At 37.8% G+C, this 52,091-nt stretch overlaps 4 protein-coding genes across 4 annotated transcripts in view; 2 read left to right on the forward strand and 2 right to left on the reverse strand.

Moving 5' to 3' along the window:
- The window catches only part of LOC106509349 (olfactory receptor 5B2-like), a 936-nt gene extending 9 nt beyond the window's left edge, over window positions 1-927 (forward strand). Inside the window, exon 1 of the mRNA XM_013994294.2 lies at window positions 1-927. This exon is cut by the window's left edge and continues 9 nt beyond it. Coding sequence (XP_013849748.1) covers window positions 1-927 — 927 coding nt within the window.
- Window positions 7,428-8,372, reverse strand: LOC106504186 (olfactory receptor 5B12-like). The gene has a single exon (XM_013994295.2). It carries the CDS (start codon window positions 8,370-8,372, stop codon window positions 7,428-7,430), a length of 945 nt encoding a protein of 314 aa, XP_013849749.2.
- LOC100511620 (olfactory receptor 5B2-like) lies at window positions 16,619-17,560 on the reverse strand. Its single transcript, XM_013994296.2, has one exon. The coding sequence runs from the start codon at window positions 17,558-17,560 to the stop codon at window positions 16,619-16,621; it is 942 nt and encodes a 313-aa protein (XP_013849750.2).
- Window positions 40,873-46,031, forward strand: LOC100511981 (olfactory receptor 5B2-like). Its single transcript, XM_013994297.1, has 2 exons — window positions 40,873-41,778; window positions 45,897-46,031. Exons 1-2 carry the CDS (start codon window positions 40,873-40,875, stop codon window positions 46,029-46,031), a joined length of 1,041 nt encoding a protein of 346 aa, XP_013849751.1.

Below are 52,091 nucleotides of genomic sequence, written 5' to 3' on the forward strand. Positions count from 1 at the left end.
AGGACAGACGTGACCCACTTCATCCTTCTAGGACTAACCGACATCCCTGAGCTTCAGGTCCCCTTCTTTATAATGTTCACTCTCATTTACCTCGTCAATACGGTTGGAAACTTGGGGATAATCCTGTTGATTCTCATGGACTCTCATCTCCACACCCCCATGTATTTTTTCCTTAGTAACCTGTCTCTGGTGGACTTTTGTTACTCTTCAACTGTCACTCCCACAGTCATGACTGGGTTCTTTAAAGTCTACAAAGTCATCTCCTATAATGCATGTGCTGCTCAGATGTTCTTTTTTGCAGGCTTTGTTACTACAGAAAATTACTTCTTGGCATCCATGGCCTATGACCGATATGCAGCAGTATGTAAACCCCTACATTATACCACCACCATGACACCAAGTGTATGTGCAGGTCTGGTCATAGGCTGCCACATTTGTGGTTTCCTGAATGCTTCCATCCACGTTGGGAATACATTCCCTCTCTCTTTCTGTAGGTCCAATGTGGTCCATCACTTTTTCTGTGATATTCCAGCAGTCATGGCTCTGTCTTGTTCTGATACACATACGAGTGAGTTGGTTCTTGTTTATGCAGCCAGCTTCAATGTCTTTTTAGCTCTCCTTGTTATCTTAATATCCTACATATTCATATTTATTACCATCCTAAAGATGCCCTCCTCTGCAGGGTACCAGAAGGCTTTATCCACCTGTGCTTCCCACCTCACAGCCGTCTCCATCTTCTACGGAACAGGTATCTTCATGTATGCAAAGCCCAGCTCCAGCCATTCCATGGATACAGACAAAATTGCCTCTGTGTTCTATAGTATGGTCATCCCCATGCTCAATCCTATAGTCTACAGCCTGAGGAACAAGGAGGTCAAGAGTGCCTTTAAGAAGGTTCTTTTGGGAGAAAAGTTGTTTCTAGGTTGATTTTAATGTCATAGGATTCAGAGTAACCTAGTTTCTTTTCTCTCAGATCTTCTCCATGTACTCAGTCAGATTTAAGGCCCACAATGAATTCAATTCCTAAAGTGACACTCTTCCCTCTTCAAAAATCTGTTGTCTATAAAAGAGGAAACATTATGTCCAGAATTACAATACCTGAATGAGAACAGCTAAGGTGAAGTTCAAGACACCTTGTGTCCTGTTGCTAAAAATTTTGTCAAGGATATTTGACGTATGCATTCTACATGCATTTTCTCTACCATATACCACTCTAAACATACATGTAAACCAGAGGCACAAACGAGCCCATGAACAGAAGCCCATGTGTGAGCCTCACATGGGTGCACATATTTGGGTGTGAGAAATTTGCCATATGTGGTGGAATGTATCACTAGTTTTTGATAGAAATAACCCAGCTGATACACATATAAATATAACTGAATTGCTATGCTATACACCTGGAACTAATACTGTATTTAATCGACTATACTCCAATTTTAAAAAATTCCTAAAATAATAATTCAAGTAGTTAACTGGAGTATTACAACCTCAATTTGTATTTAATGTTATTTATTTCTTTTCTTGAGTAAGAAAATGTGTCCAAATTTGAAAATAAAATATTAAAATAAAATACTACATTTTTATTTTTTGTCTTTTTAGGGCTGCACCCATAGCATATGGAGGTTCCCAGGCTAGGGGGCAAATTGGAGCTGTAGCTGCTGGCCTATGCCACAGCCACAGCCATGCCAGATCCAAGCCATAGTTCATGGCAACGCCAGATCCTTAACCCACTGAGTGAGGCCAGGGATTGAACCTGCGTCCTCATGGATACTAGTCAGATTCATTTCCGTTGAGCCACGATGGGAACTCTAGAAATGTATTAAATTTTTAAATGAAAGTATTTGTCTTTTCACTGCATAAGTACAACACATTAAATGAACGTGTATGTCTTCACTTGTCTTTTTTTTTAACTGAAATCATTCTAAATTCCCATATAAATATGAACCTGACAATATCTGTCAGTATGGTGATGTTTCTCTTCTTGGAACCATTTCTAATTACTATTTTAAATGATTTTTTAATTCTAAAACTATTTCAGCTTATAGACACTTACAAAAAAAAAAAATAGTACACAATATTCCTATATAATCTTGTGGCAGGCTGAAAATAGCCTGCCAAAAGATTCATGACCTGACCCCTAGAAACTGCAAATGCTAATTTATATGGCAAAAAAAAAAAAAATCAGCTATTTACATGTGACTACATTAAGAATTTTAATTTGAGAGATTATCCTGAATTGTCTGTGTGGAACCTATATTATTATAGGAAGGAGTCTGAAAGGATAGAATTCCGGGAAAATGTTGGAAGAGGAAGTGAAACCTCTAAGTGGTGCCTCAGTGGGGGCAGGGTGGTGGCTAGGAAAGAACTTTGGTTCATTTCGTCTCAGTGCAGAGAGAAAACAGCGAAGGGCAACGTGATGAATAAGAAGTGATTTATTTAAATAGAATGCCTGCGAGAAATACCAGCAGGCGAGTGAGCCTTGTTCTGTGCTGCCTCCAGTGCTCAGTGAGTTACATTTTTAAAATCAAAGGAGGAGTTCCCGTCGTGGCGCAGTGGTTAACGAATCCGACTAGGAACCATATGAGGTTGCAGGTTCGGTCCCTGCCCTTGCTCAGTGGGTTAATGATCTGGCATTGCCCTGAGCTGTGGTGTAGGTTGCAGACGCGACTCAGATCCCGTGTTGCTGTGGCTCTGGTGTAGGCCGGTGGCTACAGCTCCGATTCGACCCCTAGCCTGGGAACCTCCGTATGCCGCGGGAGCGGCCCAAAGAAATAGCAAAAAGACCAAAAAAAATAATAATAATAATTAAAATCAAAGGAGAAGAGATGGGGAAGGGAGTCACCTTCTTCATGCTTTGAGTCTTCCATCAACTCCTCCTAGATTTGGGGGGCGGGGGGTGACCTTATAGGGCCCAGCCAGCACTGTTACAGAACCATGGAAAAATTACTTCAAGCTTTAGTATAAAGGGGTCTTTCATTCTGGAATGTCACTTATTTTTCATGTATGTTAGAAAACATATCTGTCACTTAGGAAAACATAACTTACTAACATCCCTGGGCAGGATGAAGGCCTTCTCTTTTTTACTATTGTTTTACTGCCTTGAGGCATGGCTCGTGCCTCCATTGCACGGTTTTGTTGCTCAACACATTGCTTACTTTGGTTGTTAGGCAAGCCTTTCTGGCTTTGCTGCTAAGCGACTTTGCTCTGCTTCTCAAATCAAGCAAGCGCACATTGTTTTGGGATTTTCCCATTGCATTCTTGAGTGGTCATTAACTCACTATGATCTCCCAAAGCCCCTATAATTTCCCTCTCTATCTCCAATCCCCTAGTGGGACTTTGGAACTGTTTGATTATCTATCCTACTCTATCCCCATCAAAGTAGCATCTGTGTTATCCCCAAGCTGAACCTTGTGCTCCATTAGAACCTAACACAGTATCCATGAGGATGCGGGTTTGATCCTGACCTCACTCAGTGTGTTAAGGATCTGGCTTTGCTGCAAGCTACAGTGTAGGTCAAAGATGTGGCTCAGGTTTGGTGTTGCTGTTGATGTGGTGTAGGCCTGCCGTGGCAGCTCCAATTCAGCCCCTAGCCCAAGAATTTCCATATGCTGCAGGTGTGGCCATAAAAAGAAAAAAGAAGTTTAAAAATGCACTGAGAATAACAATAATATTGTACATTTTTTTTTCTCTACAAATGCTTGGAAATCATAAATGTTGTTCATTGATATATTCTCCATGTATGAAATCACTTGTCACTTTCCAGTCTTTTACCCTCACTTAACGCACCCTAATTCCCTTGATATTTTCTCAAAATTCCAGACATGTTTCCATCTCCGGACCTTTGTACTTGTGGGTCCTTCATGTGGAATGTTTCTTCTGTGCCTTCAGGTCTCCCTGATGTGTTTCCTTACCATGGAGACCTTCCCTGACCATCTTTATAAACAGCAACTCTCCACTCACCATGTACCCTGCCCCTCACTCTGTATCATTTTTCATAGTCCTTATCATCAACACTCATCTATTGCCTGTTTATTTGCTCACTTCTTTTATTACCCATCTCCCCAAATCAGAATGTAAGCTCCAAGGGAGCAGTTGTTTTATCTGTTTGTTCATAAAATCATTTTTCTGTCTGGCTGATCTATACGACATTGAAAGTGGGGTACAGAATCACCTTTTGTTATTATATTTCTGTGTATTTCACCCTTCTATTTTGTTGAGAGTTACTTTATAGATTTCAGTTCTCCGATCTTGGTGGAGGTCTATTAAACATTCTTTCTTCCTCTTGGTGCATTGAACCTTTGATCAAGAAATAACCAGTGTTGGCGAGTATGTGGAGAAAAATGAACATTTATGCATTCTTGGTGGGAAGGTGAATTGGTGTTGCTGCTGCAGAAAATGTTATGGTGGTTCCTCAAAAAATTCGAAATAGAACTACCGTAGGATCCAGCAATCCCATTTCTGGGTGTACATCTAAATAGCGTGGTTGTGAATAGTAAGGTCCCTTCACTCCTGTTCTGATCCAGCCTTCATCTTACATGGGAAATTTGTTCCTTCCTTGTTCTCAGAAATAGGCTTTCCCTGAGAACCTGACCTACTCTGGGTATGGAAGAGCTCTGGTGGTCTTGTCCCAGGAAAGTGTCCTGATCCACTCATGGGTAGAGTGTTTTATTCTTTTCTTATATTAATTATTATTTGCTGTTAGAGCAAATCTTAAAAATAATTGTTATGGAAATGAGACATCCATAGGGGCTTTGAAAATCTCTGGTGTATTTCTAGGACTCAAAACACCAAGTACATGGGCAAGGCTCTATGCATGCACATAAAAGGCCTAAAAAGAGTTAATCTTTCATCTACCACAGACCTTGAGGCTCAGTACAAGCCGGAAGTGCAGATTAAGAGAATTTAAACTGCCAGATCATTGAAGGCAGGTTCCAAGACACATATACAAACCTCTCTGCAAGACTGAGAAGAATTAATGGTTTAAAGAATTTTTAGAAATTTGAATAATCATTAGCTGATTCCTAAGCTAAGGGAATAGAAAATTTGGTGGTAACGCACAATAAGGAATAAAGAATTAACACAAGTAATCTAGGAAAATCACTAAACGAAAAACAGCTGATCACCACCAACAAATTCTAGGAGGAAGGGGAGATCTGATTTCCAGAATATGCTACATTTTATTATTTTGAATGCCCATCTTCAAAAAACAATGTCACACAAAAAAGAGGAAAATATGATCAATACAAAGGTTTTTTTTTTTTTTTAATCAATAGAAGAGTTCCCTTTGTGTCTCAGTGGTTAATGAACCCAGCTAGGATCCAGGAGGATGCAGGTTCGATCCCTGGCCTTGCTCAGTAGGTTAAGGATTGGAAGTTTCCATGAGCTGTGGTGTAGGTCACAGACAGGGCTTGGATCCAGCATTGCTGTGGCTGCAGCATAGGCCAGTGGCTGTAGTTTCGATTGGACCCCTGGCCTGGGAACTTCCATATGCTGCAGGTGTGGCCCTAAAAAAAGAAAGCTAAAAAATGTAAAAATTTTAAAAATCAGAAATTTTCTCTGATGAAACCCAGATGTTGGACTAACTAGAAAAAAAGTTAAAGTAGAAAATACAAATATGGTCAAAGAAATAAAGGAAACCAAGTCTTAAAAATCTAAGGAAAATATGAGAACAATGGCCCACCAAATAAACAATATCAATGTAGATAAAACATTATTTTTAAAAAATGAATAGAAATTCTTGAGTTAAAAAGGAAATTATGTGAAATATAAAATTTACCAAAATGGATGTATAGCAAATTAAGATGGCAGGATACAAAAATCAGTGAACTTGAAGATAGGAGAATTGAGACTATCTAGCCTGAAGAACAGAAATAAAAAAGAATGGGAATTCCTGCCATGGCATGGTAGATTAAGAATCCAACAGCAGCAGCTCAGGCTGCTGCAAAGGCATGGATTCAGTCCCTGGACTGATGCAGCAGGTTAAAGGATCTGACATTGCCACAGCTTTGGCATTATGCTGCAGCTATAGCTCGGATTTAATCCTTAGCCCAGGAACTTCTGTATGCTATGGGTCCCACCATAAAATTTTTAAAAAAAATAAAAAAGAATGAAGAAAAATAAACAGTCTCAGAGAAAATTGGGATGCTGTCAAGAGTACCAAGATCTGTATAATGAGCTGTCCCAAAAGGAGAGAGAAAAGGGCAAAAAGAATATTTGAAGAAATAGTAGCATAAATTTTCCAAATCTGACAAAAGGAATGGAGTACAAAAAAAAATTCAGATATTTTAACCAAATAATACTCAAAAGACTAATTATAAAATTAATCAATTCACATTCATGTATGTTACTAATATTATTATAATTCTTGTCACTTAAAAGTTTTAAATGGTATATTTTGAGTTAAAGTGTGCCTTTATTTCTTCCTATTATCTTAACCACCCTTTTCTTCCCCCTATATTGTGTTATGTTGTCTCAATTGAAATGTCATGTAAACAAACTAAGTTTAGATAATTTATTCAAGGTGGAAATTTAGGTAGGAAAATAAATACCCATGTAAAGGAATGCATTTTTATTACAAACAAAAACAGATAAAGAAGCAATAAGAAATTAATACTCAGGTCTTTGGAACTATTTTCTTAAAGGTTACTTTTTAAGCATAAAACCTATTGCATTTCCACAGGTTTGCAAAAGGATGAAGTGAAATATAATTTTCAAAAACCAAACATAATATTTGTGTACATTATATATACTCTCTATATACTATTTCAATTAGGCAAGTCAAAATATTTATATTAAGAATATGTTCTCAGAAGTTTCTGCTGTGTTGTAGTGGGTGCAAAATCCAACTGCAATTGCTTGGGTCACTATGGAGGTGCAGGTTCTATCCCTGGCCTGCTGCAGTGGGCTAAAGGATCTGGCATTGCTGCAGTTGTGGCATAGGTCACAGCTATGGTTCAGAGTCAGACCCTGGCCTGGGGATTTCCATATGCCCTGGGTGCAGTTATAAAAAAATTCTCACACACCAAAATAATTGTTTATATTCTTTTATAATATATCTATACCATGCAGGTCTTAAACAAATCTCTCCATCTTTAAATGTGTGGGTTTCATGAGTTTCTCATGAATGTTGCATGTGTGTGCATGTAAATACACATGTTCATGTGGGATTGTGGGTGAACTTATTAAGAAGTTCCTGGGCCAGGGATTGAAACTGCATTACTGCTGTAACCAGAGCCACAGCAGCGAAAACACAGGATCCTTAACCTATTGATCCATGAGGGAGTGCCAGTCTTATTTTTTAAAATTTTGCTTTGTAGATTTAATAAATAGCTGGGGAAATTACTATAAGAAATTAGGAGACTGGAAATGGACCAGTAAATATTTTCAAAGTAGATGAAAGGGGCCTTATTTGAGATTCAATATAATTAAAATACTAATCTTATAGAAGACTTTGCCCTCCCCACAGCCTTCTTAAAGGCACTCTTAACCTCTTTGTTCCTCAGGCTGTAGACCATGGGGTTCAGCATGGGGATGACCACGGTATAGAAGACAGATGCCACTTTGTCCGTGTTCAAGGAATGGCTGGAGCTGGGCTGTAAGTACATGAAGATGACTGTTCCGTAGAAGATGGAGACAGCAGTGAGGTGGGAGCTGCAGGTGGAAAAAGCCTTTTGGCGACCCTCAGATGAGTGCATCTTCAGAATGGTGATACATATAAATAGATAGGAGACCAAGATGACCAGGACAGAAAGTAGGGCATTAAAGCCCACCACAAAGAAGATAACCATCTCACTGACGTAGGTGTCTGAGCATGAGAGAGCCAGGAGAGGAGGCGCGTCACAGAAGAAGTGTTCAACCACGTTGGACCTGCAGAAGGAGAGCCTGAAAATGTTCCCGGTGTGGATGGAGGCATTCAGGAAACCACAGATGTAGGAGCCTATGACCAGACACGCACACACATTTGTCGTCACAGCGGTGGTATAGTGCAGGGGGGTGCATACTGCTGCATAGCGGTCGTAAGCCATTGAGGCCAAGAGAAAGCTTTCCACGGTGATAAAGGCTACAAAGAAGAAGAACTGGGTGGCACAAGCATTGTGGGAGATGACTGCGTCTCCCGTGAGGAATCCCGTCATCGCCTTGGGAGTGACAGCTGAGGAGTAACCCAAGTCCACCAGAGAAAGGTGACTGAGGAGAACGTACATGGGAGTGTGGAGACGAGCATCCAACAGAATCAGCTGGATCATGCCCAGGTTCCCAACGGCTGTGATGAGGTAGATGAGAGAGAAGATGATGAAGAGAGGGATCTGCAGCCCTGGGTCATTGGATAACCCCCTAAGAAGGAACTCAGTCACCTCTGTAGTGTTTTCCATGGAGGTAACTGGGAATTGTGTAGCTGCCCTGTAGGCAGGAGAAAATAGGATCAGAATGATCAATGGAGGGAGGATTTGGCTGAAATTTATCAGTAAGAATCTGAAAGAGAATGGATGTGTGTATGTAATTGAATTGCTTGTTGTACAGCAGAAATTATCACAACGTTTTAAATCAATTATACTTCCATAAAACTTCAAAAAAAAAATCAGTGTGTTTACTCTGTGCCTTATTTCAGTATTGCATTAATTTTTTCCCAGGATCTTTAGATTTGAAGTATGGCCATGATAACTAAATGAAGTTTTAAATCATTGCTAGGTCATAGAATATCCCAGATAAGAGGATTTGGAGATAATACATTTCAACCTCTTAATTTCATAGAAGACTGAATTAAAGTAAAGACGAGAACGGATTTATGCAAGTTCATCAGATTAGTTGTTAAATAGAACAGCCCTGGCTCCCAAATCAAAGTTTCCAAAACAAACGCAAATTCTTCTTCTTTTTTTTTTCCCCCAGGGCCGCACCTGCAGCATATGGAGGTTTCCAGGCTAGGGGTCTAATTGGAGCTGTACCTGTTGGCCTATGCCATAGCCCTGAGAAAGGTCAAGGATTGAACCTGCGTCCTCATGGATGCTAGTCAGATTCGTTAACCGCTGAGCCATGGACATGATGTCTCTGTGAGGAGGCAGTTTCAATCCCTGGCCTGGCTCAGTGAGTTAAGGATCCAGCTTTGCTATAAGCTGCGGTGTCGTTTGCAGTTGCAGCTCAGATCTGATGTTGCCATGGCTGTGGTATAGGCCCCAGCAGCAGCTGCAATTCAACCCCTGGCCTGGGAACTTCCATAGTGGCTGGTGGTGTGGCTGTAAACAGAAAAAAAAAAAAAAAAAAAAAAAAAAAAAAAAAAACGAGGATATTCAATAGTAAGAGGAATGTGGGGCAGAAAAATTGCTGCAACCTAAGATAGCTTCAAAGGAACCACTGTCCCAGAACACAGAGAGTTTGGTTAGAACACGTAGGTAAGGAGGACTTTTAGAGGACATGCTAAGAGTATATTGATTTATGTTGATGACTGACTATAATTTAAGAGTTGGGCAGGAATGGAGTTGGGGTCAGTAAAGGGGAAATACAAAGATGTGTGGATATTATTTTGTAGGGGTTGTGGGCTGATAGGAAAATCTCCGGCTTCATGCTGAGTGACAAAGCAATAAATCTAACACCGAGATTAGTCCTATGGATCTCAAAGTGAGGACAGGGGCTGGAAAGGTGATTAGACAGGTGAGGGTCAAAACAGAATCATGGAGAACTCTGGGCAAAGATCACCTTTGCCATTTGTGGTATAAGCGGGGTGCCTAGGATATCTGTTGATTACTTAAAAACTGTTCAACTGAATAGTACCACAGGTACGAATTTCTCAAATCTGGAAAAAAAAATTTTTCTAGGAATAATTTCAAAATTTCTTACCAAACTTACTTCACCATATGTTAAACCTTTGTGTTTAATACAACATTGTCCTGGAGGGAAAATAAAGTTAAAACCTGTTAGTCAAGAACGCTACTATTATCACATTCCTTGAAGGGGAAAACTGAGATTGAAATATTTTAAATAACTTGTTCAAAGTCTGTGAGATTTTTGTTTAGCAAAGCAGAGATTCAAAGTCTTCCTGTGAGCTTTTCTATGTTCCATGATAAATTTAAATGTTCTAGTAGGACCTATATAGATTTTAGACGTAAAACCTCTGGTTGTATGAAACAGATATAAGAAATATCCAAAGATTCAAGCCCAAGCTTTGGATAAATCAGGAGACAAATGGCTTCCTTAATGCATTTTGACTATGTTTATTCATACAAATTTATGCAAGTAATAGATTTCATCTAAGAGATCTGTAGGCTTACCTGACTCCCTGAAAAATACAGCACACAACTCCAGCAACTTCATAAGTGGAGTCATATCAGAAACTTGGTAATTGAAGTAAGCACTCTATTGTGATGCTTTTCTTTGGTGTTGGGCCAAAAAGTTTGAAGTTCTATAGAGGCATGGGGAAATTGGAGAAAAACTGTCCTTGGCTTTGGAAGATGCTAAAAAGAGTTTCAGTCCTGGATCTGCTGCTCGCTCTCCTTAGAAAAGTCGCTTAACCTCTTTGAGCTCTGATACCTTCATCTCTAAAATGGGAATAGTAGAAAGGCAGCACCAACTACACCCTCCCTGAAGACTGCTGCTATGATAAGAAAATGAGAAAATGCCCCAAATACCTCAGACTTGACAAGACGTGGTCATCATATTCACATCATCAATCATATCACTGTGATTTGGGGTTGCTTTTTCTGGATATTGTTGCATGCTTTTAGCAGTTTCACAGTTTGGGGGAAGGTCATTGTTTGCTACTAGACAACTAGTAGCAAATCAGAAGAAAAATAATTGGCCAAAGGAATGCTTATTCTTGGGCTGCACTTTCAAATGGAGTCATGTGGGGACTGGAGAGGTTAAAGAATGGGAACCAGGAGCGAGTTATGTAGTCATGGACCTCTCAGGAGACATACACCCTGTGAAGGCTACAAAACTGTTTATCTCACCTAACTAGAGAACAAGCAGTTAAAGCATCCATGGGGATCCAGCTCAGCTTGCTGGGGAGATCACAGCGGCATTTACACTATTTGCAGTCATTCTCTTTGATGAGGTACGATCCAGCCACAGCATGATTCCCAGGGCTGCAGTCTGGCATAAATATTGGGAGATCACTAATCAAGACAAGTGGACCCCCGGAATTAGTCCTTCCCTTCATTTACCTTAAATGTTTGTACCATTGAGAAGAATGAGATGAATTAATAAAATAAATTTATTAATTTATTAAACTATTAACTGATCCCAGAGGGCCTCAACCCTAACGGTGAGCCATGGAAACATAGACCCATGCGAATTAACATCATCCTTGCATTCATAGTGTTTCACTTTAGTGAAGAAGATAGATACCAAACAAGGGAAGAACCTAAGCATGTAACTATGAATAGAAAAAATACTATATGTATTTTACATATTATATACAATTATTTCTACAGGCAAGTAGTTATATATAGAAAAAGAAGAGAGAATGGCTGATCAGAATGCTTTCTTAGGAAAGTTAGCATACCAGCCAGGCCTAAAAATGACAAAGAACCAGTGTGGGAAAGACCATACCAAGGAAGATGAAAAGCACGAAGGAGCAGTTCCAAAATCAAGGAAGTTGGCAGAACAACATACGTAGCAAGGTCTCTTCCCTGACACTTCATATTTTGACATCCTCCCAGAATAAAATCTGAATAAAAGAAAATAAAAAACCCATACCACCCCAAACAAGACTATCATCTGGGTTATTGGTCTGCATCACTGCCCCATAAAAAGCAGGCCCTAAGGACAGCTCCCATTGGGATTCACAGTTAGCTTCAAATTGGAAACTATTTGTTCCCATCAATTTGGAAACCTGTAGCATTGCGAGAAAAGCCATCACCATTTCTTAAAGGGTATCCATCATATCAAAAACAATTATAGCAAGCAGTTTTAAAACCCCATGAGTAGCCTCTACTGTATGAACTGGGAGTAAAAGGGAAAACGCTCTACCTTCTGCTCAATTATAGCTGTGAATCTAAAACTACTCTTTTAAAAAATCTATTAAATATTCTGTTGTAATCTATATGGAAAAAGAATCTGAAAAAAAAGGATGTATGTATATGTATAACTGAATCATTTTGTTATATAGCAGAGATTATCACAATATTTTAAATGAACTATACTTTAATAAAACTTTGAAAAATGAAAATGAAAAATCTATTAAAATCTAAAAATCTATTAAAAATGAAAATCTATTAAAATTAAGTTAAATTAAAATTAAGTACATTGCTAAAAATCAAGTTACATTATTACATCAAAGGCACCTATTTGACACAGTCTCTGTCATTAAACAAGCCCAGTAAGTCCCAAGATTATTGCATCCTTTAATTTACCTGAAAATTTTACACCATTGATAATTATTCATTAATTCAACTGTTTCTTGATCCCAAATGAGTTTCAGCTGAAGTTTAGACCATAGGAAGACATATTCATGAAAAAAATAGTAATTATTAATCTCTATTAGTCTCATGTACTTCTTCAGTGGAGAAGACAAACATGAAACAAATACACAAATAAGCATAAAATTTTAAATAGAACAAGATGCCCACATGAGAATGAATGGTAAAAATCTACTTTGAATTGAAGGGTCAGAAAATTTTTTGGGGAGAATCAGTACCTCAGCCAATGCCTAAATGATGGATAGAGAAAGATTGCCCAAGTAAAAAGAAATGTTATGGTAAGGCCTCAAGTTGTCAAAGAAATTGACAGAATCTAAAGAAGACAGAGTGACTGCAGCATAGTTAGCAAGATCTGTTCCTTGGCAATTCCTTTTCATTGCTTTTTCCAGAACAAAACCTATAAATAAATCAAAACAAAACAAAGATGCCATCCCAAACTCAAAATATCAGTGGGATAATTGGTACGGATCATGGGGTGAGAATGGGTAGGTTGTAAGAATAACTCAGTCTTGTCCTGTGTAAAGCATAAACCCACTCAGATTGACAATTACTTTCAGAAAGGAGTACATTTTTACTCCTGCTAATTTGGAAATTGTATCATTGTAAACAAAGCCATATTTCTCAAGGAAAATCCATCATATCTAAAAAGTATTCCCTACAGCATGTGAGTCGAAAAGCTGCAATAGAGGGAATAATTCCTTGGCTTTATTTTGTAGTCTTTGAATATTTAACCTCTACTCTATTGAGTTATGACAGATTGAATAATCATACGCCAAAGCATTCAGCCTGGGCATCCCCTTTCATCACCGTCTTACACTGCCAATGCCTTTTGATCTTGTACTGGCAGGAACACTTGCTGCTCTTATAACTGGAAGCGCTTTAGAAAGTTTCTTTCCTCTAAATGTGTGCTATTACCAGTGTCTATACAGTGTGGGGGTTATGAGCATGTAATGTGCAGACAGACATAGATTTAAATACCATTTCTATGAAAATGTACTTATGAAAATTTTACTAAACACTTGCAACAAAGCTAATAGTATTATATATATATCATCATATCATAATACACACATACATACAACTGACACTTGAATAACATGCACTTGAAGTGCATGGGTTGGAATTCCCATTGTGGCTTAATGGGTTAAGGATCTGGCATTGCCATAAGCTGCAACATGGTTCACAGATGTGACTGGGATCCAGTGTTGCTGTAGGTGTGACATAGGCCTCAGCTGCAGCTCTGAATCGATCCCTAACCCAGAAACTTCCATAAGGTGCAGGCCTAAAAAAATTTTTCAATAAAATGAAAAAGTACATGTGTCCACCTATATATATATTTTTTCCAATATATATATTGGATTTCTTTTTGAGATTTGTGACAGTATTGGAAAAAAAAAAACTTGCAGGCAAATCCACATAACCTAGAAATGTTGAAAAAGTTAAGAAAAAGTTAGATATGCCATGTATGTATGAAATATACGTACATACAAGGCTATCCTTACATAGGCATAAGGTTCTCCCTTACCTTCTGGTAACCAGTTCTTTGTTCTCTGTATGTATGTGTCTCTGTTTCTGTTTTGTTTTGCTTTGTTTTTTTTAGATTCTACATAGAAGTAAAATCATCATCAATCTTCTATTGCCTGAGGATACAGGTCCAAAAAAATTGCTAAAAATTTATGTCAAAGAGAATACTTCCTATGTTTTCTTCTAGGAGTTTTATGGTTTTAGGTCTCGTATTTGCCTTTAATCCATTTTGAGTTTATTTTTATATATGGTATAAGAAGGCGGTTCAGTTTCCTTCTTTTGCATGTAGCTGTCCAGTTTTCCCAACAGTGTTTACTGAAGAAATTCTTTTCTTCCTATTGTATATTCTTGCCTCTTTTGTCATAAATTAGTTGTCTGTGTAGTGGGTTTATTTCTGGGCTATCTATTCTGTTCTACTGATCAATGTGTCTGTTTTTCTGCCAGTAACATGCTGTTTCAATTACTGTAGCTTAGTAGAACGATTTTAAATCAGGGAACATGGTACCTCCAGCTTCACTCTTCTTTCTTAAGATTGCTTTGGCTACTTGGGGTCTTTTGTGAGTTCATAAATATTTTAGAATTATTTGTTCTGATTCCGTGAAAAAGGCCATTGGTTTTGATAGGGATTGGGTTGAATCTGTAGATTGTTTTGGGTATATAGACATTATAACATTAACTCTTCCAATCCATGAGGACAGTATATCTTTCCATTTATTTGTCTCATCTTTGATTTCTTTCATCAATGTCTTATAGTTTTAAGAGTCTTTTACCTCCTTGCTTAAATTTATACCTAGATATTTTACTATTTTCAAAGTAATCATAAATAGGATTATTTTCTTATTTTCACTTTCTGATGGTTTGTTATCAGTGTATAGAATTGTAACCACGGAGTTCCTGTCATGGCTCAGCACAAATGAACCTGACTAGCATCCACGAGGAGGAAGGTTCGATTCCTGGCCTTGCTCAAAGGGTTAAGGATCTGGTATTGCTGCTGTGGTGTAGGCTTCAGACATGGCTCAGACCTGGCATTGCTGTGACTGTGTTGTAGGACAGTGGCTACAGCTCTGATTTGACCCCTAGCCTGGGAACCTCCATATGCCACAAGCATGGCCCTAAAAAGACAAAAAATAAAAATGAAAAAGAAAAACAATATCAGTGGATAAGAATACAAGCCACAAGTTCAAAGAAAATACTTGCAAAGGACACAACTGATAAAGGACCCTTGTCTCCAAAACACAAAGGACTCAAAACTTAATAAGAAAACAAACAACTAACTTATAAAATGGACTCTTCAAGCATGTGGTGTATTTTAATAATTACCAATGGCTAGTGGCCAAATGTGACCCATTTACCAATGGCCAAGGAGTATTTTAAGGAGTTACCCACATTATGTGTCATCAGAACAATGCAGATTACAACAACAGATACCACTACAGATTTATTAAAATGGTCAAAATCAAACACTGACGAGAATGTAGAGGAAAAAAAAAAAACTTATACTCATGGCTGGCCAGAAGGCAAGAGTTTGAAGGATTCCTAAAAAACTAGCCACATTCTTATCGTACATTCCAACAATGATCCTCCTTGGTATTTATTCAAATTGGTTGAAAATTCATGTTCACACAAAATTTTTGCACCTTTATTCATAATTGCCAAAACTGGAAGCAACCAAGATGTCCCTTATTTGGTAAATGGATAAATAAACTGTGGTACAATTAATTATTCAGCACTAAAAATACATGACCTATAAAGTCTTGAAAACACAAGGAAGATTTTAAATACATATTACTAAAAGAAAAAAAGTCAATATATATATACACATACACACATATACATACACTGCATGATTTCAACTATATGACATTCTTGTAAAGGAAAAACTATGGAGACATGAAAAGAACAGTAATTACCAGGGGTTTATGTAGATAAAGATAACTAGGCAGAGCACAAAGGATTTTTAGGGCAGTGACAATATTCTGTATGATATTATAATGATGGATTCAACTCACTGTGCCCAAACCCACATGTACAACACCAAGAAAAAAACTTTTCCTTATAAGCAATGGAATTTGAGTCCTTTTCTTTTTTAAAATGGTAATGTGAACATGTTGATTTTACTAAAGGACTCAATTAAGACAGAAATATTGATTCATTTAAGATATGATATTTCTGTATCTCTCAATGAAATGTGCCAAAAGAGTACATACTTTCATTTAAAAGAACATGATTTTTTTCTTCTATTCAGAATATTAGAAGTTATTCAACAAAAGAAATAATTGCCATTAGACAAAACTTTACAATGACTATCTCAACTTTTAAAATTATTTTTATTGAAAACTAGCCATACTCCATTTACCTCTTGACAAATTTCCCATTCCAATGTGCATGCACCCATAATAGTGATAAATTAAATACCATTAGTATATAATATGGTATGTTAGCACATAATGAATCAAATATCAGTGAGTTTTGACAACAGGTCCCAAAATTTCTAATGCTTTTCTTTAGCTATCCTCATTCAGATATTAAATTTCTGAACATTTTCTTTTTACTAATCATCAGACTTTTGAAGAGATAAGGATGTCACCTCAGGAATTTAAATGTAGTGTGAGGCTTAAAAAGTAACTCATTGCATGGGGAAGGTCTGAGAGGAATTAGACAAGGTTATTGTGCCTACCACAATGTTAAAATTCTACGGAGGAATTGGCCTTCTCAATGACCTTCCTAAATGCACTCTTGACCTCTTTGTTCCTCAGGCTGTAGACCACAGGGTTTAGCATCGGAATGACCATAGAATAGAACACAGATGCTACTTTGTCCGTGTCCATGGAATGGCTGGAGCTGGGCTGTGAGTACATGAAGATGCCTGTTCCATAGAAGATACAGATGGCAGTGAGATGGGAAGTGCAGGTGGACAAAGCCTTTTGGTGCCCCTGAGCTGAGTGCATCTTCAAGATGGTTACAAATATGAACAGGTAGGAAATCAATATAACCACAAGAGCAAGAAAGACATTAAAGCTCGAGATGAAAACAAGAACCACCTCATTAATGTGTTTATCAGAGCAAGAGAGAGCCAGGACAGCCGGAACATCACAGAAAAAGTGATGGACTATGTTGGATTTACAGAAGGAAAGACTGAATATGTCCCCAATATGGAAGGAGGCATTCAGGAAACTATAGACATAGGACCCTATGGCCAGCCATGCACACACACTTGTCGTCATGGTGGTAGTGTAGTGTAGAGGTTTACACACTGCTGCATAGCGATCATAAGCCATGGAGGCCAAAAGGAAATTTTCCATAGTGGCAAAAGCTACAAAAAAGAACATCTGAGCAACACATGCATTGTAGGAGATGTTGACCTTGTCTCCAATAAGGAATCCAGCCATTATCGTAGGAACGATGGCTGTAGAGTAACCCAAGTCCACCAGAGACAGGTTGCTAAGGAAAAAGTACATAGGAGTGTGCAGACGAGCGTCCAAGAGAATCAGCGTGATCATTCCCAGGTTTCCAACCACATTGATGAAGTAAATGAAAGTAAACACGATGAAGAGGAGCATCTGCAGTTCTGGGGCAGTGGTGAGTCCAAGGAGAATGAACCGTGTCACTTTCGTCCTGTTCTCCATTAATGCTATTTGGAGATCATGAGCGCTACTACAGCAATCAGAAATAAAAGAGAAATAGTGAAAAACAAAAAAGAAATTGAGTTGGGGTTAGTAGATGCAAATTATTACATTCAGAATGGATAAGCAATGAGGTCCTACTGTACTGCATGGGGAACTATATCCAGTCTCTTGGGATGGACCATGATGGAAGATAACATGAGAAAGAGAATGTATGTATGTATGACTGGGTCACTTTTCCGTACAGCAGAAATTGGCATAACATTGTAAACCAACTATGCTTTAATAATTTTTTTTAAAAATTAACAAATTAAAAAATAAATTGTAGAGAAATGGAAATTCATTAATAATTTCTACTTAAAATTATCCTGATCTAATATTACAAACTTTACGTGTAAATATGTGTATGAGTGTATGTATGTGTATACCCAAAGGGTAGTATTATTATTTTTATTTTACCACTAAAGGATTAAGAGATTTGAGAGGTTATGTAATATTCTACAAGTATATCACTTGTGTGAAAAAAATTCAAGATCTAAGACTGAAGCCCAGTTTGGATCTAATCAAAATCTGTGATTTTAGCCACCTCACTGTCAGAATATTTAAAGGTACCAGTAAATATAAGGATGAGATTATGTGTAAGAGGTTAAACTGCAGTTAGATCTTGCTAATTCATTTACTCCCTTTTGTTGCCTTTGTAAAGAACAGTCACTTCACACCTATCCTTTTTTTTTAACCTTTCATGCGAAACCAACTGATAGTGAACAAGAAAAAAATTACTACCTGCTCAATCACAGCACCATCTACCTTATTTTTTACTCATTTTCTTTAGAGAAGCAACAGGATACTTCATAAGTATCACTAAATTTCCCACTAATGGAAGTTTTGACATTAATACTCCAGCCTTAACTCACTGTTTTAGAAAAAAATGTTCAAAACACTTATTCCTGTGCTCAAGTAACTCATAGTATGTATAAGTTCCCCGCTGCTTTTGCACAATTACATTTTACTGATAGTGTATATGAAATATAGTAGTTTACCTTTCTCCTTGAAGAGAAGGGACAGTCCATCTTGAATAATGAGCATGACATTAGAAATTCAGCCATGAAGTAATGCCTAAATAATGAGAGAGAAGCTATATTTTAGGTAGTGGTCAAAAGCTCCAAGTACTTTCAGACAAGGAAAGATGGAGGACAAAATATTAAAGGGACCCAGAAGTCTAGGTTCAAGACCCAAAGCCACCATTAATTCTTGCTGTGCTCTTAGCAGAGTCACTTACTTTCTCCTGCTTTATAAAATGAACATTGTAAAATTACTTCTCCCATGTAATTTACAGAATTGTGTCTGTAAAAAGCAAATAAGGGACAGTCTATTAAATATCTCAGTAAATGGCTGCTATTTCAAAGTCACTCAATATACTTTTTATCTTGGGATGATTCCCTTGGCCCATGGTTGTAGGCACATAGCCATTCCTCAGGTGGAGAGAAAGCCTGTGTGTAATGATAACTATTAACATTCAGATAAATATATGATGATCAAGGGGCTTGGCATGCAGTCAGGCCCCTCTAAAACTATGTCACGTGGAGTGTCGTTTGCATTTCAGAGGCCATGCAAAGGAACCAAGAATTATAAAGAGATGGGGTTCTCAGGAGATGCCTCCCTTCCATGAGAGAATCCACAGCTCCCCATCCCACCTTCCCAAAGAAGAAGCAATTAAACAGCCTGTGGGGATCTGGGTGCTTATATGAGCGTGCATGTATATTTTGGTATTACTTATTAGTCTTTTTTTTATTATTCTCTAAATGTATAATTTTAAAAATGTAAGATCCACACTTTCTGTTTATTATTCTAATAATTTGGTTAAATATGTGTGGTTATGTAGCTACCGCAACACTCAAGCTATGAAACACCTACACCATGTAAACAAAACCTGAATGTTTTTGTGGTCCACTCCTTCCCCCACTCACCATCTGTGGACACCACTTAATTGTTCTGTGTATATAATTTTTGGCAGTATTCCATCTTTGCACATTATAGATTGTGAAGAAAGCTAAGCTAAACATACACCTAAAGGCGTTTTTGTGGGTTTTTTGGTTTTTGCAAACACAGTTTCAATTCATTTGAGTAAATACCTGTGAGAAGTATTGCTCGGCCATATGCTTAATTGAGAAAGAATGTCAAACTGTTTTCTGAATTTGTGTCTCTATTTCTCACCTGCAGTGCATTTCAGTTGTTTCCCATCTTTCCTGGGAATTGATATCTTAATATGCTTTTATTTTATTTTTTTCCTTTTTTTATGTTTTTTATTTTTTATTTTTTTTTTATTTCCCCAATGTTATTTTTTTTCTAAAAATTGGACTTACCAGTCAAAGATTTTAAATCAACTATCTCAAACATACTCAAGGAGTTTAAGTAAATATTGAATAAAGGGTTAAAGGAATCTGGAAAGTGATTTTTTTCAGGAGATAGATAATATCAATAATGAGAAAGAAATTATAAATGAAAGCAATATACTTGGAGTTGAAAAGTATAATAAGAAAAAGCAAAAAGTCACTAGACTGTTTCAATAGTGATTTGAGCTGAAGAAGTAATGAGTCAATTTGAAGACAATCAATAAATTGTCTGAAGACATAATTTCTTTTAAAGAATAAATAAAAACTTAAAAGGCACAGTCATGCTGGACACCATCACTTGTATCAAGGCATGCATAAATAGAATGCCAGAATGAGAAGGGAGAGAGAGAAAAAAAAACATGGCCCAAAACATGGCAAACGTATACTTCATATATATTGGAGATTAAAGAACACAATCTCATAAACAAGAAAAAAGTTAGAGAATAAATAGAAATAGAATATACTTTAAGATAAATAAAAATAACCACATGGAGTTCCCACTGTGGCTCAGTGGGTTAAAAACCTGACATAGTGTCCATGAGGACTCAGGCTTAATACTGGGCCTCCCTTAGTGGGTTAAGAATCTGACGTTGCCACAAGCTGCAGTATAGACTCAGATCCTGTGTTGCTGTGGCTGTGGTGTACGCTGTAGCTGCAGCTCCAATTCAACCCCTAGCCCAGGAACTTCTTATGTCACAGATGTGTCCATAAAAGAAAAAAAATAAAATAAAATTGTGTTCCTATACAGCTATACCCCTGCCCTTTGCATTTCTGTTGTCACAAATGACATCTTTATGCATGTTACACTCATTAACATGGATTTATAATTATTTTTATTCATTATATTTTAAATCATATAGGAAAAATAGAGGAGTCAAAAACCAAAAATATAATACTAGCTTCTCATTTGCCTCTATAGTTACATTTATAGTATTTATTTCTTGTATGGGTTTGAATTATTATCTAGAATCTTTCTCAGTCTGAAGTATTTTTTATAGAAATTATTGTAGGACACATTCTACTACCAGTAAACTCTTTTGCTTTTGTTTATCTGGGAATGTTTTTATTTCTCTTTCATTTTTGAAGCATAGTTTACCAGATATAGAAATTTTGGTTGACAGGGATTTTCTTATCTCATTGCCTTCTGGTTTTCAGAGTTTCAGGTGAGAACTTGGCAATTAAACTCATTAACCTCATTAAGAATTTCTTGTATATGAGGAATCACTTTTCTCTTGCTACTTTCAAGAATCTTTTGGAGTTCCCATCGTGGTGCAGTGGTTAACAAATCCAACTAGGAACCATGAGGTTGCAGGTTTGATCCCTGGCCTCGCTCAGTGGGTTAACGATCCGGCGTTGCCATGAGTTGTGGTGTAGGTCGCAGACATGGCTCAGATCCTGTGTTGCTGTGGCTGTGGTGTAGGCTGGCAGCTACAGCTCCGATTCGACCCCTAACCTGGGAACCTCCATATGCCGCGGGAGTGGCCCAAGAAATGGCAAAAAGACAAGAAAAAAAAAAAAAATCTTTTTTGTCTTTGGCATTCAATAATTTGATTACAATATGTCTCAGTGTATATTTCTTTGTGACATTCTACTTGCAGTTTGATAACTTACTTGGATGAGTACATTTATTTTTTTAAAGCAAATTTGGGAAATTTCAGCCTTTATTTCTTCAAATATTCTTCCTGTTTCTTCTCCCTCCTCTCCAGCAATGATCATTATGCATATGTTGATACACTTGATGGTGAGCCATAGGTCTCTTCTATTCCTTTTTTCTTCATTCTTTTTTCTCCTGTTTCTCACACTGGATTAATTCAGTTGACCTTACTTTTAAATTTTCTAATTCTTCTTTCTGCTCAATATATTGTCAAAACCTCCTAGTTAATTTTTATTTCAGTTACTGTATTCTTGGCTCTAGAATTTATATTTTCTTTCTTTTTATCATTTTGATCACTTTGTCGATATTCTCTTATGTTGAGACATAATTCTCCTGGCTTTCTGTAGTTCTTTCCCATGATTTTCTTTTGTTCTTTGAGCATACTTAAAGCGGTTATTTAAAATTTTTGTCCAGTAAATCCAGTATCTGTGTTGCTTTTGGAAGAGTTTCTGCTAATTCCTTTTTTCACCATGAAAGGGACACACTTGCTTATTTCTCGGCATGACTCTTAATTTTTATTGGAAACTGGACATTGTGATAATATAGCATGGTAACTCTGGAAATCAGATTTCTCTCCACTTCCCTAAGACTTTTGCTCTTGTTGTTTTGCTTGCTGGGTTGTATTTGTTGGTTTAATGAGTTTTCTAAACTATTTTTATTGATCCTGTATTATGTGTGTGGTGTCTGAAGTCTCTGTCCCTTTAGCTTGTGGCCAGTTTCTAGTTTCTAGAGATTCCCTTAAATGCCATGGTTAGATCACCATCTTCATGAATCAACATTTGCTTGGAAGCTGTATCTTTGAATATTAATATTGCCTTCTCAGTCATGATGGAAGGAGAAACAACTGGAAGGTTGTACATATGCTTTTATCCACCCAGAAATGACACATGTTATTTTATTTGACTGTCCACTGTCTGTCACTTGTTCTTGTCTCAGCCCAACTTCAATGTAGCGGGCACATGTAGGACAGCATTGGATTGTTTGAGCAACACATTTTTTTTTCATTTTTAGTTAAAGTGTAATTGATTCACAATGTTGTGACTCTGCTGTACAGAAAAGTGACTCCGTCATACATACAGATATACATACACACATTCCTTTTCTTATGTTATCTTCTATCATGGTCTATCCCAAGAGATTGGATATAGTTCCCTGTACTATACATTACAATTTCATTGATTACCTGTTCTAAATGTAATAGTTTGCATTTACTAATCCCAGACTCCCAGACCATCCCACTCCCTCCCCCTAGCAACACTATTTTGTTGACCATGCTTTATCATACATATGTCATCTTATAATCTTTACAGAAAATCCATGGCTATTACATGCTACTACTACCTCCCTCTTTAAAGATGACCATCTGAAATTTGACTAGGTTAAATCACTTTCCTGAATTAATTTGAGGGCAAGCAACCTGAGTGCACTGAACTAACTTGTAACAATGACATTTGTCTGCACTGAGAAATGTGTAAGTCTGCTTCAAGGTGTGGGCTCATAGGTTACTGTGCAAAGGAAAGATGGATCTATCTCTTTTGCTGGTAAAAAGAATCCTCTGGCCACAACTGTCTCACTAAGGCAAAATGGTGTTTAAAATTTTTTTTCCAAGAAATTTCTTGAGTCTTCCTTGAGAAAGCTAGAATGCAAAATAAAACCAAAATACAAATTTCAAAATGATTATAATTTCAAATGCTGCCAAAGAAGTGAAGCAGTGAGGTGTTTTTCAGAGGTTCCCTCATTTATAGTTCACACACGATAATCCTTGAATTATGGGGGAGAGTCATTTTATTCTTTATATTACAATTAAGAAGAAGAAGAAAGAGATCCCTCTGAGGGTACATAAGGAATGTCTGCTAGGTGTAGGTCTTGAACACAGGCTCCTGCTCCATGTCATATTATTTCTCTCATTTTATTGCCTTAGAGCCCTTGGAAATTTGCAAAAGCAGTGGGGATTCTATACCTGCTATGAGTAATTTAAGCATAGAAATAGATTTTTTTGAATATTTTCTAAAGCAGTGACACATCAAAATTTCAGGAGGGAGTTCAGTGATAGTTCTGAAGCATTATCATGCGGTTCTTCCCAAAGAGATTAGTTTAAAAAGTGGGTAGGTTATGCTCTGATAGACTAGGCATTAATTTAATCTTATAAACTCTCTGTCGACCTCTCACTGAAGGTTAAAAAGATGAATGTGAAATAACCCTCCTTTAAACTATGGAAAGCTTGTAATTGAGTTAGCAAAATCCATACTTCCTTACCCACTGTAACATTTCCCCCATAATTTCACCCATTATTGACCAGCACATATAGTAAGTGCTTGCAGTGAGGTGATTAAAAGCATATTATTTGGTCATAGATGGGCTCCAATATTATATATTGAATTTTCTTCATACCCCTGTATAATTGTAAAACTTTGCATAGTCTCTTAAATCCTCAGTTTCTTAATAATAAGATGGAAATAGTACTACTATTTATAACATCATTGTGAGAATCAAATGAAAAGATATATATGTGTATATGGATTTTAATACTGATTGTAGTACACAGTATATTCAATAAGTCAAACCTCATCAAACATGATGCCTTTTTGGACCAGGCATGTAAAATGAAGTTGTAAAAGCATTTAGGAGAATGATGGTCAAAGATAATAAAATACCTAGGAACAAACCTACTTAAAGAGGCAAAAGACCTGTACTCTAAAAATTCAATTTCAAGTGCACTCCAGCCCTGCTGTTGTCAATGCTCAGAAAGCCCCTCTCTTCCTTCAGTTCTTGGCTTAAATGTTACCATGTTATAATCACCCCACCACTGATGGACACTGCTTGCTCTCCCTGCTGTCTGTGCTTTATTTTTCATACTCCTGATCAAGAGTCAATTGTTATTATTATTACTATTCCCCTGTTTATTTATCTTCCTCCCTAGACCATACACAAGGCAAGAGGAATGACTTTGCTTCTTACTCACATCTTGCTCCCCAACGCATGAATAAAATTGTCTGGTTCATACTAAATTCTCCTTAAACATTTGTTAAATGAATCAATTAATTAAGCTTTAGTTCAGCAGTAAATATATTGGAACTGCTGATAATTTAGTTCATTACCTATTACATAATTCTTTAGAAAATAATTTTACATTTCATGAGATGCAACCAGTTTTTTTTTTTTTTTTCCTGTTTTCTCACTCACTACTTGCATTCCCCACATTTGGAAAAATTAATCTTTTGAAGACACTATCAGGTGGATAATATATAGCTATCTTGAATTTTTTTCCTTTGGAATTTCTCATTGAGTGGCACATAACACAGGAAATGGATTCTACTTAGTAAATCAAAAAAGTATGAGACTACGAGAAGTTTCCTATCTGGTTCAATTTTCAAAATTCCTTCATAAATTTTTTTTTGTCTTTTTTTAGGACCACGGCTAAAAAAGGTTCCCAGGCTAGGGGTCAAATTGGAGCTGTAGCTGCAGGCCTAAACCACAGCCACAGCAACACGGGATCCAAGCAGTGTCTGCCACCTACACCACAGCTGACAGCAACTCCAAGACCTTAACCCAGTGAGCGAGGCCAGGGAGCCAACCCATGTTCTCAAGGATGCTAGTCGGGTTCTTTAACTGCTGAGTCACCATGGAAACTCCCCTTTCATACATATTTATGACTAGTTTAATTCCAGTGACTCTAAACATCCACTGAAAATGTAAGCTTGATAATACTTTACAGCAATAAACACAACTTACCTCAATATGCTAATATAATACACAATAATTTTATATTTTATTTTTAATCCTGAGGTGGGTTCAATTTTATACTAAAGTTCCCCAGAGGAATTTGCGCTCATGGATTCTTTCCCATCTTTATAAAATTAGAAACACGGAACATTTCAAGATTCACAAAACTGTGCTTGAATGTCCTAAGAGGGTCATGATGATATTAGTGGGATCTGTGTAGTTAACGCACCTATCTCCTTCTGGCTCTAAATTCTATGAAAATTGTTATTTCTCCTCCTGGAAACATTTTAAATGATCATTTTAAGCATACTATTTGAGAAGAACTTCAGATTTAAGAAATACATTTGCTGTGATATTGCAGACAAGTCTGGCATCTCTCACACCTAGTTTCTTCTGCTGTTAGCGTCTTACTTTGTCATCATACATCTGTCAAAACTAGGAAACTAACATTGACACATTATTATTATCTTATCTTTAAGGATTTATTCAGATTTTCTTTTTTTCAATTAATGTCTTTTTTTTCTCTTCCAAGATCCAATCCAGGATACAATATTGTACAGAGCTGTCATGTCACCTCAGTCTTTCCTGATGTGTGACAGTTTCTCAGTCTTTATCTGTTTTTCGTTACCTGCATGGCTTTGAAAAATACAGGTCAGGTATTTTGTAGAGGGTCTTTCAGTTTGTATTTGTTTGATTTTTTTTTCTCATGATTAGAAAAAGTTATATGTTTTGAGGAAGAAGAATAAGCGCCCTTCTTGGAGTTCTCTTGCGACACAGAAAGTTAAGGATCTGCTGTTGTCACTGCTATGGGGTGAGTTCAATCCTGGCCCTGCTTCCACATGCCAAAAAAAAAAAGTTCCCCTCTCATGTCCTATCAGGGGATATATGTTACCCATATGACTTATCATGGGGGATAATTGCCTGATAAAGATTTTTTTCCAATTTATTCATAGTAAAGTTATTTGTTTTCTACTTTCTATCTCTATTCTTTGTAAGATGGTCACAACGTCCAGGTCACACTCGAGGTAGCTCAGGAATACACGCCCCTCCTGAGGGAGGGGCCCTAAATATATTATTTAGAATACTTCTGAAAGACATCTCTTCTCATTCACTTTGTTTTTATCAGAATGGACTCATTATGTTGGTTTTATACTTCAAATTATAATTCTATACTATGTTAATTTAGGTTGTCACTCAACTTATTTCAGCTTTGGCCATTGAAAGCCCTTTTCGTTTGCTTTATTTCCATTTGATATTTCCCAATCCTTTAATTTTGGTTTTGGTTTGGTTTTGGTTTTTTCCTTTCTGGAACTACAAGGTATTCTAGGCTCATCTCGTATTTTTCCTGTTCTAGCTCTAAAATCAGTTACTCATCCAAAGAGCCTTACTTCCTTTTATTAGAGAGTGATATTTAGGAAATAAGATCTGAATGCTGGATGTACTCATTTCTACTGGGAATCACTTCTAGGCCCTCTAAGCAGTCAGAGCTAGAAAATGTATGTGTGTACACATGCACCTGTGTATGTGGACAAATCTATCAAACCTATACTTTCTATATCAATTCATACACATATATATGTGCATACACACATACAGAGTCACTAAACATGACTTCATACCAAAGTCTCTGATAGAATCCATTTTATCTCAGCTTTCCCTCTTATCTCTCTGGCCAACTCTTGTGTATTTATTTGTCTAACTCTAGTATACAGGTAAAGCCGTTCCAGATTTGTTAACTGGCACCCCTGTGAGCAACAACTTTTAACAGTGGAGCACAGTCTTGCAGCAGAATTCCTTTTACTTTTAGCTGTGTAGTTGACAGTTACCAGTCAATATATTTTTGTAACATTACTCATATCAGCTCTTTTTTTTTCCGTCCCTCACTGAAGTGATTCAGTGGCTCAGATTCTTTTGCAACAGTCTTCATTCTATCCTGGGGTTGTCCAGCATTCAGGTTGATTCTGTGTGCTTGTTTGTAAATGTTACAGTGTACTCTTTGTGATGTACAGTTCTATAGGCTTTGACAAACGCATGCATTCACGTATCTGCCGTCCCAATACCATACAGGATGATTCCATCACTCTAGAAACTCCCCTATGTGTCTCTTTTATAGACAAGAGCTCTCTCTTCCCCTAGCCGCTGACTACCACTAAATTATTTTCCATCTCTGCAGCTTTTCCTTTTCCAGAATGTCAAATGAATAGGATCATATAATATGCAGTGTTTGGGTCTGATTCTTTTGCTTATCAAAATACTTTAAATTCATTTATGTTCTGTAGGAATCAATAGCTCATCCTTTTTTTAATACTGGAGAGTATTCCACTTACATTTATAAATATCACAGTTTATTTAGCCATTCACCTTCAGGAGTATATCTGGTTACTTCCAGTTTGGGTGAATCTCAATAAAGCTACGATAAACATTTGCAGAAGGATTTTGTGAAACATATATTTTCAGTTCCCTGTGGTTAAATACTTAGAGTGAAAACATTGGGTCATATGTAAGGCCACACAAAACTTTATAAGAAATTGCCAAATTGTCTTCAAAAGTGACTGTATTCTTTCGCATTACCACAATGAATCAATGAATGAGTTTCAAGTCTTTACCAGTATTTAATATTGTCAGGATTTTTTTGCCTTTTTTTTTTTTTTTTTTGTCTTTTGTCTATTTAGGGCTATACCCGTGGCATATGGAGGTTCCCAGGCTTGGGGTCAAATCAGAGCTACAGCTGCCAGCCCACTCCACAGCCGTAGCAACACAGGATCCGACTGGATTTGTGACCTACACCACAGCTCATGGCAATGCTGGAACCTTAACCCACTGAGCGAGGCCAGAAATTGAACCCGCAAATTCAGGGTTCCTAGTCAGATTCATTTCTGCTGCACCACAACAGGAACTCCTTTTTGCCATTTTAGTAGACGTATAGTAATATATTTTTGTGTATTTAATATGTACTTTCCTAATGAAAATTCTATTGAGCATCTTTTCATGTGTACTTTCCATCTGTACCTCTTCTCTGGTAAAGATTCAGATCATTTGCACATTTTTAATTGAGCTGTTTTTTCTTATTGTTGCATTTTAAGAGTACTCTATATATTCTGTAAAAGAATCCCAGCAAGATAACACATATCTTTTTTTTTTTTTTTGTCTTTTTGCTATTTCTTGGGCCACACTCGCGGCATATGGAGATTCCCAGGCTAGGGTCCAATCGGAGCTGTAGCCACCGGCCTACACCAGAGCCACAGCAATGCAGGATCCGAGCCGCGTCTGCAACCTACACCACAGCTCACGGCAACACCAGATCGTTAACCCACCGAGCAAGGGCGGGGACAGAACCCGCAAACTTATGGTTCCTAGTCGGATTCGTTAACCACTGCACCACGACGGGAACTCCATAACACATATCTTTACCCTCCTACCCCACATCAAGCAACAACTATACAGCTATCCACAGACAGAATTAGCTCTGGGAGGACTCAGGAGTCCAATTAAGAATCTGCAGCAACACAGTAGAGGGAAAAAAATAAAGAGAGAGAGAATAACGGCACAGAAAGGATCACTGGGGAAATCCGCAGAGCTGAGACATCTGGCCAGGAACAAAGAAGAGTATTGCCTATTGGTATCCATGACATGGAAATACCACCGTGGTCTCCAGTGGCCTGCTCTGTGAAAGACCCCCACAGCCTAAGCCACTGTGATCTCAACAGTGACACTTCTTTCGCAGTGGAGGAGCCCTGGGAACCCTATAGGGTTGTTAGTGTAGACCACAGCAGGCTGTCCCCTGGAGGACCCCGGATCCTCAGACACTGAGATAACCAACAGCCACTGCAGCTGTGGACTCTCTGGGGAGGGAGATACTGCTCCCCACCCCACCACCCCTGCCCTGCCCTCCCTCCACCCAAAGAAAGAACCACAATGCAAACTATTGCATTTGGAATGGATAAGCAATAAGATCCTGCTGTATAGTACAAGAAACTATATCCAAGCACTCGTGATGGAACAGGATGGAGGATAATGTGGAAAAAAATAATGTATAAATGTATAACTGGGTCACTTTGATGTACAGCAGAAATTGAAAGAACATTGTAAATCAACTATAATCAAAAAATTTAAAAAATAAAAAGAAAGAACCACAGTTTTACCTCCCTTGGCACTGGGGCCACTCCCCCTCCACCCCTCCACACACCCCCAGACCCAGGAGCCACGTGTCTCCAGACAATCATTCTGTGGTGATTCTGCTTGTGCCTGCACTCCAGACTCTGGCTCCACAGCTGCTCTGCACGCCCCGACACTGCAGCCATCAGAAGCACTATCAGTGCAGGCTAACCTGCACTCAGGGCTCCAGGATTATGAGGGCTCTGCACACGCTTGTGCCCCGCACCCCAACTATACAGCTGCTTGTGAAGTCCTCACACTGAGGACGCTGGAAACACCATTGCAACAGAAATGTCTACACACATACAGAGCTCTGTACGACCCTTCCCCAGGTCCCAGGTCTGTGACTGCTCTGCCAGCACTCATGCCTAAAGCACCTGAGCCACTTGCACCAGGAGTGGCCGTGCCTCAGACCCTGGAGTTGCTGTAGCACCATGTGCACCTTCACTGCAGATCCCAGCTCTGTGGAACCACACAAGACTCCCAGTAGCTGAAGTCATCTTGAGAAAGTAGAACAAAGCGAGAGGCATCACACTTCCTAATTTCAAATTATATTACAAACATACAGTAATAGAAACTGTATGGTTCTCTGACATAAAAAAGACACAGAGACCAGTGGAACAGAGAGCCCAGAAAGAAATTCGCACACTTACAATCAACTGACTCTCAAAAAAAGAACCAAGAATGAAGCATAGGGAAAAGTTTTTGTGTAAGTGATGTTGAGAAAACTGGATAACCACATACAAAAGAATGAAATTGGACCCTTATACCACACACAAAAATCAACTCAAAATGGATTAAATACCTAAACATAAGACCAAAAACCATAAAACACCTAGAAGAAAACACATGGGAAAAGCTGCTTAACATCAGTCTCTGCAGTGATTTTTTTTTTTTAGATTTGACACTAATATTACAGGCAACAAAAGTAAAAATAAATAAATTGGACTATATCAAACGAAAAAGTTTCTGCACAGCAAAAGAAACAATTACAAGGCAACTTTTGGAATGGGAGAAAATATTTTCAAACCATGTATTCAATAACGTGTTGGTATTCAAAATACATAAGGAACATGTATAACTCAATAGTAAGAAAAGAAATAGCTGTATTAAAAGTGAACAAAGGAACTGAGTAGAGATTTTTCCAAAGAAGACATGCAAAAAGATAGCAGGTATATGAAAAGGTGCTTAGCATCACTAATCATCAAGGAAATGAAAATCAAAACCACAATAAATTATTTACTCACACCTGTTAGGATTACTATTAGCAAATAGTCAAAAGATAAGAAGTGTTGACAAGGATGTTAAGAAAGGGGAAACTTTCGCACTATTGGTGGGAATGTAAATTGGTAGAGCCATTATGGAAGGCAGTATGTAGGGTCCTCAAAAAATTAAAAATAGAACTACCATATGATCCACCAACCCCACTCTTGGGTATATATCCAAAGGGAATAATATCCCTATCTTGAAGAAATATTGGAATTCCCATGTTAATTGCAGCATTATTCATAGTAGCCAAGACATGGAAATAATCTGTGTCCATCAACAGAAGAACGGATAAAGAAAATCTGATATATATAAATGGAATATTATTCAGCCTTTAGAAAGAAGGAAGTCCTGCGTCCTGCCATTTTTAAAACACAGATTAATCTAGAGAACTTTATGCTAAGGGAAATAAGCTAGACACAGAAAGATACCACATGATGTAATTTGTACGTGGAATCTAAAAAGAAAACTCAAATTCATAGTAATAGAGAATAGAATGATCGTTACCAGGGGCTGGGGTATGGGGGAAACGGGAAGATGCTGGTCAAAGGGTACACCATGAATAAGTTCTGGAGTCTTAATGTAGAGGGTGGTGATGATTGTTAATCATAATGTTTTATACTGAAGCTTGCTGAGAAAGTAGACCTCAAGCGTTCTCATCCAAAGAACTCAATGATAACTATATCAGGTGACAGGTATATTCATTATCTTTTTTTTTTTTTTTTTTTTTTTTGTCTTTTGTCTTTTTAGGGCTTCACCTGTGGAGGTTCCCAAGCTAGGGATCTAATCGAAGCTGTAGCTGCTGGCCAATGCCAGAGCCACAGCAATGCCAGATCCAAGCCGCATCTTCCATCTACACCACAGCTCATGGCAACACTGGATCCTTAACCCATTGAGAATGGCCAGGGATCAAACCCACAACCTCATGGTTTCTAGTTGGATTTGTTTCCACTGCGCCATGACGGGAACTCCAATTCATTATGTTATGATGGTAATAATTTCACAATTCTATGTATATATAAACATTACACTGTATACCTAAAATATACACAATTTTAATTGTCATATATTTTTAAAGAATCATTTATATGTAAATTGAAAATATTATATGCAAAAAAGTGATTTGTGAATACTATATCAAAATTTGTGATTTATATTTTAATTTTCTTTAGAGCATCTTTCACAGAACAAAAATTTTAATTTTGATAGAGTAAAATGTATCAATTTGTTCTTTCATAAGCCATTATTTTGATGTTATATATAACAAATTCAGTGGCATCCTGTTTTCTCCTAAAAGTTTTATAATTTTATATTCCACATATAAGTAGTAACTCTTTTGAGTTAGTTATTGCTCTAGATGTAAGATATGCTTTGAGGCACACTTGTTTTTGTATGTGTACATCAACTGCTGCAGCACTATTTATTTAAAAATAATAATTGAATTACTATAGCAAAAATCAGCTGACTATACTGTGTGGTTCTATTTCTGGGATCTCTATTCAGCTCAAATGATCTTTGTGTCTATTATTTCACCAATATACACTTTCTTGATTAATATAACTTTAGAATTAAGTCATGAAATCATATTGCAACTTTGTTCTTCTTTTTAAGAATGACTTTAAGTATTCCAGTAGCTTTACCTCTTCACCTGAAATTTTCTTTTTTCAAATTTTTTAAATTTTAGTTTTTTTCTACTGTACTGCATGGTGATCCAGTTACACACATGCATACATTCTATTTTCTCACATTATCATGTTCTATCATAAGTGACTAGACAGAGTTCCCAGTGCTACATAGCAGGATCTCATTGCTAACCCATTCCAAAGGCAATAATCTGCATCTATTAACCCCAAATTCCCAATCCACCCCACCCCCTCCCCCTCCCCATTGGCAACCACAAATCTGTTCTCCAAGTCCATGATTTTCTTTTCTGTGGAAAGGTTCATTTGTGCCACATTTTAGATTCCAGATATAAGTGATATCATACGGTATTTTTCTTTCTCTTTCTGAGTTACTTAACTCAGTATGAGAGTCTCTAGTTCCATCCATGTTGCTGCAAATAGCATTATTTTGTTCTTTTTTATGGCTGAGTAGTATCCCATTGTGTGTGTGTGTGTGTGTGTGTGTGTGTGTGTGTGTGTGTGTGTGTGTGTGTGTGTATACATATATATATCCTCCTAATCCAATTATCTGTCGATGGACATTTGGGTTGTTTCCATGTCTTGGCTATTGTGAATAGAGCTACAATGAACATGCGGGTGCATGTGTCTCTTTTAAGTAGAGTTTTGTCTGGATATGTGCCCAAGAGTGGGATTGCTGGGTCATATGGTAGGTCTATGTATAGATTTCTGAGGTATCTCCATTATGATCTCCATAGTGGTTGTACCAGCTTACATTCCCATCAAGAGTGCAGGACGGTTCCTTTTTCTCCACACTCCCTCCAGTATTCGTTATTTGTGGACTTATTAATGATGGCTATTCTGACTGGTGTGAGGTAGTATCTCATGGTAGTTTTGATTTGCATTTCTCTAATAATCAGTGACGTTGAGCATTGTTTCAAGTGCCTATTGGCCATCTGTACATCTTCCTTGGAGAAATGTCTGTTCAGGTCTTTTGCCCATTTTTCCATTGGGTTGTTGGCTTTTTTGCTGTTGAGTTATATAAGTTGCTTGTATATTTTAGAGATTAAGCCCTCATCAGTTGCATAATTTGAAACCATTCTCTCCCATTCTGTAACTTGTCTTTTTGTTTTCTTTATGGTTCCCTTTGCTGTGCAAAATCTTGTCAGTTTAATTAGGTCCCATTGGTTCATTTTTGCTTTTATTTCTGTTGTTTGGGGCACCTGAAATTTTCAATCAGCTTGTCAGTGTCTCCAAAATTCATGCTTGAGTTTTGATTGAGATTAGGTTGACTCTGTAGATCAATATGAAGAATTTAAAATAGTGAAGTCTTCCAACCCGTGAACATATGTTATTTATATATCCACATTTATGGATTTTCTTTGATTCTTTTTGTAAGTGTTTTATTATTTCTTTTTTTTTTTTTTTTTTTTTTTTTTGCTTCTTAGGGCCATACCTGTGGCATATGGAAGTTCCCAGGATAGGGGTTGAATCAGAGCTATGGCTCCTGGCCTATGCACAGCCACAGCAACACAGGATCCAAGCGGCATCTGCCACCTACACCACAGCTCACAGCAACGCCAGATCCTTAACCCACTGACCGAGGTCAGGGATTGAAGCCACATCCTCATGAATCCTAGTGGGTTTATTAACCACTGAGCCATAAAGGGAACTCCACTGTTTTATTATTTCTATATTCTACTACTGAGCATATTAAATTAGCTTTGTACCTAACTGCAAATTAATAACCAAAGTGTCTCTACCCACAATCTGATCCCTATACCCTGATGTCATGTGGAATCATCTTAGAGTTTCAGAGGCTAATAAATGAGTATGAGAAGGGAGTTCTATCAACATAGAGTTCTATGTTTCATAGGGAATTGAGGAAACAGACCCCCTATGAGGGCATCCATAATTCCTCATGCAACTTACATCAGAAAGAAACAATTTTATTACTTGTAGGGACTTAATTTGACTTGTTAAGTCAGCACACAGGCATATTTGCCTTACTGTTGTCATTTCTCCTTTATTTTTAAAGACATGATTTCTATAAAGCAAAATTCATACATTTTAGTGTATTCATTCCTGAGAATTTAAATAAATGTATACAGAATACCACCAAAATTAATATACAGTCTCATCCACCCCAAATGGTCTCCTGCTTCCTTTGTGCTTATCCCCTCTCATCCCTAAAATCCTGACAACTTCTGATTTTCTGACCTCCCACTGTAGTTTTGTGTTTTAGAATATCAAGCAAATAGAATGATACAATAACACAATATGTAACTTTTGTAAACTTTTTTATTAGAACATAGTTGATTTACAGTGTTGTATTAATTTCTGCTGATGAATGGGTAAATAAAATGTAGTAATCCTTATAATGAAATGTTATTCAGCAATAAAAGGGAGTGAAATATGGATACATGCTAGACATTGAATGAAGCTTGAAAACAGCTTCTAAGTGAAAGAAGCCACTCGCAAATGACCACATATTGTCTGGTTTTACTCATATGAAATTTCCAAACTAGGCAAATCTATATAGATACAGAATTTGATTAGTGTTTCCTAGGGCTGGGGGGAAGTGTGGAAGGAAACCGAAAAGATTGGTAATCAATACATAATTTCTGGGAGTTCCCATTGTGGCTCAGCGGGTTAGGAACCCAACTACTATCATAAGAATGGAGGTTCGATCCCTGGACTCACTCAGGGCATCAAGGATTTGGTGTTGCCCTGAGCTGTGGTAGCCTGGGAACATCTGTATACCTCAGGTGTGGCTCTAAAAAGTAAAAAAAAAAGAAAAAATTATCTTGAATTGATTGTGGTGATGGTTGCAAACTCTGAATGTACTAAAATCATTGAATTATAAACTTTAAATGGGTGAATTTTATAGTATGTTAATTATATAACAATAAATATTTTCGAGAGAAAGAAAGAACTGAAACAATGATAAAAGGAGGGAAGAATGGAAGGAAGGAAGGATGGGAGGGAGGAAGGGAGAGGGGGAAAGAAAGAATGAAAAGCTGACCAGTACACAGGGATCTGTTAAAAAAAAATAAACAGAAAACATACATAGCTTATTACATGTTGTATTAAGCTGAATAGACTACCTCATGCTCCAGTAACAAACCAACCCCAAATCCCAATGATTTGACACAAAAAAAGTTTTATTTCTTGCTTCTGCTACTTCATGTGCATCACAGATTGTCTAAGAAAGGGGAGGTTTCTTGTCATGAATTCATTCAAACACCCAACAGAGTCCTTGCTGTCTGTAGCTACACCCTCTGAAACACACAGCCTCCTCAGTTAACATGGCGGAGGAGAGGCGCTGGCTTTTCTATACTTCAACCCAGAAACGACACGCATCATTTATTTTCCAGCCCATTATGTGGCTCTAGTTCACAGCTCCACGTAGCTGCAAGGGGGCAAGGAAAAATAGAGGGCAGATGTAATGTTTGAGCACCACTACTTTTGTTCCACATAACATTTGTGTTGATGATAAAATAGTAATACTTAAGTTTATTGATCTCTTGGTACGTGTTAGACATCACGCTCAGCTTTATATAAATGCACATACATATATAATCATATTTATATATTTAATCATACACACACACACATATCATCTAATCTTTAGAACTCTCCTATGAGGGATATACAATATTATTATCCCCCCTTTTACAGGTGATATACTGATGTTTGGAGATACTGAATAACTTGGCCAAGGTTACCCTGCAACCAGTGACAAAAGTTATGATTGAGAGGCAGGCTGCCTGACTGCACAGTCGTAACTTGTAATGCACATTACACATGACTCCACTGATAAAAGAGATGATTCTGCCGGGGTGTTTAGGGTCAGAGCACACTATGCAGAGGAAAGAATGGATTCACCCCCTTAGTTCTAAAAATAGTAACAAATATCTCCCAAAATATCCCCAGACAGGCTCTATAGTAGGTTACTTTGTTTAAAAAAAAAAAAAATTGAGAGGGGAACAGATCTCCAGGCTTTTAAGAAAAAGATATGAGAAAGCTTGTGTGAGGTCCCGACATCCCATAGGCCAGAGATTTAAAGTTTTAATTTCTGTTGCCTAACTTGGCTGTTTCACGCTGATTTAATGATTAGAGGCTCTTCCCTCTTGGCTCCCCGCCCTCCGTGTCTTCAAGAGCACTCTCAGCTAAAACGCATACACACGATACCCTCTGACTCCGCCGGTGATGGGGAGAGCCAACCTGGAATTAGCAGCCTCCTGAGATACAGCGCTATTTCCCTTGAGATTTGTTGAGTCAAGAGGTTGTTTTTTTCTGCCTTGATATGGGCAAGAGCACAAGCCTAAACTATGTTGCACAATACAGAGCTCCGCTGGTGGAAAAGGAGTTTCTCCAGCATGATGCTTTCCCGGATGTGGACTCCCGGTCAATGGTCTGAGCATGAAGGCTTTCCTCATTCCCTCTCTTGTACCCTCCTCTGCCTCTTCTTAGGACAAAAGTGAGTATCAAGGAAACATACCATCACAGCGAATTAGAATGGGTCTTAGAGAAGGTCCAACCAATTTTACTTTGCGAATGAGGGTGAAAAAGCCTAGAGAGGTTAAACAGCTGGACCATAGACACCCTGTTAGCGGGGCGTCTTCTCACTCCCAGTTCACTGCTCTTTGCAGTCTACTATGCTGCTCTCCAGCATCCAGATTTCCCTGCTCACTACGATCAGATGTCTTACATTAATGGTTGGAGTGATGGTTAGCCTCAAAAAGGGAGACTGCACCTTCTAATTTGTTTCCTGTTTTGAATTACTACAGGAGCAGGTGCAAATATCGTACCTCCGTTTCTGAATTTAAGGTGTTGTAGAAAACTTTCAACATCCATTTGGGATCTCAAATGCAAACCCATTTTCTTTAGAAACATCCAAGTTTGGACATGCAATTTTATTGACTGAATATCCTGCAGTAACCAAGAAGGAATGAAATAGACTATAAAGTAATGGCTCAAATTGCTTGATTTTAAAATGCTTGTACCTTTTATAGTTGTTAAAGAACTTTTATATTTATTATCTCATCAGAGCAGGATAGCAGCCTACAAGGGAGATAAAGAATGCTATTCATCTTGTGAATTAAGCAGATCTGGCTAGCAGCAGGACCACACCCTGCTGATTATCAATAGAACAAGGATTAGAACTGATCTTGTGTTTGTAGTACAATGCTATCCAGTGCCCTACACCTATGAATTTCTGGATGAAAGGGAGATATTTTGTGTCCTTTTGTACTACAAGTAGTATAAATGTGATATTTAGTCAATATACTCGCCATGCTTGGTGCACAGTTGGAATACAGAAATTAACTATTTTTTCAAAAATAAATTTAATGTCACATGTTTATGCATTTGGACCAAATATAGCAACTCCAACAAGCATGGACATCTAAGACTTGATGAACGAGTCTCAGGAGGAAGTAACTGCATGGTCAGTAGTGTGTGTTGGCATATTCTTGTTATCTTTGTGATTATTTCATAACACTTTACACGCACTTTTATTACGGCATTTAGCACTTTCATTGGGGAAGAATAATTTGTAGATCTGGCTGTCTCTATTCCCTTAAAAAGTCAGGAATCATGTTATTCATTTTGTAACACTAGCTCTTGGTACAGAGCTGGCTTATGTGCAAAGGCAGCTAGGAAGAGAATGAGAAAGCGAGAACTAGCACTGAATAGTCCATGTGCAGATATTACGTTAGAGCTCTGTATGTCGTTTAATTTCATCTTTCCAGCTCTGTCAAGTGAATACATTGTATATCACATGAACTGAGTATTCCACAGTCAGACTGGGATTCACAGAATGTTAAGTCAATGTTCCCAAGGCCACGTCTCATCTCATTTGCTAACCAGTAAGTGACACGTATCTGTACATTTGGGAAAACATATGCCTGTAATAAATTTGATATAAATAGTTCACCTAAGGGTCTTTTTGTAAATAGTTGCATTATATCCATAATCTGAAATATTTTTCCTCTTTTAAGATTCAGTCCTATTTCCTTTCCACCCATGACTTTTGTACATCACCTCCTAATTGAGATGTGATTTTTGTCATGTATTTTACTAATTAGTATACCCATATGCTTATAATTGTCTGTTTATACAATAGCATTTGCCAATTCATGCTTTTATCCATGATGTTCTTCAGCCTAGTATAGCAGAACTACTAGAACTAGTACTACTAGTAGTACTAGTAGTAATGACAGCCTAAACTTCTTGAGTATTTGCTGTATATATTGACCTCATTTTAAGTGTTTTGCATAATCTAAGTCATCCTATTTATTTCCCTGAAAAGTTGAAATCTATATTTCCCACTCGAAAGATGAGGAAGCTGAAATAGAGGCAAGTTAATTGATTGGCCTACTATTTTGAGAAGGGTGCTTATTATAAATTTTAGACTACACTGCTCAGGTTCATATCCCAGCTTTGTTTCCAGATTTGCTGCTTGAGTTCTGGAGTTACTGTTGTGGCTCACTGGGTTAAGAACCCAACATAATGTCCATGAGGATGAGGGTTCAATCCCTGGACTCATTCAGTGGGTTAAGGATCCAGTCACAAGCTGCAGTGTAGGTTCCAGATGCAGCTCAGGCTTAATGTTGCTATGGGTATGGCGTAGGCCACCAGTTCTACCCTTAGCCTGGGAACTTCCATATGCTGCAGGTGTGACTGTAAAAATAATAAAAGAAATGAAAGGAAAAAGTAATAAAATAAAATAAATCTGGAGGAGTTCCCGTCGTGGCGCAGTGGTTAACGAATCCGACTAGGAACCATGAGGTTGCGGGTTCGGTCCCTGCCCTTGCTCAGTGGGTTAACGATCCGGCGTTGCCGTGAGCTGTGGTGTAGGTTGCAGACGCGGCGCGGATCCCGCGTTGCTGTGCCTCTGGCGTAGGCCGGTGGCTACAGCTCCAATTCAACCCCTAGCCTGGGAACCTCCATATGCCGCGGGAGTGGCCCAAGAAATAGCAACAACAACAACAACAACAACAAAAATAATAAAATAAAATAAAATAAAATAAAATAAATCTCAGTTCCGTTTGAAGTAGAATGAGGGTAATAATATCACATGCATCACAGAATTGCTAAATATACTAAATGAGTTAATATATTTGACCAGCTTTGCATGGTTTCTTGACCTAAAATAAGTGCTATGTGTTTGTTATTATAATAACTAATATATCTTATTATCATCTTTAGATTCCAAGCCACAATGCAGGAGTTCTCATTTCCAGAAAGCCTTCCTGAGTTCCTGTGTTGGGCTAACCACACATCCTTTCTAATTTCAAATGCGTTGGCCATACCTCTTGAGAAATACGTTATGATTAATAGATCTTTTGGATGTAGGTCTCTCTCACGAGGCAATCCTTAAAGACAAGGGCTATATCACATCTTTCCTTGAATATTTAATCATTAATCCAAGAGAAATGAATGTGACTTAAGATTCCAGAGTGAGAAGTGTGTCTTGGGTTGAGAGAACCTCTCACACCGTAACGATGGCAACCAAGATACCCTGTCAGTGGAGTTACCACTGGAGGTGAGAACCACCAGATATACCATGTGATCCGGCAGGAGGTCTGTGGCTTGGTTGATAGTACAGAGTCTCTAGGTGAGAACAAAATTAACTTCCATCTCCCCTTATTCTCCCTCCCCACAAGTAAAGCAAAAGCATAGACGGTGGTGGAAAACATCAGCCTACAATTTAAAAAATAATAAAGATCATTCCATGGAGAGAAAATAACAAAATTTTTACTTCAACTTTTTGAAAAATAGTTCCTTTAGTTTTAAGAGTTACTTAAAGATGCCAAAACTCTACTAAGATTGTAGCAGAAATCGTAAAGTTTCCTTTATAAGCCAATGGTTGAAATGGGGCATCCAACTGACAGCCTTCATGAATTAGGAAAAAAACAAACAAACAAACAAAAAAAAAAAAAACAACTGTGGGTGTCCCTAAAGCAGGGCTCTGAATCACTGCATATTTTCAGTGAAAAAAATGATGAGGGCTTCTTCAGAGACAGAAAATGTATTTGAGGGGGCTTGTCAGCATCGTGTACCAATTATCAACAAAACATTTTCTATGTTTTACTTTCTGTTAAGCCTTCTATGCATATCTTAGACAAGAAGGCTTATAAGATATGGAAAGTAGTGAAAAAGAGTCCCATATTGTTTAGTGTAATAGATCAGATCACATAGCAAGCAAGCAAGCTGAAGTGTGCCACATTTGTAATACAGTCCCCTTGTGGCAGCCAGTCAGCAAGGGCCTTCTAGCATCTTTCCATAACACTTCTAGATGAATGACCTCACTCAACACACTCCCACCCTGTTGGTACAACTTCTGGCGCAGGAGCTCCTTCCCTCCATAGGAAGTTGACACATGTGAATAAGAGAGCTTGTTCACACTTTGTTCCTGTAAAAGTGATCAGATAGCATTATCTTGAGTGTACTTATCTTGTCACAGATGCTGCTCATGGTGCTTCCCAAATGACCTTGATGGAGAACATTTCAGAGGTGACTGAATTCCTTCTCATAGGGTTAACAGATGCCCTAGAGATGCAGGTGCCTTTCTTTATAATCTTCACTCTCATTTACCTCATCACTCTGATTGGGAACCTTGGGATGGTCATGTTGATTCTGTTGGATCCTCGACTCCACACTCCCATGTACTTTTTCCTCAGTAACCTTTCCCTGGTGGATTGTGTGTATGCATCCGCTGTTACTCCCAAAGTAATGGCGGGGTTTCTCACAGGAGATAAGATTATATCCTACAATGCATGTGCCACCCAGATGTTTTTCTTTGCAGCCTTTGCTACCATTGAAAGTTTCCTCCTGGCCTCGATGGCCTTTGACCGCCATGCAGCAGTGTGCAAACCCCTGCACTACACCACCACCATGACAAGTACTGTGTGTGCCTTGTTGGTCACTGGCTCCTACTTCTGTGGACTCTCCCAGTCTTCCATCCATGTTGCTTTGACTTTCCACCTCTCCTTCTGCCGTTCCAACGTGGTTAATCACTTTTTCTGTGACATTCCCCCACTGCTGGATCTTTCTTGTTCTGATATCTACACAAATGAGATTGTGCTCTTCACATTGGCCTCATGCAATATCTTTTTCACTCTTTTGGTTATCTTGAACTCTTACCTGTTTATTTTCATTGCTATCCTGAGAATGCACTCAGTTGAGGGACAGAAAAAGGCCTTTTCCACCTGTGCCTCCCACCTCACCACTGTTTCCATCTTCTATGGGACAATCATCTTCATGTACTTACGGCCAAGTTCCAGTCATTCCATGGACTCAGACAAAGTGGCATCTGTGTTCTACACCATGGTCATCCCCATGCTGAACCCTGTGGTCTACAGTCTGAGGAACAAGGAGGTCAAGGGTGCATTTAAGAAAATGGTTGGAGGAGTTCCCATCGTGGATCCGCAGAAATGAATCTGACTAGCATCCATGAGGACAAAGGTTCAATCCCTGGCCTTGCTCAGTGGGTTAAGGATCCGGTGTTGCCGTGAGCTGTGGTGTAGATCTCAGATGCGGCTCAGATCCGTGTTGCAGTGGCTGTGGTGTAGGTCAGGAGCTACAGCTCCAATTTGACCCCTAGCCTGGGAACTTCCATATGCCATGGGTTTGTCCCTAAAAATACCAAAAAAAAAAAGAAAAGTTGGAAAAGCAAGGTCTTCATTGGAAGACTTATACTTCATTGGAAGACATATAATTACAAATAACATGAAAATCATATGAAACTTCTTTTGGACTTTTAGTGTTTGACAATGTTTTTTGAATTTTAATTCTTTCTTGTGTTAATTACTTTGAGCAGCTCCTTTCCAAATGGAACTGGTTCTGTTTATACTTTGGGAATATGACTGGGTAGGGAAAAATTGGATGTCTATTTCCAGAAAAATAGTATTGCTTCTATCTCAAGATAAAGGTTATAATCCTAGATATTATAGGATCTCACATTACATCAATCTACTGATCTAAAGTGCTTTGCAGGTAAACCTCATAAAGATTTGACACTGGAGTTACATTTTCAATTACTGGAATTTAAAAGAGCTCTGTGATTCTTCTACATAGCATAGGAGCGTGGTTCTCAGACATTAGGCATTAGGCAATGCCCCTAAGAATTACCTTGAGAAACTGAGGAAATGCAGAATTTCAGGATCTAATCCAGATGATGTAATTTAGATATCTCTGGTAGAGCCCAGACCTCTGTAGAATTATTCCCATTATCTACCTATACTTATCGTAAACTTAGATAGCAAGAATGCCTGCTGTAAATCTGGATAATGAGAAATACTGTATAAGCTATGTCTATTTTGTTTTTGAATTTCAAAGAGAAAAACACAGTTCAGAAGGTTAAAATATATCCATACCTCTCCCGCACCTGAGAGAGTTCTAATACATAAAGAATCTGGATAGGGAGAACTGCCTGCATTCTCAACAAACTTCCCCTGTATTTCAGATGAGACTGGGCTACGGGTCACACTTTGAAAACTGTTTCCCTAGAGCAGTGGTTCAAAAGCATCATTACCAAACCAGCAGCATCAGCAATCACCTGGAATTTTTTAGAAATGCCAGTTAAGGAACCCCCACCCCAGACCAAGAGAATCAGAAACTCGGAGTACAGCCAAGCTATCTGTGTTTTAACAAGCCCTCCTGGTGATTCTGAAGTATGCTCGGGTTTGAAAACTAATGTATTCAAGCAACCAAGCAGCACTAGCCTACAGCAGTGCTTCCCAACCTTGGATGCATATGACTATAACTGAAGGGATATTTTTTCAATACTGCTGCCTGGATGCCACCTCTAGAAAGTATGATTTAATAGATCTGGGGATAAGACCTGGGCACCACAAGAATGTAAAATGAAGTCACTTTCCCAGAGCTTGATATACAGGAGAGATTGGGGAGGGGGAAGGATAATATTCATTAATAATCTGCCCAATTACTTACATATGATATCTCATTAAGGTCCCACACTATACTCTGGGAGAATCAACCACGCAGAGAGGAGGAGATGAAGGTTCAGACAGGAGTAGACAGTGGCAAAGTGAGAATTTTAACCCAAGTCCGCAGGACTCCAAAGCACGTTCTTTCCAGCTTAGTTCTGCTAACAATTGTTAACACCATAGCATACTGTATATCATAATGTATATCAAGATACACTATACATAGGCATAATGTATATCAAGATGATATAGGCATAATGACATAGGCATAATGTATATCAAGATGAAAAACAATTTGATTTTGTCAGACTACTAATCTTCTCAGTATCACACAAGTAGCTTTGTAACTAGAGCTTTAGATGGACTGAAAGAGACATTTAAAAGTCAGAATAATATTGATCTAGCATCTTTCTTAAAACTATTTAAATCTCCTTCCTTGTTGATATTCTGAAGATTACCCAAATTCCTATCAATTTATCACAGCTCTAAGTGGGAGCACAGTAAAAAACATAAGTTTTTGAGATCATCGGAGGGGACTGGAACCCTTGTGTTCTATCTACATGTTGTTACTTCTTACAATAAAGCCCTTGTTATCTGAGAAGACTTGTCATCTCTTTTTTTCTAGAAGCTTTGGGCTGCATAATTAGAAGCTTCACTTGGGTAAAGAATCTAAACTAGAAAATTTGCATCCTCCAGTGAAGATCCACTTTTGGTGGGCAGAGGATGGAAGACCTCAAACCTTAACATCGAATGTGCACCTTCATCAAATCCCAAAGGTCCTGTTGCCTCACAGAGAAGACACAGGGAAAGAACAGTAAAAGATGAATGTGTACTCAGAAAACTTTGATGCCCTGAACGTTGAAGTCCTGGTGGGTTGGTGTGTGGTATTAGTCACATAAAGTTGTGTAGCACACACAGCAGGCAAGTTTGGACAGCCATCTAACCACATCTAACACTCAGTGTTGGACAACAATAGGATGCTATAGCCATTCATCCATGTCCTGTCAAATCTGCTACTGTAATTTTTATTTTTTGGCCAACAGATATGTGCAAAGATGTACAACATCACTAATCACCAAGGAAATGCAAATTGAAACCACAATAAGAGGAGTTCTCTTGAAGCTCAGTGGGTTAAGGATCCAGCATTGTCATTCCAAAGACTTGGGTCACTGCTGTGGCACAGGTTTGATTCCTGGCCCAGGAACTTCCACCTGCCACAGGTGTGACCAAAAAAATTAAAAAAAAAAAACCCACAATATGATATCACCTGACACATTTCAGAATGGCTATCATCAAAAAGACAAGAGATAACAAGTGTTAGCAAAAATATGTTGATAATATAATAGTTGTACATTGTTAGTAGCAATGCTAATTGGTGCAGCCATTGTGGAAAACATTGGTGGGGTTTCCTAAAAAAAATTAAAAACACAACTTCTATGTGATCCAGTAATCTCACTTCTGGGTATATCCAAAGGAAATTAAGTCAATTAAGATGTCTGTATTCCAACGTTCATGGCAGTATATTCTCAACAGCCAAAAATGGGAATTACCAAATTGCCTGTTGATGGATGCACAACAATAGACTATTATTCAGTCATAGAAAAAGCAAAACCTGTCATTTGTATCAACACAGATGATCCTAAAAGATATGCTAAGTGAAATTAGCCAGACACAGACAACTATTGTATGATCACACTTAATATGTGAAATATTTTTAAAAATCCAAACTCACAGTAACAGAGAGTAGAATGCGAGTTACTGGAGGCTGTGATGTGGGGGAAAAGAAAAGATTTTTTTAAAAGAAGAAAGAAAGTAGAACCGTGTTTGCCAAGAGCCAAAGGGACCACAGAGAGGTTACTGTCTAATGGATACAGTTTCAGTTTTGCAAAAGAAAAAGAGTTGTGAAGATGGGTGATGGTGATTATACAACACTATCCATGTACTTAATACCATTGAACTGTGCACTTAAAACAGTTAAGATAGTACTGTTATGCATATTTTACCACAAAATAAATAAATATAAATCAGTTTATCCTTAGAAACTTAAATAATAAAAAATGTGCATTTTGTGAATCAGTTATACCTCAATTTTTATTTGTTTTTTCTTTTTCTGTTTTTGTTTGTGCTTTTTATAGCTGTACCTGCGGCATATGGAAGTTCCTAGGCTAGGGGTCAAATTGGAGCTGCAACTGCGAGCCACAGTCATAGCCACAGCAACACAGTATCCAAGCCGCATCTGTGACCTACACCACAGCTCACAGCAATGCCAGATCCTTAGCCCACAGAGCAAGGCCAGGGATAGAACCCCCATCCTCATGGATACTAGCTGGGTTTGTTTCCACTGAGTCATAAAAGGAACTCCCTATACTCAATTTTAAAAGATTTTTTTTAAACTAATTAATCACATGCATTTTTGAAAAGAAGAAAAAAAGAATGTAAGATTAAAGAGTAGAAAACAGAAGGCCAGTTAGGAAAAGGGAGGCGGAAAGTCAAGCTATAGATGACAATATGTTGGACCAGAGCTGTAGAGATAGAAGTTGAGAAACAGTCACATTTCTAATCACTGGGAAGGTGGAGCCAAAAGAATTCGCCGACAGGTTGGATGTGGAGGCAGAAAAGAAAGAGGCGACCTCTACAAAGGGTCATAGTTTACCTCCAAGAAGAGAAATGGAAGAGGAGCAGGTAGTGAGGAAAATCCAGGGCTAACATAGACGTCAAATTAAGATTTGACAGAGAGAAGTGGAGGAGACAGCTGATGCACGTTCTGAAGTTCACAAGACAGGTTTGAGACAAAGCTACAATTTTGTGAATTGTCAGCATCAACGAGTATGTACATCAACTCTCCTTTGTTTTTCATCTTACCTCTAAGGCTGCTTGCTCCTTGATTCACTCTCAGTAGCTTCACAAACCTTGAATGTTGGTGTGACCCACAGTCTCATCCTTGGACCTCTTTCCTCTGCTCTATCACCACTCACCTCCTGGGGGATTTCATCTAGTTTCATCGCTCAAAACTTATCCAGAGGCTGAACAATGAATGTTTGGCTTATAAATACTATACATTCTGGTCTATCTTTATATGGATCTCTGAACACAGATAGGTCCCACACTACCAAATAAGACAATTTGGTCCTTAAAATAGCTAGGAAACATAATTTATTATGTAGTTTCTAAAGGATTGTGGCTTTGTAAAGTATTGAGCATATTGAAGAATCGGTGATTTTATGGATGATAAGAAGAGGATGTTCTTATATGTATTACTGGGGCACTTTGCTGTTAAGCAGAAATTGACAGAACATTGTAAATAAACTATGATAAAAAAATTTTTTTTTATTTTAAAAAGGTGTTCTTAATTTAACCTATGTCTTTGATTTATACATGAGTCATCTATAGTGTTCCTAATTTGGTCTTTCTTAATTGACCATCATAACAAAAAGTATTCATTGCTATGTTGTTTCTTCAAAATATTTATCCTGTCATGACACAGTGGAAACGAGTCCAATTAAGAACCATGAGGTTGTGGGTTCAATCCCCGGCCTCGCTCAGTGGGTTGAGGATCCGGCATTGCCATGAGCTATGGTGTAAGTTGCAGACTCAGTTTGGATCTGGTGTTGCTGTGGCTGTGGTTTAGGCCAGCAACAGTAGCTCTGATTTAACCCATAGCCTGTGATCTTCATATGCCATGGGTGCAGCCCTTAAAAAAAAAAAAAAGCAAAATATGGATCCCAGTATAGAAAAATTTCTGACTTACATGGAAGGTTTGCCAAGAGTTGTAACTTTTTTTTTTTTTTTTGACTTACATGGTAACTTTTTTTTTTTTTGCCAAGAGTTGTAACCTTGGATAGAAAGGCTGAAAATTTAAATTCTGTTAGCAGAATCAGGAGGAAATGGTACATACATGAAATTGAAGAAATGTAAACAATGAGGAGCAATTGAACAACCTGGTAGAATGAGAATTAAAATTACAGTTATCATCACAAAAATGAGTAGGAATGGGGCAGGGTTCATCAGAAATACATTATTGACAGAGGAAATAAGGAAGCCAAATGTGATGGATAGATCACAATTCTTCGATATTTTCTATTCCTTAGGAGAGAGGTAGAAGTGGTAAAATTTTGAGATATAAGGGACTATGAATGTCATCTAGTCTAAGCACTGATCACATAAATAGAGAAACTCAGATATGAACGTTTTCAACATTTGCTTGAGATAACTTAGAGCACTTAAGTGGCAAAGTCAGGCCTTAAATTCACACTTCCAATTTTCCTGGTAAATGTCGTTTTAATGCACTCTATGCCTTCTGTAAGCCCTGAGCTGGCAAGGACATTTCCCACCAACTGGACTTAAGAGAACACGCCGTCCCTAGGTCCCTGATGGGTACAGGCAGGAAGGAGGACACCAGCCTGTGGTCCCCAGCTGGCAGTTATCTGTTGATCATCACATGAAAAGTTGCCCATTAACTCTGTCACAGCTGCTCAACCTAGGAAGTTTGTCTTAAATGTGATTTAGTTGGATTTGCTGTAAGAAAAGCCACTGGAGAAATGTCTCCTCTTTGGGGATCTATTATTTTAAGACATCCTATAGGGCACTAAGCTATCTGGCTAAATCATACAAGAATGGCCGCTGAGTAAAGAGAAGAATACAGAAGAGGAAGCTAGTCTTCCATGCAGAAGTGGTTTATGTTAACCCAGTAGGATATCCCTATTGCATGGTATGCCTCTTTATCTTGCCCTGTCCCAAGGATGGCTTTCCAAAATCTGATGCTTTTCCTGAACACCCCATCCATATCTAAAAATTACAAGGACATCACCTACTGGTCATGTTTCACTTCTAGGGAAATATACACATCTAGAGCCCATGCATCCTTATTTTATTGCATTCTTAAAGACAGGATATGTAGGATCAGAGAGCATTCCAGGAGATCTCCCTTAAGCATCCATGGCAGGAACTTTCAGCATTTCAGAATTTTCTGATGGCTGATGGAATGAAGCGAATTACAAAGAGGTAAGGGAACATCTTCAGAGTTTTTTTAAAAAATGAATCAGCTATTTTTTCCTAATCGATCCTAATTTACTGTGTATAATAATTTAGAGTAAGGGTAGACAAAATAGACCTACAGACTAAATTCAGCATTAGCATTATTTTGTATGACCCTTGAACTCATTTCTTTATTTTTCTTACTGGGGAAGAGCATTTTATAGCTTTAGTATTCTAAAAGGGTATATAGGAAACCCTCACCTAGAAGAATTTTTCCCTAATTCTGTTAAATGTCAGGCCTTCATTACATGACTGAGGACAAGGACCTCTTTTGATGCAGGCATTTATGATTCTGTAGTGGCTCATAGGAAAAGAACTTTATCCAGAGGCACAGAGAGGATGAGAATCAGGAATCCTTCCTGTATGATTTATTTCGGGGCTGATTCCTCAGCTAAAATCTGTAGAAATTAGCTAAGAATAAAGGAAGGAAAAGTCATCCAGGCTGAGGGACTTTCTCTGATTTCAGGAGAGACAAGATGGCATTCAAGGAATTGGAGTAGGGGGAACTGGGGAGATATGAGATCCTACTTAAAAGTAGACACAGTGAGTGAACTAAGCCAGCTACAAAGACACAAATACTATATGATCTCACTTATATGAAGTACCTAGAGTAGTCAAGACCATGGGCACAGAAGGTAGATTGGCGGCTGCCAGAGGCTGGGGGGAGGGGAAAATCAGGAGTTGTTTAATGGAGCAGAGTTTTAGCTTTGCAAGGTAAAAAGATTTCTGGAGGTAAACGTGGTATAATTACACAAAATATGAATTCCTTAATACCATTGAACTATATGCTTAAAATGGTTAAAATAATAATATTATTATTATTTTTTTTTTGTCTTTTGTCCTTTTAGGGCTGCACCAGCGGCATATAGAGGTTCCCAGGATGGGATCCAATCGGAGCTGCAGCTGCCGGCCTACACCAGAGCCACAGCAACGCCAGATCCGAGTCAGGTCTGTGACCTAAACCACAGCTCACAGCAACACAAGATCCTTGACTCACTGAGCGAGGCCAGGGATCGAACCCACAATCTCATGGTTCCTAGTTGGATTCGTTTCTGCTGCACCATGATGGGAACTCAAAAATAATAATAATTTTTATGTTCTGTGTACTTTATAATAAAAAAAAAAAAGGTTGGAGGGGAAATGAGCTAGACATAGCACAGGGCACTCTATGTATATTTTTATCAACATTCACAGGAACCCTGCAAGTTGCATCTAAGGAAACTGAGATTTGCAGGTTTGGTCACAGAATAAGGGAATTTCCCAAGGCCAGAGAGCTGGATTGCAGCACAGGGAAGATTCAAAGTCTAGGTGTTTTCTCATAGGAATAATTAACTCAAGATTTCTTTCACATGGTCAATGCCTTTAGGGGGTCAAATTCAGAGGTTTCCTGAGGCTTCTCAAAACACGCTAATAAATAATAGATCTCCTCTCACTCTAATAGATATAAGGCAATCACTAAAGCCTTAAATTTGCTTCTTCCCTCAAATATATACAGTAATTCTGCCCATTTTAGCTGATTCATCAATAAATTATTGTTTGCAACTCATTATTATCAAGTCTTTCCCATGAGATTGTGGGTTCGACCCCGGGCCTCACTCAGTGGGTTAAGGATCCGGCGTTGCTGTGAGCTGTGGTGTAGGATGCAGACACGGCTGGGACCCTGAGTTGCTGTGGCTGTGGTGTAGGCTGGCAGCTACAGCTCTGATTAGACCCCTTGCCTGGGAACCTCCACATGCTGCAGTTCCGGCCCTAGAAAAGACAAAATAAAAATAAAAATTAAAAAATTAAATAAAATGCTCACTCCCTAAAATGGGCAGTTTGTATTAACATATACACACTACTACATATAATGAGATAATCAATGAGCACTACAATATATAAAATATATAATCAATAATACACACTGCTATATATAAAATAGATAATCCCTGTATAGCACTGGGAACTCTGCTCAATATTCTGTAATAACTTATATGGGAAAAGAATCTGAAAGGGAATGCATATTTGTATATGTATAACCAATTCACTGTGCTATACACTTACAACTAACATAACATTGTAAATCAACTATATTCCAAAAAAGCTATATTCCAATATAAAATAAAAATTAAAAAAATTTTCAAGGCTTTCCATTCAAAGAATCCTTCTTTATATTCATAATTTAACATTTGGTGAATTCTGTTAATTTTCATAAAATCACGTGAACTTGGCTTCTTCACAGTTGGAAACAAACACTATTGACTTAAACAAAAACTTCAACTGGAGAGAGTGTAAGTTCTCAGGTGTACAGGAGTGAGGACCCCTCCCCTCAGGTCTGGGTGCTGTGGACCCCAACAGCACATTTTATAGGGGCAAAGGTGAGCAAAGAGTTAAGTAAAAATTGGTTAACTCGGCTTATTTGAGAAATGTCCTTATTAATTCTAACAACTTCTTGGTTGTCTGCCTTGCAGTTTTCATGGGGCAATCAAATGTTTGTGATCTTTTTTGATTGGGGATCATGATTTATTTCATAATTTTTATTTCCTATTTTAGAATTTCCAGAAAGTTTTTGCATAAAAAGAGTGATAGCTTTTATATGACACTCCATTTCTTGCCTCTTAAACATTCTTAAGTCAATCTGATATCTTCACATTTTAATGGAGGATAGATGCGCATTGATATTCATTGTCCTAATTTCATCCAGCTACTGACAACATTTTTAAAAAGACGTTCTTTCTATATGAGTCCTTATCCATTTTTGCTCTCATTTCTCTTCTGAGCCACGGCTTCATTCTCTCAATTTTTCTTTAATTTTTGGAAAGGAAAGCTTTTTATATAATTGGGAAAATACATTCTATTTGTTTGTAATATTAAAGTGATTAATATAAAATGTTAAAGAATATGAAAGGAATGAACTTTTCTCCAATTATCCACATCTAAATAATAATATGGTTTCTACTGAATTGTTCTTTATACCATTTGCGACAAATTAACACAATTTTACCTATCCTTTCTTTTACTCATTTCTTGTATATTTTTGTATCAGCTGAAATTTTTTATCTGGATTACTGTTAAAATTGTCATAATGAATTTTGTCTTTTTATAAAATAATATTGGAAATAATTATTTAGATATGACTGTGTTTTACCATGTTTTAATTCTCATGAGTTTTATATCACAAAATTCTCTGCATTTAATATTTAACTTGACTGATTTTTTTAAATAGATAATTTGAGTTATTGAGTTATTGTTTTCAGTAAGGATGTAGACAGCATAATTTCAGAGCTTTTGCAAATCCAAAAAATTCTTTTTGAGGTTATGTACAAGAATAACAACTGGATTGGGTATAGGTTTCTTGATCAGAATTTATTTTCCTTGAAATATTTCACATAGTGGTCCGTCTCAACTTTTGTGTCATAAAAAAATGTATTTTAGAGAGAAATCTGCCTGAAAGTAGTGACTCTGAGGAAAGTAGTTACTCTCTTTCCTTTTATGAAATTGCTAGTTTTCTCATCAGCTTTCCTTACTCCACTAGCTCCATTCTTGTTTCTGCCTACCATTGATCCAATGCTTTTTCCTGTCATTATATCTGAAACCTAAATTTTGGGCTGACAGTTGATGTCTTACAGATAATACCTCATAAAGGAAAATAAGTAAGTAGTATAAGTCAGGACATTATTGGAAGAAAAGTGTGTCACCAGATCTCTATGAGACCAAAACACCAAGACTAATATAAGAAATTCTATTATTCAA

The sequence above is a fragment of the Sus scrofa genome, chromosome 2 (assembly GCF_000003025.6).
Source record: "Sus scrofa isolate TJ Tabasco breed Duroc chromosome 2, Sscrofa11.1, whole genome shotgun sequence".
Lineage (NCBI taxonomy): Eukaryota > Metazoa > Chordata > Mammalia > Artiodactyla > Suidae > Sus > Sus scrofa.

Bases quoted from the DNA above. Each gene is read 5' to 3' on its own strand.
- LOC106504186 (XM_013994295.2), bottom strand. From the start codon at position 8,372: ATGGAAAACACTACAGAGGTGACTGAGTTCCTTCTTAGGGGGTTATCC.
- LOC100511620 (XM_013994296.2), bottom strand. From the start codon at position 17,560: ATGGAGAACAGGACGAAAGTGACACGGTTCATTCTCCTTGGACTCACC.
- LOC100511981 (XM_013994297.1), top strand. From the start codon at position 40,873: ATGGAGAACATTTCAGAGGTGACTGAATTCCTTCTCATAGGGTTAACA. The intron at 41,779-45,896 runs GTTGGAGGAGTT...ATCACTGGGAAG, and splicing joins AGGGTGCATTTAAGAAAATG to GTGGAGCCAAAAGAATTCGC.